This window comes from Salmo salar, chromosome 09, assembly GCF_965601325.2.
Source record: "Salmo salar chromosome 09, fSalSal1, whole genome shotgun sequence".
Lineage (NCBI taxonomy): Eukaryota > Metazoa > Chordata > Actinopteri > Salmoniformes > Salmonidae > Salmo > Salmo salar.
The window spans coordinates 18,251,214-18,311,095 of NC_138299.1; the positions used below are offsets into that span (position 1 = coordinate 18,251,214).

General features: G+C 43.2%; 4 protein-coding genes across 5 annotated transcripts; all 4 read right to left on the bottom strand.

The window, feature by feature from the left end:
• Positions 1–1,026: 1,026 nt before the first annotated feature.
• On the bottom strand, positions 1,027–17,035 carry LOC106610808 (gap junction beta-3 protein). Of its 2 annotated transcripts, none has more exons than XM_014210410.3 (2): positions 16,915–17,035; positions 1,027–2,031 (listed from the first exon to the last, which is right to left on the bottom strand). In XM_014210410.3, exon 2 carries the CDS (start codon positions 1,952–1,954, stop codon positions 1,163–1,165), a length of 792 nt encoding a protein of 263 aa, XP_014065885.1. In that variant the 5' UTR covers positions 1,955–2,031; positions 16,915–17,035; the 3' UTR covers positions 1,027–1,162. The 2 variants fall into 2 exon arrangements, with proteins under 2 accessions (XP_014065885.1, XP_014065884.1); XM_014210409.3 differs by lacking the exon at positions 16,915–17,035 and adding an exon at positions 3,220–3,357.
• Positions 17,036–20,650: 3,615 nt separating this feature from the next.
• Positions 20,651–24,477, bottom strand: LOC106610809 (gap junction beta-4 protein). The gene is made up of 2 exons (XM_014210411.3): positions 24,348–24,477; positions 20,651–22,264 (listed from the first exon to the last, which is right to left on the bottom strand). Exon 2 carries the CDS (start codon positions 22,144–22,146, stop codon positions 21,322–21,324), a length of 825 nt encoding a protein of 274 aa, XP_014065886.1. The 5' UTR covers positions 22,147–22,264; positions 24,348–24,477; the 3' UTR covers positions 20,651–21,321.
• Positions 24,478–26,982: 2,505 nt separating this feature from the next.
• ppie (peptidylprolyl isomerase E (cyclophilin E)) lies at positions 26,983–31,583 on the bottom strand. Its single transcript, NM_001141335.1, has 10 exons — positions 31,548–31,583; positions 31,117–31,215; positions 30,897–30,940; positions 30,439–30,465; positions 30,197–30,278; positions 29,999–30,102; positions 29,776–29,899; positions 27,962–28,147; positions 27,678–27,820; positions 26,983–27,553 (listed from the first exon to the last, which is right to left on the bottom strand). The coding sequence occupies exons 1-10, from the start codon at positions 31,576–31,578 to the stop codon at positions 27,485–27,487; spliced, it is 909 nt and encodes a 302-aa protein (NP_001134807.1). The 5' UTR covers positions 31,579–31,583; the 3' UTR covers positions 26,983–27,484.
• A 596-nt stretch (positions 31,584–32,179) lies between these two features.
• LOC106610810 (polyadenylate-binding protein 4) lies at positions 32,180–40,850 on the bottom strand. The gene is made up of 15 exons (XM_014210412.3): positions 40,251–40,850; positions 37,199–37,392; positions 36,990–37,105; positions 35,798–35,937; positions 35,540–35,634; positions 35,239–35,376; positions 34,972–35,067; positions 34,598–34,867; positions 34,146–34,236; positions 33,846–33,971; positions 33,594–33,727; positions 33,363–33,453; positions 33,051–33,181; positions 32,838–32,942; positions 32,180–32,584 (listed from the first exon to the last, which is right to left on the bottom strand). Exons 1-14 carry the CDS (start codon positions 40,444–40,446, stop codon positions 32,841–32,843), a joined length of 1,920 nt encoding a protein of 639 aa, XP_014065887.1. The 5' UTR covers positions 40,447–40,850; the 3' UTR covers positions 32,180–32,584; positions 32,838–32,840.
• Between the last annotated feature and the right edge of the window lie 19,032 nt (positions 40,851–59,882).

The window sequence follows — 59,882 nt, forward strand, 5'->3', positions numbered from 1 at the left end:
ATGTGCTCCAGCTATCCAAGATGCCAGGGTTTACTTGCATAAGTGGACTTGATCAATTAAATAGCAGCGTTCCTTGTCCCTCATTTGAATCAACATAAACCTTGGATGAGGAAGGTTGGTTTACAAGCATGTAAAAACACAGGCAATCTGTTGTAGCTTTGCAACATAAATCTGAGTGGAACTATGCTAACGTCGTCTTGCAATAGAGTAAGTAAAAAATAAAAAAAGATCTGTAATAATGATAGAGGAGCTTCTATTAGAATAAATGCTGTAAATAAAACAAAATAAATGATGAGAGCGTCAAGTAGTGGGAAGCCACTGTCCATTTTAGACTTATCTTGCAGTACCACTATCAAGTTCAAAGCAAAGAGATTTGTTATCATACTGTTGTCCTCATATTGAGGTCATAAAACAGGGTAAAAAAAAATGTATTTGAGGCTAATGCACTACTAGTTTTCATGCAATTTTTTTTACTTTTTCACTTGCACCAAACATCTTAGCTAGATAAAATTGCATGACAGACATCCTCGGTAAAAAATGTATTACAGATTTCTTGATTTATCTTTTTGAGGATGTGTTACTGGCTATGTTGTTGCTACGGTGGCTCACGAGGGACAAACAACAGTAATATTGCTGCTTTTTTCTTGTTTTTCAAGCAAAGGTCTTTAGGGAGTATGCGAACACAGACGTTTGCTTCGCCTAGTCGAGTTCTGCTATGAACAAACCAAATCTAGTATGCGGGCACCTTTACCCCTGGCAAGAAACCCCAAAGTAATGTGAAAACAAAGTGAGACTAACTGGAAAAGATTTGTAAGATGTTACAGTAGACAATTATAGATTTTTTAAATTCAGTCTGGCAGTGGGAGTTGAGTTGTATAAAATGGGGTGTGGCTGAAGATCAGGGTTGTCTAGCCCCAGGGTCATGGAACATCAGTACAAAGCCTTGCTCCATGGCAGTATAGGGCAGTAATCGGACAGTAGAGTCTTAGAGAAAAACCTGTCTCTCATACAGAGTCTTAAAGGAGGACAAGCATGAGCAGGCTTGATCAATAAGGTGAGACCTGGCTCCATAGGCATACATGTTGTGGTTGAATCTTGGGATAGTTCAAGCATCCTATGCTGCAGAGGACAGGTTAGGGGCAGACGCACGTATGTGAGCCGGTTAAGGGGCTTGAAGGTGGCCTGGGAACTGGGATCCGAAGGGTTGTTTCTCCAGCTGAAACATGGGCAGAGTGCAGTCGTTGCAGGAATTCTCCTTGCTGTACCGTTCATTCAGGGCCATGTTCCTCTGTTTTCTCCTCGTATTTTGTGCTATGTGAGCGATCCGCTTGGAGACAAGGTATACGATCTCACAGACGTTGAGCACAATGCAGAGGGCCGAGGCGCCCACCATGAAGTAGGTGAAAACTTTCTTCTCTGTGGGGTGGCCGATGTAGCAGTCCACCTGATTGGGGCAGGGGCTGACCTCACACTTGACCAGCCGGGGCAGGTAGAAGCTGTCGTAGATTTTGTGGAGGATGTAGAGGAAGGAGATCTCGATGCCCGTCTTGACGAAGAGACTAAGCAGGTAGGTCCACCAGAGGCCGCCGTGCCTTTTCCCTGTGTTGTCGTACAGCTTGTCCTTGTTGCCGTTCTTGGCATTCTTCCGTTCGCGTTCATCGCGATACGCCACATGCATCATCACCATGAAGGAAGGACAAGTGACAAAGATGAGCTGCAGGGCCCACAGGCGAATGTGGGAGATGGGGAAGTAGTGGTCGTAGCAGACGTTGGCACAGCCGGGTTGCTTGGTGTTGCAGTCAAAGTCCTTCTGATCATCGCTCCACACACGCTCCGCCGCCACCACGTACACCATCACCCTGAACACAAACACCACAGAGAGCCAGATACGACCAAATGCCGTGGAGTACTTATTCACCCCACTCAGGAGGGCTTGGAAGGTCTTCCAATCCATGGTTGAGGCTGGATGTTGACAGTCTCTTTTTCAGAACTTGCCCCTTTAGTTCGATTACTATGGATCACTGGAGCAACCTGAGTAGATAAAAGAGAAGATGGTTGAGAGAAGGCATCAATGTAACTTGGATCCTGGTATGAATTAATTGCACAATGCCCTTCCTTGGAAGTGTTCAAAATGGTATGATACAATCCACGCAAACAAGAGGAGCTTTTCAGCTTTTTGGGTCTTGGCCTACCTTTATGTGTAGACCTCAATCTATAGCATTTTATAGCAACCAGAAGTACATTATTTCTTATTTGAGAACTTAGGTGTTCTACATTGACCGCCATTTTGTTTCACATATTCATATAGTCAACTTTGTCAACAAATATCGCTTTAGAATAGTTTATTTCTCCTTGTAATATTGAATATTTACTCTTAATATCTAAGGTTTACACAACCTTCATATAAAGTAAATGTGGCAATTAATACATTTTAAAAACTGATGACAGTAGATGAGAATTGGGGAAAGGGAAAGAGGGATACCTAGTCAGTTGTACAACTGAATGCCTTCAACTGAAATGTGTCTTCCTGCATTTAACCCAACCCCTCTGAATCAGAGGTGCGGGGGCGCGGGGGGGGGGGGGGGGGCTGCCTTAATCTACATCCACGTCTTCGGCGCCCGGGGAACAGTGGGTTAGGGCCAGGTGGGCATACAAATGAAGGCATATGCTACTATAGTAGGCCTTGAAATGACTCACTTTACCACACACTGACTAGGCTATAACAGTTGGGTTGTCTGTGATATATTGAATAAGCATAATTTTCCAATTAAATCAGAGTTTTACTGTGTGGCTGTACAGGGAAGGAAATCAATGTCCATCATGTTTATCTGTTCTTTGTTCCCTCGTTGTTTATGTCTGCTCATACATTTTACATTTTGGTATAAAGCCAATGTGAACTGTTCAAAAAGTATCCCTAAGAAAGGAATGGATACAGTTGAAAGTAGAATACTTTTTACCTGCTCTTCTTATTGCGCATATTCAGGTGGCTGAGTAACCTATAAACTTTATGATATGTCGGAACAGAGTAAATCTCAGACTTTTGTCGTAACAGAGTAAATGAAATGGGCTATCTGGTTACGCAAAAACTTTAGGCTGCAATTCAACATCAACGGAGTAAGATAATCAAATACCTTTTTACACCATGCTCACTTCAACTCATCCTCAAAGTAAGGAACAGATACGTTCATAAAAATAGATTAGCCTAGACTTTTCACTTACTTAACAAATGTCAATCCATTGTTTGTGCTTCAGTTCATAATCAGTTTTCTTCTGTTTTCTGTAGTTAATTCGTTTTACGCATAGATTAGCCCCGCTCAACAGATAGAATGCTGTTGTCATGATTGATGTGTCTTTGGCGTTTGTCTGTGGGTGGGGTTTAAAAAATAAGCTTGTAGCCTACCAATTGAGGCCCAGATGTTTTTTTCCTGGAATGGGCCTACACCACACTGTAAAACATTTCCTGTAAAATGTACAGTAACACACTGGCAAGCAATTGTGCATTAAATATACAGAAACAAATATTCAGCAATTGCTAATAGTGAATATGTATACTAAACAAAAATATAATCACAACATATAAAGTGTTGGTCCCATGTTTCATGAGCTGAAATAAAATATCCAATACATTTTCCATACGCACAAAAAGCTGATTTCTCTCCAATTTTGTGCACATATTTGTTTACATCCATGTTAGTGAGCATTTCTACTTTGCTAACATAATCCATTCACCTGACAGGGGTGGAATATCAAGAAGCTGATTAAGCAGCATGATCATTACACAAGTGCACCTTGTGCTGGGGACAATAAAAGGCTACTCTAAAATGTGCAGTTTTGTCACACAACACAATGCCACAGATGTCTCAAGTTTTGAGGGAGCATGCAATTGGCATGCTGACTGCAGGAATGTCCACCAGAATAGTTACCAGATAATTGAATGTTCATTTGTTAATTTCTCTATCATAAGCCGCCTCCAACAACATTTTAGAGAATTTGGCAGTACGTCCAACCGGCCTCACAGACCACGACAGCACAGGACCCTACAACGCCTGGGCATGCTCCTGATGAGGTGGCGGATGGTCTCCTGAGGGATCTCCTCCCAGACCTGGATTAAAGCATCCGCCAACTCCTGGACAGTCTGTGGTGCAACGTGGCGTTGGTGGATGGAGCGAGACATGATGTCCCAGATGTGCTCAATTGGATTCAGGTCTGGGGAACGGGCGGGCCAGTCCATAGCATCAATGCCTTCCTCTTGCAGGAACTGCTGACACACTCCAGCCACATGAGGTCTAGCATTGTCTTGCATTAGGAGGAACCCAGGGCCAACCGCACCAGCATATGGTCTCACAAGGGGTCTGAGGATCTCATCTCGGTACCTAATGGCAGTCAGGCTACCTCTGGCGAGCACATGGAGAGCTGTGCGGCCCCCCAAAGAAATGCCACCCCACACCATGACTGACCCACCGCCAAACCGGTCATGCTGGAGGATGTTGCAGGCAGCAGAACGTTCTCCACAGCGTCTCCAGACTCTGTCACGTCTGTCACATGCTCAGTGTGAACCTGCTTTCATCTGTGAAGAGCACAGGGCGCCAGTGGCGAATTTGCCAATCTTGGTGTTCTCTGGCAAATGCCAAACGTCCTGCACGGTGTTGGGCTGTAAGCACAACCCCCACCTGTGGACGTCGGGCCCTCATACCACCCTCATGGAGTCTGTTTCTGACCGTTTGAGCAGACACATGCACATTTGTGGCCTGCTGGAGGTCATTTTGCAGGGCTCTGGCAGTGCTTCTCCTGCTCCTCCTTGCACAAAGGCGGAGGTAGCGGTCCTGCTGCTGGGTTGTTGCCCTCCTACGGCCTCCTCCACGTCTCCTGATGTACTGGCCTGTCTCCTGGTAGTGCCTCCATGCTCTGGACACTACGCTGACAGACACAGCAAACCTTCTTGCCACAGCTCGCATTGATGTGCCATCCTGGATGAGCTGCACTACCTGAGCCACTTGTGTGGGTTGTAGACTCCGTCTCATGCTACCACTAGAGTGAAAGCACCGCCAGCATTCAAAAGTGACCAAAACATCAGCCAGGAAGCATAGGAACAGAGAAGTGGTCTGTGGTCCCCACCACTCCTTTATTGGGGGTGTCTTGCTAATTGCCTATAATTTCCACCTGTTGTCTATTCCATTTGCACAACAGCATGTGAAATTTATTGTCAATCAGTGTTGCTTCCTAAGTGGACAGTTTGATTTCACAGAAGTGTGATTGACTTGGAGTTACATTGTGTTGTTTAAGTGTTCCCTTTATTTTTTTGAGCAGTGTATATAGATATATATATATAAATAAAATAAATAATTAAATCAATAAGTAAATAAATCAAAGCAAAATTAGGCAAATCAAATCAAAAAGGCAAATCAAATATCATCAAGATCAACATAAAAAAAATGAAAAATGAAAAAGGGGGGGGTCCGGGTCTGCGGTTGATCATTTCGTTGTAGATGTGCATGAGGGCCTCTAGCGGGTCATTGGTGTTGTTGGGTGGTTCTTGGCTGTCAATGGGTCTTGACCTGCCTCCCCACTGGCTGCCTGGTGGCCCCCTGTACTGACTGGATGATGGGATAAAGGGGGATAGAAGGGCTGAAGGTGGTTCGGAGGGTCATGGGGGACTGAGGCTGGCTGGTTGGCTGTGTGGGAACACGGTTAGTAAAGAGTGGAGGGTAGGTAGGGAGTAGTATGGGGAAAGGTTTTGGTGGGATTGGTAGGGGGTTGGTGGGATTGGTGTTGTTGGTGGGGTCGGTGTTGTTGGTGTTGCCACTTGCCCTGCCGGCGTAGGAATTGGGGAAGGTTTTCAAAGAAGTGGCCCCCTTTCCTGCACAGGTTTCAGGGTTGTGTGGAAGTCCAGTCCGAGGTGGGATGGTCTCCTTTACAGATTCTGCAGAATATGGCTGTGCAGTCTGCAGCCAGATGACATTGGCCACACTTCCTGCACAGTTTAGGCATCCCGTAGTACTGGGACTGTCTAGTACTGGGACTGTCTAGTACTGGGACTGTCTAGTAGTGGGACTGTCTAGTACTGGGACTGTCTAGTACTGGGACTGTCTAGTAGTGGGACTGTCTAGTAGTGGGACTGACGTGGTTTGGTAACTTTGGTTCAACTTGGACTAACCCACAGTGACACAATGAAATGTGATTTTCTCCTTCATATACTCATACTGTATATGTAAAACAACAAATTAGCTAATTCATTAATTCATTTACATTTACATTTACGTCATTTAGCAGACGCTCTTATCCAGAGCGACTTACAAATTCATTATCAACACGATCACGCTTTTAATTCAAATGTAAAACACAAATAAATACACCTACTGTATATATATATATATATATATATATATATATATATATATATATATATATATATATATAAAAAGAAAAAAAGAAACGTCCTCTCACTGTCAACTGTGTATATTTTCAGCAAACTTAACGTGTAAATATTTGTATGAACATAAGATTCAACAACAGACATAAACTGAACAAGTTCCACAGACATGTGACTAACAGAAATGGAATAATGTGTCCCTGAACAAAGGGGGGGTCAAAATCAAAACTAACAGTTAGTATCTGGCAGATGTGGGACCAAGTCATTGTTTTACAAGTCACAAGTAAGTTTCAAGTCTTAGCACTCAAGTCCCAAGTCAAGTCCCAAGTCAAGACAGGCAAGTCCGAGTCAAGTCTCAAGTCAAGACCGTCAAGTATCAAGTCAAGTCTCAAGTCCTAAACTTTGAGTTTCGAGTCCTAAACAAGTCATGTGCTCTTCACCAAATGTCATACCATTTCATATTATTAACAAGAGTAATAGTATATTACATTTACGAAAATCATGAATGCTTTCAAAAAATATCTATATATGTATTACTTTCCAAATAAACGTTATATTTCCATGGAAATACATGGGTAGCCATGAGAAAGACACATCCCCCCAAAAGTGATCGACTATCGAGGATCGCTATGGGGCACAATCGGGCGATGTAGGCTTGTACACAATCGCCCAACCTTAAGCACACACACACACACACACACCACACACACACACACACACACACACACACACACACACACACACACACACACACACACACACACACACACACACACACACACACACACACACACACACACACACACACACACACTCACTCTCTCTGTGTGGTTACAGTAGGCTAACTAACATACGTCAATGGTTTTAGGAACAGCAGTAACATCAGGCAGGATTTAGGCTACCAACTGCCTAGCCAGTTGTAGCTCAATCTTGGGTGCAATGATCACGTTCCCGCACTGACTGACTTTGTGGAGGCTCATTGATTTAACGTTACGTTAGCCTACATGATACACCAGTAAAGTAATAAAATACATAGCTGTTGGCTATATTAGCCACAACTTACCGTTCTTTGTGCAGCATCAAATGTCGAACAAAGTTGGAAATTGTTGCGCCTCCATCTGTCATTTTCTTCCCGCATGTTTTGCAAGTTGCAATCAGTTTTTTGTTGATACAGCGTAGTCTTTATATCCGAAAATAATAATTTTGGTATCATCTTTAGAGGTCGGCCGATTATGATTTTTCAACGCCGATACTGATACCGATTATTGGCGGACCAAAAAAGCCGATACTGATTAATCGGCCGATTTTTTTAAATGTATTTGTAATAATGACAATTACAACAATAGTGAATGAACACTTATTTTAACTTAATATAATACATCAATAAAATCAATTTAGCCTCAAATAAATAATGAAACATGTTCAATTTGGTTTAAATAATGCAAAAACAAAGTGTTGGAGAAGAAAGTAAAAGTGCAATATGTGCCATGTAAGAAAGCTAACGTTTAAGTTCCTTGCTCAGAACATGAGAACATATGAAAGCTGGTGGTTCCTTTTAACATGAGTCTTCAATATTCCCAGGTAAGAAGTTTTAGGTTGTAGTTATTATAGGAATTATAGGACTATTTCTCTCTATACGATTTGTATTTCATATACCTTTGACTATTGGATGTTCTTATAGGCACTTTAGTATTGCCAGTGTAACAGTATAGCTTCCGTCCCTCTCCTCGCTCCTACCTGGGCTTGAACCAGGAACACATCGACAACAGCCACCATCAAAGCAGCGGAACCCAAGATTAAATAGCATCAATAGTATCATCAAGTCAGGTAGAGTCATAAGGCTCAAGTCCAAGTCAAGTCACGAGTCATTGGTGTCAAAGTCGAGTTGCAAGTCATCATATTTGTGACTCGAGTCTGACTCGAGTCCAAGTCATGTGACTCGAGTCCACACCTCTGGTATCTGGTGTGGCCACCAGCTGCATTAAGTACTGCAGTGCATCTCCTCCTCATGGACTGCACCAGATTTTCCAGTTCTTGCTGTGAGATGTTACCCCACTCTTCCACCAAGGCACCTGCAAGTTCCTGGACCTTTCTGCGGGGAATGGCCCTAGCCCTCACCCTCCGATCCAACAGGTCCCAGACGTGCTCAATGGGATTGAGATCCGGGCTCTTCGCTGGCCATGGCAGAACACTGACATTCCTGTCTTGCAGGAAATCACACACAGAACGAGCAATATGGCTGGTGGCATTGTCATGCTGGAGGGTCATGTCAGGATGAGCCTGCAGGAAGGGTACCACATGAGGGAGGAGGATGTCTTCCCTGTAACGCACAGCGTTGAGATTGCCTGCAATGACAACAAGCTCAGTCCGATGATGCTGTGACACACCGCCCCAGACCATGATGGACCCTCCACCTCCAAATCAATCGCCGCTCCAGAGTACAGGCCTCGGTGTCACGCTCATTCCTTAGACGATAAACGTGAATCCGACCATCACCCCTGGTGAGACAAAACCGCGACTCGTCAGAGAAGAGCACTTTTTGCCAGTCCTGTCTAGTCCAGCGACGGTGGGTTTGTGCCCATAGGCGTCGTTGTTGCTTGTGATGTCTGGTGAGGACCTGCAAGTCCTCAGTCCAGCCTCTCTCAGCCTATTGCGTACAGTCTGAGCACTGGTGGAGGGATTGTGCGTTCCTGGTGTAACTAGGGCAGGTGTTGTTGCCATCCTGTACCTGTCCCGCAGGTGTGATGTTCGGCTGTACCAATACTGTGCAGGTGTTATTACACGTGGTCTGCCACAGCGAGGACGATCAGCTGTCCGTCCTGTCTCCCTCTAGCGCTGTCGTAGGCGTCTCACAGTACGGACATTGCAATTTATTGCCCTGGCCACATCAGCAGTCCTCATGCCTCCTTGCAGCATGCCTAAGGCATGTTCACGCAGATGAGCAGGGACCCTGGGCATCTTTCTTTTGGTGTTTTTCAGAGTCAGTAGAAAGACCTCTTTAGTGTCCTAAGTTTTCATAACGTGACCTTAATTGCCTGCCGTCTGTAAGCTGTTAGTGTCTTAACGACTGTTCCACAGGTGCATGTTCATTAATTGTTTATCGTTGGTTGAACAAGCCAGTGTTTAAACCCTTTACAATGAAGATCTGTGAAGTTATTTGGATTTTTTTCAAATTATCTTCGAAAGACAGGGTCCTGAAAAAGGGACGTTTTTTGTTGTTGCTGAGTTTATATACACTACTCACACATGTTAAGTTACATACACTCTTCTCCATTAACTAAACTCAGGACAAACGGAGATAAGGAAACAGCAGATTGTTTGAGCATGTTTTGTTTGTGTTGATGTTAATTTCTACTTCTTGTTTCTATGCACAGTTCTTTCTTCCAGTTGAAACTTGTTCCAGAATGCTTCCAACCCTCCACTAACATAAGAGACCGCCACACCCAGAGATGAATATGAGTTTTTGTTCAGCTGCTGTTTCTTACACCTGATTGGTGGAAAGCATCAAAGGCTCACCTGGTGCTAGGCAGTGGTGGAAAAAGTAACCAACTGTCATACTTGAGTAAGTAAAGATACCTTAATAGGAAATTACTCAAGTAAAAGTAAAAGTCACCCAGTAAAATACTACTTGAGTGAAAGTCTAAAAGTAATTCGCATGAAGAAGAGACGAGATATCGAGGACGTAGGTCAGGCTGCCTTGTAATGTTCCGACTGCGAGTGAGTAATTCCCCTCTACCATCAGTCCTATTAGCCAACGTGCAATCATTGGGTAACAAAATGGATGAGCTCCGATCAAGACTATCCTAACAACAGGACATTTAAAAACTGTAATATCTTATGTTTCACCGAGTCGTGGCTGAATGACGACGTGGATAACAAACAGCTGGCTGGGATTTACGTGTATCGGTAAGATAGAACAGCTGCCTCCGGTAAGACAAGGGGTGGCGGTCTGTGTCTACTTGTCAATGACAGCTGGTACACGAAATCTAATATTAAGGTTTTGCTCGCCTGAGGTAGAGTATCTCATGATAAGCTGTAGACCACACTATTTACCAAGTGAGTTTATCTATATTTTTCATAGCTATTTGGATTTTTTTATTTTTTATTAAATTAAATAACATTTTATTGTTTGTGTCAAATCGCCAATTGGCAACCCAACCCATATGGGATTAATTGACACAAACAAACATTCCAATAATTCACTATGGTAATTAAATTATAATTCTTCTTCCGGTGTTCTCTGCATTGCGCATCGCATAAAGAGTAAAAAAAAAAAAAAAAGGAAAAATCAATAAATAATAGTAAATAAGGTTATCCAAACAATAATCACATCCCTAGAGCAGTAAAATAATATGCATACACACACATACCATTTACCACATAGAAGCAAAATATTTTTACAATTGAATTATAGGTCGCCCTTTTTCTTTTATCCCAGGCTTTATCTAAATATTCCGCAAACGGAAATACACAATGGACAAAAAACACATTTCAATTTCTCCTCATCACTCAGCCACATATTTACAGGGTATATCTGGTGTGCTTTCTGGAATAAAAGAAAGCGTATATCGTGGTAGAAAAGGCAATAGAGGATAAAATGAGTTTCATTCTCTATTTCTTCGAGGTCACAATCGTTACATAGTCTTTCCTCTTCCATTTCACCACAATACTGACTTGTTTCAATACGTAGAGACAATATCCCTGATCTTACCTGTTTCAATACGTAGAGGCAATATCCCTGATCTTACCTGTTTCAATACGTAGAGGCAATATCCCTGATCTGACCTGTTTCAATACACAGAGGCAATATCCCTGATCTTACCTGTTTCAATACGCAGAGGCAAAATCCCTGATCTTACCTGTTTCAATACACAGAGGCAATATCCCTGATCTGACCTGTTTCAATACGCAGAGGCAATATCCCTGATCTTACCTGTGTACATAGTGATCTCTTGCTTTTAGCTAGGTTATACATAATATATCTCTCACACACAAATTCACCCTTAGTCTATTTATCACCACAAACCGATGCTGGCACTAAGACGGCACTCAATGAGCTGTATAAGGCCATAAGCAAACAAGAAAATGCTCATCCAGAGGTGGCACTCCTGGTGGCCGGGGACTTTAATGCAGGAAAACTGAAATCCATTTTACCTCATTTCTACCAGCATGTTAAATGTGCAACCAGAGGGGGAAAAAAACTCTGGACCACCTTTACTCCACACACAAAGACGCGTACAAAGCTCTCCCTCGCCCTCCATTTGGCAAATCTGACCATAATTCTATCCTCCTGATTCCTGCTTACAAGCAAAAACTAAAGCAGGAAGTACCAGTGACTCGCTCAATAAGGAAGTGGTCAGATGAAGCAGATGCTAAGCTACAGGACTGTTTTGCACGCACAGAGTGGAATATGTTCCGAGATTCTTCCGATGGCATTGAGGAGTACACCACATCAGTCACTGGTTTCATCAATAAGTGCATCGATGACGTCGTCCCCATAGTGACCATACGTACATACCCCAACCAGAAGCCATGGATTACAGGCAACATCCGCACTGAGCTAAATGGTAGAGCTGCCGCTTTTAAGGAGCAGGACTCTAACCAGGACGCTTATAAGAAATCCCGCTATGGCCGCCGCCGAAACATCAAACAGGAAAAGTGTCAATACAGGACTGAGATTGAAGCGTTCTACACCGGCTTCAATGCTCGGATGTGGCAGGGCTTGCAAACTATTACGGACTACAAAGGCAAGCACAGCCACGAGCTGCCCAGTGACATGAGCCTTCCAGGCGAGCTAAATAATGTTATGTTCGCGTCGAGGCAAGCAACACTGAAGCATGCATGAGAGCATCAGCTGTTCTGGACGACTGCGTGATCACGCTCTCCGTAGCCGATGTGAGTAATACCTTTAAACAGGTTAACTTTCAAGGGTAAGGCTAGGTAACAACACACCTGCCACGCTGATCCTTAACACGGGGGCCCCTCAAGGGTGCGTGCTCAGTCCCCTCTTGTACTCCCTGTTCACCCATGACTGCATGGCCAAGCACGACTCTAACACCATCATTAAGTTTTCCGACGACACAACAGTGGTCGGCCTGATCACTGACAAAGGTGAGACAGCCTATAGGGAGTCGTGAAGAGGGCACAACAACGCCTATTCCCCCTCTGGAGACTGAAAAGATTTGACATGGGTCCTCAGATCCTCAAAACGTTGGTCAGCTGCACCTTCGAGAGCATCCTGACTGGGAGTCGGGAAGCAAGTTCAGGGAGTGAACGATTTAATTGGACGATCCTGGGGATCAGGAGTGGACCGGTCACCCCTGCTGTTGCGCGGGAACCTGACAAACCGGCTGAGGCGTGAGAGCCTGATGAGTCGGCTGAGACCTCCCCGGTTACCTCGGTCGAGGCACGGGAACCTGTTCACCCAGCTGAGGCATGGCAGCCTGTCGAGCCCGCTGAGGCATGGCAGCCTATTGAGCCAGCTGAGGCTTGGCAGCCTTCCGAACCTAGCTGAGGCATGGGAGCCTGTCGAGCCTGCTGAGGCATGGCAGCCTGTCGAGCCCGGTGAGACATGGGAGCCTATCGATCCCACTGAGGTATAGAAATCCGTCGAGCCAGCTAAGGCAGGGGAACCCGTTGAACCCGCTGAGTCATGGGAATCCGAAAAACTGGCCTAGGCCTCCCCAGTAGCTCCGGTTCTGACACCCGGACCCGACATCCCCTCCAACACGAAAAAAATAAAAAATCCCTGATGCTTCTCGTTGGTGAGGCGTAATTCTGTAAGTCGGGAAGTAAGTTCAGGGAGTGAATCATTGAATAAATAAATGAAAACATAATACAAAACAAGAAACACGAACAACGCACAAACATGAAACTGAAACAGAAAAAATGATGCCTGGGGAAGGAACCAAAGGGAGTGACATATATAGGGAAGGTAATCAGGAAAGTGATGGAGTCCAGGTGAGTCTAATGATGCGCAGGTGTGCGTAACGATGGTGACAGGTGTGCACCATAACGAGCAGCCAAGTGACCTAGAGGCCGGAGAGGGAGCACACGTGACACATAGCCTGTTCTCTCTGCTACCGCACGGAAAACGGTACCGGAGCGCCAAGTCTAGGTCCAAAAGGCTTCTTAACAGCTTCTACCCCCAAGCCATAAGACTCCTGAACAGCTAATCAAATGGCTACCCGGACTATTTGCATTGTCCCCACCCCAACCCCATTTTTACGTTGCTGCTACTCTCGGTTTATTATCCATGCATAGTCACTTTATCTCTACCTACTGTATATTTTACCTCAATTACCACATTGACTCTGTACTGGTACCCGCTGCATATAGCCTCGCTACTGTAATTTTATTGTTGCTCCTTAATAATGTGTTATTTTAAACATTTTCGTATTATGTTTTTCGGCATGTATTTTTTTTGTACGTTTATTTTAGTAAATACTTTCTTAAAACTTTTTTTTCTTAAAGCTGCATTGTTGGTTAAGGGCTTGTAAGTAAGCATTTCACTGTAAGGTCTACACCTGTTGTATTCAGCACATGTGACAAATAAAATGTGATTTGATTTTCAGTGACTTTCAATGTGGCACCGTCATAGGATGTCACCTTTTCAACAAGTCAGTTTGTCAGATTTCTGCCCTGCTAGAGCTGCCCCCGTCAACTGGAAGTGCTGTTATTGTGAAGTGGAAACGTCTAGGAGCAACAACGACTCAGCCGCAACGTCGTAGGCCACACAAGCTCACAGAACGGGCCCGCCGAGTGCCGAAGCACGTAAAAATCGTCTGACCTCGGTTGCAACATTCACTACCGATTTCTAAACTACCTCTGGAAGCAATGTCAGCACAAGAACTGTTCGTTGTGAGCTTCATGAAATGGGTTTCCATGGCCGAGCAGCCGCACAAAAGATCACCGTGCGCAATGCCAAGCGTCGGCTGGAGTGGTGTAATGCTCGCCACCTTTGGACTCTGGAGCAGTAGAAACGTGTTCTCTGGAGTGATGAATCACGCTTCACCATCTGGCAGTCTGACGGACTAATCTTGGTTTGGCGGATGCCAAGAGAACGCTACCTGCCCCAATGCATAGTGTCAACTGTAAAGTTTGGTGGAGGAGGAATAATGGTCTGGGGCTGTTTTTCATGGTTCGGACTAGGCCCCTTAGTTCCAGTGAAGGTAAATCTTAACGCTACAGCATACAATGACATTCTAGACGATTCTGTGCTTCCAACTTTGTGGCAAAAGTTTGAGGAAGGCCCTTTCCTGTTTCAGCATGACAATGCCCTCATGCACAAAGCGAGGTCCATACAGAAATGGTTTGTCGAGATCGGTGTGGAAGAACGTGACTGGCCTGCACAGAGCCCTGACCTCAACCCCATCGAACACCTTTGGGATGAATTGGAACGCCGACTGCGAGCCAGGCCTAATCACCCAACATCAATGCCGACCTCACTTATGCTGGTGTGGCTGAATGGAAACAAGTCCCTGCAGAAATGTTCCAACATCTAGTGGAAAGCCTTCCCAGAAGAGTGGAGGCTGTTATAGCAACAAAGGGAGGACCAACTCCATATTAATGCCCCTGATTTTGGAATAAGATGTTGGACTAGCAGGCGTCCACATACTTTTGGTCATGTAGTGTGTGTGTGTGTGTGTGTATATATATATATATATATATATATATATATATATATATATATATATATACTACCTACACATGTTAAGTTACATACACAATAAATTGGTGTTATCATATTATTGATAGGCCATCTCTCCATTAACTAAACTCAGGACAAATGGATATAAGGAAACTGCAGATTGAGCATGTTTCGTTTGTGTGTTGATATTGATTTCCAGCTCGTGTTTCTATGCACATTCCTTTCTTCCAGTTGAAACTTGTTCCGGAATGCTTCCAGCGCTCCTCTGACATAAGAGGCCACCACACCCAGAGGTGAATACGAGTTTTTGTTTGGCTGCTGTTCCTCACACCTGATTGGTGGAAAGCATCAAAGGCTTACCTGGTGCAAGGCAACTCTCTATTATTGAATGGAGAGGTGGGCCAGTGGAAGGCGAGGCACTGGGTGAGAGGGAGGGGGGCACTTTCAAATCAGCAAGAGAATTCATCCTTTCAACTTTTTTAATAAAGGCACAGCAATTCCTTATTATATTACCTGTTTTTTTAAGTTACCTGACTTTTCATTGTGTTTCTCTACCCTCTTTTCATTGAACAAATGTTCTTTTTACTTTTGTTTGTTGCACTGACATGCAGAGACCTTCCTTTGTTGTCTCTTTATTCCCTTATTCTTATCCTTCATGGTTATTGAGAGGCCAGGGATGGACTGAACTAGAAGGTCTTTGCTTACTATGGAGATCATCCCAAATCTAAATCTCCAAGGAAATGGACTGAGGCTCATTTCTCCTTGATACGACCAGCAACCACCCACTTTTATGAGCAAACTTTGGAGATAAGCTTTCATAGAAGATGTTCACAGAGTCTTTTACTGGATGGCTGTGTTGATGTTCCCAGGACAAAGAGTATCAGTATCTTTTCAGATGGCCATAAGAACATCTTTGTTGGGAGAATATTTGTGGGCAACAACAAAAAAACTCCCAGATGTGTGGTGTATGAAAAAGAACATCAAATATCTACTTGTGATAATTCCCCAAACATGTTAGAACATATCAGCTCTATGAGGACGATTGCCTCTATTCAACGCTATCAGGTTACTGTATGTCCCCACGCATGACACAACAAAGGCAAAAAGGCTTATGTAATATGAATGTACAGTTCCACGTTATCGTGTGTGACTAGTATGTATTTGAGCGTACATGTTCTCAAACAGACACACAAACACACCTGAGCTATTGACATATTTTATATTTCATACAGGCTGATACGTACTAATGCTGCAGGATTGTAACACACTGGGATCACAAGTATGTATCCATGGGATGTGAACTTTCAATGACATCAAACACCTTCTTAATTTCATATAAAACCTCCCTCAACTAGTGTTTACTGTTCATGCACTTTGCCCACGCATCAGAGGTCTCAGCTCAGTGAACGGGCAATCTCCCCCACATACATTCCTGCCCTTGAGCTGTTTTCCATTTTTCTGTCTTATGTTCTCATCCACCAAGGAGAAGTATTCTACCTCTATTCACATTCCACAGGCTATTCCCAATGACTCATCCAATAGATCAATGCAATCCTTTAGTTGCTCAATCAAGGGCTGCGTTTTACACCAATTCTGATATTCTGCCAAAATGATTGTCAAAAGAGCTTATTACCAATTAAGGAATCAAATATCAGAATTGGGCTGTGTAAATGCAGCCAATGACAGTTAGGCTCAATGTAACTACATAGACAAAGGATGTGACTTCTGTCTAGCTTTTGAGAATGAGGCATGATGGTAATTGTTCACCACTAGGCTAAAAATCATCATCAGGTATTGTAAGAGAAGATCCTCCCAGATATCACACTTCAGGAATCTTTACAATGGTCATAGACCTCTTATAAGACACGTCAACATCTTCCCTGGCAACACTTACTGTAATTTATGTACTAGGTCTAGGAGACAGGGATGGTGTGGAAAGTTCCTTTTTGGCTCCAGTTTAATGAGAACTGATCCAGGCAGTTGGACGGGCACACCTGATGGAATGCAGCCCATGACACAACCGCTGTGCAGCGCATGTCTCCACACGCTGAGAGAATAGAACAGGAAAACTACTACAATGTTCTGTGTCTGTTCACCGCCCTATAAGACAAGTACTAACAGAGAAGAGGAGGAGCTGGGGCAGTACTAACAGAGAATCCTGTACAGTCTTGCTGCTGCAAAGGTGTGTTATTTCCTTTGTCTACGCAGTAGACCCACAAGTCCTGATTCAAGAGGCTGAATAGAGAGAAAGGATACAAGCAGATTACATTCACTGTGTCAACAGACAAGGTCCGTCCTTGATTCCTAGTTGACTATTACAGAAGACAAAAACATACACATCATTGAACAACTTAAATGCCTCTTTCTGGAATACCAAGTGAGAGTAACTTGTTTGATTTTACCTCACAGCCCTATGTTCACCTTTATAACACATATCACACCTTTTCTTTTCTCTCATTTCCATGTAAACAGAGGAGTCACCAACTCAGAACCTGTCCCAGAGATGGTCAAATTCCTCCACAGGGTGGATCTACAGTTCTGGCTGACGTGTTAAACTGGGGACCCAACCTCTGTCCATACAAATGGCAGTGGTGGAAAAAGTACACAGTTGTCATACTTGAGTAAAAGGAAAGATACCTAAATAGAAAAGGATTCACGCAAAAGTGAATCACCCAGTAAAATACTACTTGGGAGTAAAAATCTAAAGGTATTTGGTTTTAAATATACTTAAATATCAAAAGTAAATGTAATTGCTAAAATATACTTAAGTATCAAAAGTAAAAGTAGAAATAATTTCGAATTCCTTATATTAAGGAAACCAGACAGCACCCTTTTCTTTTATTTACGGATACCCAGCTGCACACTCCAACACTCAGACATAATTTACAAACGAAATGTGTGTTCAGTGAGTCCGCCAGATCAGAGGTAGTAGAGATGACCAGGGATGTTCTTTTGATAAGTGTGTGAATTGGACCATTTTTCTGCCCTGCTAAATCATTCAACATGTAACGAGTAGTTTTGGGTGTCATGGAAAATTGATGGAGTAAAAAGTACATTATTTTCTTTAGGAATGTAGTGAGGTAAAAGTACAAGTAGTCAAAACATAAATACTAATGTACAGATACCCCAAAAACTACTTAAGTAGTACTTTAAAGTATTTTTACACCACTGACAAATGGACAGGTCCTCTTATATACTTCTCCAAAAAAAAGGGAACACTTAAACAACACAATGTAACTCCAAGTCAATCACACTTCTGTGAAATCAAGCTGTCCACTTAGGAAGCAACACTGATTGACAATAAATTTCACATGCTGTTGTGCAAATGGAATAGACAACCGGTGGAAATTATAGGCCATAAGCAAGACACCCCCAATAAAGGAGTGGTTCTGCAGGTGGAGACCACAGACCACTTCTCAGTTCCTATGCTTCCTGGCTGATGTTTTGGTCACTTTTGAATGCTGGTGGTGCTTTCACTCTAGTGGTAGCATGAGACGGAGTCTACAACCCACACAAGTGGCTCAGGTAGTGCAGCTCATCCAGGATGGCACATCAATGCGAGCTGTGGCAAGAAGGTTTGCTGTGTCTGTCAGTGTAGTGTCCAGAGCATGGAGGCGCTACCGGGAGATAGGCCAGTATATCAGGAGACGTGGAGGAGGCCGTAGGAGGGCAACAACCCAGCAGCAGAACCGCTACCTCCGCCTTTGTGCAAGGAGGAGCAGGAGAAGCACTGCCAGAGCCCTGCAAAATGACCTCCAGCAGGCCACAAATGTGCATGTGTCTGCTCAAACGGTCAGAAACAGACTCCATGAGGGTGGTATGAGGGCCGACGTCCACAGGTGGGGGTTGTGCTTACAGCCCAACACCGTGCAGGACGTTTGGCATTTGCCAGAGAACACCAAGATTGGCAAATTCGCCACTCGCGCCCTGTGCTCTTCAAAGATGAAAGCAGGTTCACACTGAGCACGTGACAGAGTCTGGAGACGCCGTGGAGAACGTTCTGCTGCCTGCAACATCCTCCAGCATGACCGGTTTGGCGGTGGGTCAGTCATGGTGTGGGGTGGCATTTCTTTGGGGGGGCCGCACAGCCCTCCATGTGCTCGCCAGAGGTAGCCTGACTGCCATTAGGTACCGAGATGAGATCCTCAGACCCCTTGTGAGACCATATGCTGGTGCGGTTGGCCCTGGGTTCCTCCTAATGCAAGACAATGCTAGACCTCATGTGGCTGGAGTGTGTCAGCAGTTCCTGCAAGAGGAAGGCATTGATGCTATGGACTGGCCCGCCCGTTCCCCAGACCTGAATCCAATTGAGCACATCATGTCTCGCTCCATCCACCAATGCCACGTTGCACCACAGACTGTCCAGGAGTTGGCGGATGCTTTAGTCCAGGTCTGGGAGGAGATCCCTCAGGAGACCATCCGCCACCTCATCAGGAGCATGCCCAGGCGTTGTAGGGAGGTCATACAGGCACGTGGAGGCCACACACACTACTGAGCCTCATTTTGACTTGTTTTAAGGACATTACATCAAAGTTGGATCAGCCTGTAGTGTGGTTTTCCACTTTAATTTTGACTGTGACTCCAAATCCAGACCTCCATGGGTTGATAAATTGGATTTCCATTGATTATTTCTGTGTGATTTTGTTGTCAGCACATTCAACTATGTAAAATAAAAGTATTTAATAAGATTATTTCTTTCATTCAGATCTAGGATGTGTTGTTTAAGTGTTCCCTTTATTTTTTTTTGAGCAGTGTACAATGAGTGTGGTTCATATGTTCTGGTCGCAATATAGAATGAGCTTCATGAATAACTTGTGACTAATGCACTGGTGATGATATGGGACTAATATCAGCACCCAGAACCAAACCATCCAAGGCTGTCACAAGAGAGTAAAATGGGACTGATACTGTATAATTCAGAAATTAGGATTCATCTGAAATAAAGTATATTTCCTACCATACTCAGGGACTTTATTCATGGTCTTGATCCTTATTTAAGAATCTTTGAACAAAAAAACCCTTCATTTGAATACTGTCTGTTACATGTGCACTTCAGTCATTGTATTTATCAAAATTATTTGAAAAATACATAAATTGCATTGTATAAATATACAAGCAAAAAAGTGAAATAGATAAACTGCAACTGCACTTAGATAAAAATATGTAAATATACCTATATATGGAATACACTGTTTGCATCCATGTAATATACATTCTGGGACATATCATCAACAACTATGTTTACTGAAACACATTCAAATCAACACGCTTTACTGGCTTTGTGCAGAGTGCATGTGTTTTATCATCTATCATACACATGAACACAGAAATGAATCGTCAGTATTCAAGCCATAGTTGTGCATAACCTACTGACAAACAGAAGGATTAAAACAAATCTTTCATCATCTGACAATATTGATGTATGCGCCATCTTTTCACAACAAAGCCTGAAGCCGTCTCTGCTATTCGTAATGAAGGATGAGACAGGTAACACTTTCCAGGGCATAAGAACAGCAATGGTGTGGGCACAGTGTGGCAAGGGTTGAGTCCTTTACTAAAAATAGCAATGGTAAAGTTGTGAGGTGTGGTAGACAGCAAACAAATAACTTGAATATATCACATTGCCCAACTCTGCTAATGATGGATGTTTTATTTAAAGTGACTCAATTAATTTGATTATTTTGTAATCAAATTAAATTGGTCACATGCGCCGAATAAAACAGGGGTAGACCTTACCGTGAAATGCTTACTTACAAGCCCTTAACCAACAATGCAGTTCAAGAAATAGAGTTCAGAAAATATTTACTAAATAAACAAAAGTTTAAAAAAAGTAACACAATAAAGAGGCTATATACAGGGTGTACCGGTACCGAGTCAGTGTGCAGGAGTGGGGGAACACTGGTCATCTGCACAAAGGTAAGTAAACAATGCCTACAGAGGAACAATGAAGAACTCTGGCCAAGTTTTGCCTATCCAGAAGAGAAATGGAAGATATTTCTCATTGCCTCCAGACACGTTATTCGACTTCTTTTACATCTCTTTTTGGTGTGTCATCATAGTGGTCTTTCACTTGTGGTCAGACTCACTCAGGTGGAACAAACTTAAACTTGAAACCTTTTTTCAATGCTGAATTAAATGTCATTGAGAAAACAGAAAGGTGTTCAAGTATTTTTTTTTGCAAAAAAATATTTTCTAAATGTAAAAGTAATCTAAAGTATCTGTAATCTGATTACAATATTTTTGTTGGTAACGTAATTGATTACCTTTTTTTTTTTTTTGTAATCAGGTTACATGTGACTGATTACATGTAATCAGTTCCTCCCCAACCCTGACTATAAGATGGGGCTGAGGCATCCTTGCTGGGCAACTTTAGAGAGTTGGGCTCCATTTGATTCTTGCCACCGATCACTAGAGAGGTAGCCATGGCCACCTGGCGTGACTGGATGGCGGCGTTGCGTGATTGGTGCATCTGGGTGAAACACTCGTTACATCGTTTCCCCACCAGGTACAGGATCTCGAATAAAGATAGCAGGATACAGGCCAGGCTGGTGACCACCATGAAGATGGTGAAGATACGCTTCTCTGTGGGGCGAGAGATGAAGCAGTCCACCTTGTTGGGACAGGGCTTCTGCTCACACTTGATGAGGGAGGGGAAGTCATAGCCCTCGTAGATATGATAGATTAAATACACAAATGTGCCGTCCACGGCTATCTTGAAGATCAAGGTCAGGACGTAGGTCCACCACAGCCCCCCGCGCTTCTTGCCGGTGTTCTTGTAAAGTTTCCGACAGCCCTCGCCATATTTGAGCGTGTGTTTGCGCTCACGTTCATCTCTGTAGGCCACGTGCATCACCACCATGAAGGAGGGACAGGTGACAAAGATGAGCTGCAGGGCCCATAGGCGGATGTGGGACACAGGGAAGAAGTGGTCATAACAGACGTTATGGCAGCCAGGCTGGGCCGTGTTGCACTGGAAGTCCTTCTGCTCGTCCCCCCACACCTTCTCTGCCGCCACGACAAACACCATGACCCTGAAGAGGAAGACAACGGACAGCCAGACACGGCCGAACGCTGTGGAGTACTTGTTCACCCCACTGAGGAGGCCCTGGAGGAATGCCCAGTTCATTGGGAAGCTGACTCACAATCTACCTCTCTGACGGAAGTTAAGATGGAGGATGGTGTGAGAAACCCTTTTCGGTTGAGATCTCAAGTCAAATTCTGGAGTGTTCCTTACTTCCAGCCATCTATAGAAAAAGAGAGAGGGAGTAGGGGGAAGATATGGCCTTTGAGTATGAGTGAACAAAAACATAACTGATGTTTTTGTTTTCCCCAATGATTTACAGTACCAGTCAAAAGTTTGGACACACCTACTCATTCAAGGGTTTTTCTTTATTTTTACTATTTTCTACATTTTAGAATAATAGTGAAGACATAAACACTATGAAATAACACATGGAATCATGCAGTAACCAAAAAATGGTTAAATAAATCAAAATATATTTGAGATTCTTCAAAGTAGCCACCATTTGCATTGATCACAGCTTTGCACACTCTCAATCAGCTTCATGGGGTAGTCACCTGTAATGCATTCAATTAACAGATGTGCCTTTGTGGAAGTTAATTTGTGGAATTTCTTTCTTTCCTTAATGTGTTTGTGCCAATCAGTTGTGTTATGACACAGATATACAGAAGATAGTCCTATTTGGTAAAAGACCAAGTCCATATTATGGCAAGAACAGTTCAAATAAGCAAATGGAATTGACAGTCCATCATTACTTTAAGACATGAAGGTCAGTCAACGCGGAAAATGTCAAGGACTTTGAAAGTTTCGTCAAGTGCAGTCGCAAAAACCATCAAACACTATGATGAAACTGTCTCTCATGAGGACCACCATAGGAAAGGAAGACCCAGAGTTACCTCTGCTTCAGAGGATAAATTCATTAGAGTTAGCAGCCTCAGAAATTGCAGCCCAAATCAATGCTTTACAAATTCAAGCAACAGACACATTTCAAAATAAACTGTTTAGAGAAGACTACATGAATCAGGCCTTCATGGTCGAATTGCTGCAAAGAAACCACTATTAAAGGACACCAATAATAAGAAGAGACTTGCTTGGGCCAAGAAACACAAGCAATGGACATTAGAACGGTGGAAATCTGTCCTTGGGTCTGATTTTTGGTTGCAACTGCCGTGTATTTGTGAAACACAGAGTAGGTGAACGGATGATCTCCGCATGTGTGGTTCCCACCGTGAAGCATGGAGGAAGAGGTGTGATGGTGCTGTGCCGGGGACACGGTCAGTGATTTATTTAGAATTCAAGGCACACTTAACCAGCATGGCTACTGCAGCAATACGCCATCCCATTTGGTTTGCGTTTAGTGGGCCTATCATTTGTTTTTCAACAGGACAATGACCCAACACACCTCCAGGCTGTGTAAGGGCTATTTGACCAAGAAGGAGAGTGATGGAGTGTTGCATCAGATGACCTGGCCTCCACAATAACCCAACCTCAACCCAATTGAGATGGTTTGATTACTACATGATTCCATGTGTTATTTCATAGTGTTGACGTCTTCACTATTATTCGACAATGTAGAAAATAGTAAAAATAAAGAAAAACCCTGGAATGAGTAGGTGTGTCCAAACTTTTGACTGGCCCTGTATATATTTAACTCCTGGGCACCGAAGACATCAAGGCAGATTCAGAGTGGTTGAAACTGAAATGTGCAGAAGACATTGTTATATAATAATAATAATAATAATAATAATACATTGTTGGACAACTGACTAGGTACAGTATTCCCATTTTTTATTCACACATAATTGGTTTTCCACTGTGTAAAATTCTCAATAAATAGGCCTAACTGGGAGCTATTTTCACACTTACCGTCTTTTTCAAAATTATATTGAATGATGAATAATAATGTGTATGTATCAAGGATGGCAAAAGTACGGTACTGTAAGTCGCTCTGGATAAGAGCGTCTGCTAAATGACTAAAATGTAAAATGTAAATGTAAAAGCCCCCATGTCCTAAAAGCACATGACAAGATTCCTATTTAGTAGGAAGTTAACTATTGCAAAATAGCAAGTTAAATGTTCAGAGTAGGTCTTAACACGGACAGGCTATGCAGCAACCACAGTACTTTATTCCCCAATTGTTTATTCTAGTGAGTGCGCTGAATAATAGAGAAAGATTAGAGAAAACATTTCCCAAATGCAGTCTCTTCAACCAACGAAATAACCCAGACATTCTCTATCGTAATCTAATAACCTTACACGACTAGTATTGATACACGGATGGAAATGAAAACAAATCATGTACTTACCCTTCAAAATGTCGATTACAAAAGGACCATAAACTCAGTCGGGGAAGTTGCAGTCCGTATAGGAACGGAGAAACACGCTTTGAAAGCGACCCCACCGATGAAAATCGGTTTCTCAACGCAGGAGTGTGGGTGGAGCAGTTACACATAGCGATGTTGTCGTGCAACAATTAACTTGTTCGGGTGGGGCTCGTGAACCATGCAGATGAGCGGTTTCACGGGCCATTTTAATGTACAGAACTACAATATAAACATGCATTAATTTTAAATATTTTACTGAGTTATCAGTTCATTTAAGGAAATCAGTCAATTGAAATAAATGCCTTAGACCCATATCTATGGATTTCACATTACTGGGAATAAAGATATGCATCTGTTGGTCACAGATACTTTTGGTCAGGTAGTGTATGTGGACACCTGAACATCGAACATCTCATTCCAAAATCGTGGGTATTAATATGGAGTTTGTCCCCCTTTGCTGCTATAACAGCCTCCACTCTTCTGGGAAAGCTTTCCACTAGATGTTGAAACATTGCTGCAGGGAATTGCTTCCATTCAGCCACAACAACATTAGTGAGGTCGGGCGATTAGGCCTGGCTCAACAAACCATTTCTGTATGGACTTTACTTTGTGCAGGGGGGCATTGTCCTGCTTAAACAGGAAAGGGATTCCCCAAAGTGTTGCCACAAAGTTAAAAGCACAGAATCGTCTAGAACAGGGGTACTCGCCCCTTACCCTATGAGGTCCAGAACCTGCTGGTTTTCTGTTCTACCTGATAGTTAATTGTACACACCTGGTGTCCCTGGTGTAAGTCAGTCCCTGATTAGAGGGGAACAATGAAAAAATGCAGTGGAACTGTCTTTGAGGTCCAGAGTTGAGTTTGAGGGGTCTAAAATGTCATTGTATGCTGTAGCGTTAAGATTTCCCTTCACTGGAACTAAGGGGCCTAGTCCGAACCATGAAAAACAGCCCCAGACCATTATTCCTCCTCCACCAAACTTTACAGTTGGCACTATGCATTGAGGCAGGTAGCGTTCCCCTGGCATCCGCCAAACCCAGATTCGTCTGTCAGACTGCCAGATTGTGAAGCTTAATTCCAGAGAACGTTTCCACTGCTCCTGAGTCCAATGGGTCGAGCGTTACGCCACTCCAGCCGACACTTGGCATTGCACATGGTGATCTTGGGCTTGTGTGCAGCTGCTCGGCCATGGAAACCCATTTCATGAAGCTCGCAACGAACAGTTTTTGTGCTGACATTGCTTCCAGAAGCAGTTCCAGAGGCAGTTTGGAACTCAGTAGTGAATGTTGCATTTTTTTGCGCTACACGCTTCAGCACTCGGTGGTCCCATTTGGTGAGCTTGTGTGGCCTACCACTTTGCGGCTGAGCGTTGTTGCTCCCAGAATTTTCCACTTCACAATAACAGCACGTACAGTTTTCCCTGTGGCAGCTCTAGCAGGGCAAAAATTTGACTTACTGACTTGTTGGAAAGGTGGCATCCTATGACAGTGCCACATTGAAAGTCACTGAGACGTTCTACTGCCAATGTTTGTCTATGGAGATTGCATGGCGGTGTGCTCGATACATCTGTCAGCAACGGGTGTGGCCGAAATAGCCGAATCCACAAATTTTAACGGGTTACCACATACTTTGGTATAGTGGACATTAGGAAAAAGTAGGGGCGTGGATCAGAAAACAAGTCAGTATCTGGTGTGACAACCATTTGCCCCATGCAGCGTTTGCCTCATACTGAAAGATGAGGTGATGGTGGCGGATGAATGGCACGACAATGGGCCTCAGGATCTTGTCATGGTATCTCTGTGCATTCAAATTGCCATCGATAAAATGCAATTGTGTTCGTTGTCTGTCGTTTATGCCTGCCCGTACCATAACCCCCCAACCACCATGGGGCACTCTGTTCGCAACGTTGACATCAGCAAATCGCTCGCCCACACCACGCCATACATGTGGTCTGCCATCTGCCAGGTACAGTTGAAACCGGGATTCATCCGTGAAGAGCACACTTCTCCAGCGTGCCAGTGGCCATCGAAGGTGAGTATTTGCACACTGAAGTCAGCTACGACGCCGAACCGCAGTCAGGTAAAGACCTTGGTGAGGACTGCGAGCATGCAGATGAGCTTCCCCGAGACAGTTTGTGCAAAACATATACAGTTGTGCAAACCCAGAGATTTATCAGCTGTCTGGGTGGCTGGTCTCAGATGATCCTGCAGGTGAAGAAGCCGGATGTGGAGGTCCTGGGCTGGCAGAGTTACACATGGTCTGCAGTTGTGAGGCCGGTCTGACGGACTCCCAAATTCTCTAAAACGACGCTGGAGGCGGCTTATGGTAAAGAAATTAACATTCAATTCTCTGTCAACAGTTCTGGTGGACATTCATGCAGTCAGCATGCCAATTGCATGCTCCCTCAACTTGACATGTGGCATTGTATTGTGACTAAACTACACAATTTACAGTGGCCTTTTGTCCCCAGCACAAGGTGCACCTGTGTAATGATCATGCTGTTTAATCAGCTTGTTGATATCTCACACTTGTCAGGTGGATGGATTATCTTGGCAAAGAAATGCTCACTAACAGGGATGTAAACAAATTTGTGCACAAAAGGAGAAAAATAAGCTTTTTGTGCAAATGGTAAATTTCGGGGATCTTTTATTTCAGCTAATGAAACAATTTACATGTTGGGTTTATTTTTGTTCAGTATAATTTGGACTGGAGCTACTGATCATAGGCTTTCATTTCAGACATGTTATAAAAAAAATAGAGAAAATAATACATGACCAAAAACATTCTAATCTAAAGCAGGTCAATTTTATAGGGAGTAGATGTTGGTACAGTATTGTGAAATACAACAAAAACATTTCATTTTACATCTGGAAAACATGAAATTGACACAGAAGCTGTTCATGTTCATTATAAAAAAGTGTTTGCAATATTTACATCACAGAGAAGTTGGAACCAACAGCAACAATCCATGTACAGCAGATGAGTCATGGGCATCTGCAGTACATGATACAACATTTGCCCGTTTAACAATTCTGCAGTCTGACACTGCTAATTTCTCTTAAACATTCAGTCACACACAGAGCTACACAAACATACAACAGTCACTCTTCTGTACTTCAACTCAAACATACTCTCCACAGTCTGAAATTATCACTTTTTGCTTGGGCTTGCCTTCTTTTGTTCCTTGTGCCTGTGGGGACAGGGAAAACAACATGACATGAGTCTTAGTACACAACTTCTTCACAGTCTGTAACCACCTATAGGACCATTCTTCCCCTTCACCACCTCCATGCATGTCCCTCCCCTCCGCTTACCTCCATGGCTTTGACCACCTCCATACCCTCCATCAACTCTCCAAACACCACATGTTTGTTATCCAGCCAATCCGTTTTATCGCAGGTGATGAAGAACTGAGAGCCGTTGCTGTTTGCTCCAGAGTTAGCCATTGAGAGCTGACCTTTACACACAAGAGGGGAGCATTGTGATCAGAAACCATACTCAACCAAATCTGCGTATGGCAATGCCTCTCATGCACTTCCTCACCACTCTACACATTAAGTCACAGACAGACTGCCATTTAGACCTGGGCGTGTCTCACCTGCAGCAGTGTGTTTGAGGACAAAGTTCTCATCGTCAAACTTGCGCCCGTAGATGGACTTGCCCCCAGTACCGTTGTGGTTGGTGAAGTCTCCTCCCTGACACATGAACTGAGGGATGACGCGGTGGAAACTGCTGCCTTTGAAGCCAAAGCCCTTCTCATGTGTGCACAAGCAGCGGAAGTTTTCTATAGGAGATATCAGGGCAAAAGGGTTGGAGATTTTAGGGGATGCTGCTTCTATTTAACAAGCATACAATACTTCAGACTAGCTGCATGTTTCCTGCTTTACATATGAGCTCTGCTTTGATACATCCTGATACCTAGTCACTCCACCCTGCCTTCATGTACAGTGCCTTCAGAATGTATTCATACCCCTTGACCTTTTCCACAATGTTGTTACAGCCTGCATTCAAAATGTTTCACATTTATTTTTTTGCTCACCCATCTTCACACAATACCCCATAATGACAAAATGAAAATGTGTTTTCAGAATTTTTGAAATACAGAAATATCTAATTGACATAAGTATTCACACCCCTGAGTCAATACTTTGTAAAGGCACCTTTGACAGTCTAAGAGCTTTCCACACCTGGATTGTGCAACATATTCAAATTGGTTGTTGACAATTGCTAGACAACCATTTTCAGGTCTTAGCATAAATTTAAGTCAAAACTGTAACTCAGCCACTCTGTCTTCTTGGTAAGCAACTCCAGTGTAGATTTGGCCTTTTGTTTTAGGTTATTGTCCTGCTGAAAGGTGAATTAATCTCAGTGTCTGGTGGAAAGGAGACTAAACAAGGCTTTCCTTTAGGATTTTGCCGTGGTCGGTACCGGTACCCCGTATATAGACTTATTATTTTACTGTGGTTTTTTTGTATATCATTTTTTTAAACTTTACTTGATTTAGTAAATATTTTCTTAACTCTCATTTTTCTTAAAACAGCATTGTTGGTTAAGGGCTTGTAAGTAAGCATTTCACGGTAAGGTCTACACCAGTTGTATTCGGCGCATGCGACAAATAAAATTTGATTTAGTTCCATTCCGTATATATATTTTTATCCTGAAAAACTCCCCAGTCCTTAACGATTACAAGCATACCCATAACATGATGCAGCCACCACTATGCTTGCAAATATGAGGAGGTATATTATGTTGTAATAGATTTGCCCCAAACATACCAATTTCTATTCAGGACAAAAAGTGACTTGCTTTGCCAAATTACTTTAGTGCACGGATGCGAACAGGATGCATGTTAAAGAATATTTGTATTCCGTACAGGCGTCCTTTTCCCTCTGTCAATTAAGTTAGTATTGTGGAGTAACTACAACGTTGATCCATCCTCATTAAACTGTAACTGTTTTAAAGTTACCATTACTCATGGTGAAATCCCTGAGCGGTTTCCTTCCTCTCCGGCAACAGAGTTAGGAAGGACACCTGTATCTTTGTAGTGAGTGGGTGTATTGATACACCATCAATGTGTAATTAATAACTTTAACCTGCTCAAAGGGATATTCAATGTCTGCATTTTATTTTTACCCATCTACCAATAGGTGGCCTTCTTTGCGAGGCATTGGAAAATCTCCCTGGTCTTTGTAGTTAATCTGTGTTTGAAATTCACTGCTCTACTGAGGGACCTTACAGATAATTGTATGTGTGGGCTACAGAGATGAGTTGGTAATTCAAAAATCATGTTAACTATTATTGCATACAGAGTGACAAATACAATTTTATTTGAATATCCCTAAAATCTAATGATTAAGTGTTCTATTTTCAGAAATGTTCCTGGTACTTTATAACAAGGAGGAGCATGGATACCTGCTGTCATAGGAACAATGTCTGCTCGGAGCAGGAAGCGCAGTCTCCCTGCTGGCTTGTTGCCAATCTTGATGTCCATGTAAACCTGGGGGTTCGTTCTGCCCTTCTTGGCTGGGGGCTCGCCCTGCAATCAATGAAAATATTGTGTCAAGCTTTTAGATCATGATACTATGCAATGTACTACACTCACAGAGAGACAGGCAGGAACACACAGTCAACTTACATCTGCTGTTGTTGATTTGGCTGATTCTCCAGTGGACTCCGTAACCTCAGCGTCTTCGACAGTCGTTCCCGAGAACTTCTTCAGCCAATCATCATCCGACCAAACTGAGGAAATGGTATACAGTTAGCGGTTTTACCACATCTAAAAGCCATGGGACAGTTTAAAGTCTTTATAGAGAGACTAACACATATCATTCACCTGGACGAGAAGAGCCCTCTTTGATCCTCATAGGTTTGGCAATGTTGACCCGGATGGTTCTTCCAAACAACTCGGACTCATTCTGTCAATAAAACAGTGGAAAAACATGCATCAATGAGATGCAATACCACAGCTTTTAAACATGTGAGTCACTGTCTCAGAGTACAGACTACCAAAACAAGGGATAATGCAAATCACTGTTAGTTAAACCAATTTGACTTTAGTGGGAAGCAAACACTCACCATGTTATCAATAGCAGCTGCAGCATCCTGTGGAAGATGAAGAGGGGGATGAAAGACAATCACAGCAAACCAGTACAACACAATCACCATGATGACTAATGACCATCCACCATAACCCCTAGATAAGGATGTTAGGTGACACGACAAACAATGGGCGCAATGCTAGATTTCTACAAAACACAGCAGTGATCAAATCAATTCTCACTAAACGTCAATAATGTGGTAATCAAAATACATCATAAATCTGAAAACATAAATGTGGACGTTGTTAACCATGTCTAAAAATCACAATACTGTACGATATGATATTTACGTGAAATGACCCTAAATGTATGTAAAATCATTGTAAAAGCATACCGCGATCCATGCTGAACCTGAACCGGTGGAATGACCTCACATTGGTAACTAGCTAGCATCTCCAACATCATTACTTGCATTGAGGTTTTGATTAAACTTACCTCTGCCAATTCAAATTCAATGAAGGCGAATCCTCTGTGCTTTTCTGCAAAGTAAACAATAACATGAGACATTTAACGTCAGCTCTAAACTTCAGGGTTTCATCTACGGACAGTCGCAGTTTGCTCCGGCTAAGTAGACAGGACGGATAGATTCGTTTCTTTTTACTGATTCAGCTGATCGTTTATGCCAAATTTGAATGGTAAAGCTATTTATTCGGACCTGTTTCATAGTCTATTGGAATCTGAATGTCTGTGACATCACCGAACGGAATGAATGCCGCGTGCAGCACTTTCTCGTCCACCTCCTCTGTGAGACCACCTGTCAACACAACAGGCACACACAATCATGTTAGTTAACTAGGAGTTAATTCAACTCAGATAAACGGTCTTTCAAGCTTTTATAACTAAAAGTGTTCATATAACACGAATGGGGCTTTACAACAACCAATAGTTTGATAGACGTTAAATTGCTAACGTTACACACACTTTCTGCCTGCAACTAGCTAACTTTATCTAGCCAGCTTATTCACAGACTGGTCCACTTTACACGTAAATAATGTGTAGCTTAATTGCCAGGAGATTACTAAAATATGTTTATTTCAACTACACAGTAACTACGTAGGAAAAACTGTTGCAGGGTAGCCAACTCACCAACATACAGCACTCGTTTGGTCGCCGCCATCTTGTAACCTTTAACCCTTGAACCCAACAAGACTCGTGATTGGTGCATTACAACCAAAGCCCACCTCTCTGGTGATTCACTTTTGAGCTCCGGCGCCACCTGTCTTTTCCGTTTAAAAATGATCGCTGAATCTTAACCAGTGGGACTCTCCAAAAGCTGAACTCTTACAGCTAAACTCAAAATACAGTATAGTACTTTTTTTTAAATCACTGTTGCTGGCTAGTTGGTATAATAGTGGTCTTACTTCTCAATTCCCCAAACCTTTATTTCTTTATGGTCCTCAGTTTCTGTGAAGGTAGCTAGTGTTATTCATGTAACATTATTAATTAGCTTTTTGGTTGTGAAATTAATAATTTGATCAATAACCAATAATCTAATCTTTATTCAATGCTTCACTTGAGCAATGAAATGTGTACACACTAGGCATTTTCACACTGCATTGTTCTTAGCTCCGGGTTCAGACGTCCTGGACTAGCTTATCCGGTTCAAACAAGCATTTGTTGGGGTCTGGGGCCTGGGGTAATGTGCAGTGTGAACACACCTACTATGGGGCTATGGCAGTATGAAAACTATTGTGGAAAAGAAAAACAAACATTGTAAATTTGATATATTCATCCCTTTATTGAGAATACCATATACCACACCACCCATGATAACATGATGGGACGGAGGAATCCAATTGTCCAAATCAAATCATAAAACAAAACTTTCAAACAAAGAATAAGAGCAAAGCAAATTTTCATCAGAGAAAAGGGGTCAGTCTTGGCCACAAAATAAAGGGCCTTATTTAGTTGGAAGTTTTGCTTTTGGTAAAGTTAAAAATTATTACAGAACTAGACAAATGAAGTACTGTAATCTTTTTTTTTATATTTATGTTTTTAAAAGATTTTTTCTATTTTTTTCCAACCTTGTTTATTTATTTTTGCATAGGATTTTGTAGAGATGACCCAGGCATTTGAAGCCAATGTAGTGATCTCTCCCCATCTTTTTCTCAGTTGTTTGTGTCCTAAGGGGGGGGGGGGGGGGGGAGAAACACAAAAAGCATTGGATAAGAAATATGAACCCACTACAATTGAACTAATCAAAAGCAATGGATTAAGTTCGCAAATCTATACACCATTAATGTATGTTGCCAAAAAGTTGGAGTAGACACCATTATCAGTGCTGGGGCAAAAGCTAATGCTTCGGGGATATCATAGCTCACATTTTCTCATCTATTAACAATACTAATCTAACAAACATTTAGTAAGCGCTCTTACCCATCAGGAAGTAGAGGCAGCAGTGGTTGTAGGGATGACTCCCACTTTCTGCGTGGCATCCTTCTTTGCCTGGTGGGCCTGCAGAACAGCAACAGCCTCCTCCACCTGCACAAACACACAGAGAAATAGGAGAAACAATTAGAGCCTTAGCCAACACTATGACCCTAGATCCCTTTTTATGATCTTATCCTGATATTATCCTGTTGCTGGTACCTTGGAGCGCAGGGATTCGTGGGACTCCAGCATGTGCAGCAGCTCAGAGTTGTCGATCTCAAGCAGCATTCCAGTGATCTTCCCTGCCAAGCTGGGGTGCATGGCCTGGATCAGGGGGAACAGGCGCTCCCCTGAGAGAGAGACGAGAGACAGGGAGGGTTAAGAATGGTTCTCACGGTTTCAAATGTTACTATATAATTGCACCTTATTGCAATGATGTTCAAAATCCCTCCAAAGGGTCTAGACTCTACAATTTGGCATTGAACTTCCAAGGACCAATATGACACACCACCAATCAGTTCCAGCACTCACCCAGCATCTGCTTCTGCTCCTGAGGGGGTGCAGAAGCCAGCATGGAGGATGTGAGAGGCTCCTGACCCTGCACATGTACAGCTGGCTGAGCCTGAGAGGAGGAAGACAGGCAACAAAGGGTTTAAAACAAGGGAGTGATGGAACAGAAAAATAGTGGAAGGGAAAATAGACATTTGAGGGACGAGAAGAGACGAGGGAGGAAGGAGGCAGCTGGAGGTTGGTGAGATTTACCTGCTGTAAGGCGATGGGCTGCACCACTTGGGGGTTAGTGTTGCGTATGCTGGTGGCGTACTTGTAGGGTGGCATGGCACGAGGGGCAGGAACTCCCATGGAAGGACGAGGACCCATGGCCTGGCCAGCACCTCCTAATGGAAGTGTAAGGACGTATGATGAGCCAAGTATATCAAGTTTGATGAGGTAATATTTCCACCATGTAAATTATAATCAGTTGCTATCAGATATACTGAGGGAATCCAGTCTTACCAACTCTCTGAGCTCCAGCAGGCCCCATGCCTCGTGGGCCCTGGGCGCTGGCGTTGGGAGCCAGGTGTCTCAGGTTGGCACGTGGACCAGGCTGGCGCAGGGAGTTGGGCATCCCCTGGAACCCACCTAGAGAGGAGGAGAGAGGGGAGGGGCAGGGCTACTATTGGACAGCAGTTCAAGTCACCATAATATGTCACTAGGACATATAGTACTTTAATAAACATAACCTGGATATATAGCCTGGAAATATAGCCCATGTTAAATTTAGCTATTATGTATGATGTCATCTCTAACCCTCACCTTGGCCTCTGCCACCCTGCTGCTGCCAGCGGGGGTTGGGCCTCATTTGGGTCAGCTGATTGGGTGCATAGTAGGTGGTCCTGTTTTGTCCCTGGGAGAGACACACACACACACACACACACACACACACACACACACACACACACACACACACACACACACACACACACACACACACACACACACACACACACACACACACACACACACACAAGGACAGAAGTGTAACCATATATGCAATAATGTTGCACAACATTAAAGTTCTACATCTTGCTCCATGTAAACAACAACTGACTCACTTGTTACAGTGCCAATCATCTTACTGGCATTTGCACAGCAGTATTTATTATATCAACTGTCAGAACCTTGACATGTCTTTTGGGAAGGGCATTTCCAGTAAAGCTCACATAACTTTCTCTCAAACCCATTTTAACCCTCTCTCCCTCACTAACCTGAGGTACTGCAGGCATGAAGTATCCGCTGGCGGGCTGGAACTGGTTGATGATGGCGTTGGCAGGCATGGCCCTCATGCCAGTGATGCGCTGCATGTACTGGTTAGTGAGGTGGGCCTTGCGCTCTTCTTTGCGCTGAGCCAAGGCCACGTAGAGGGGCTTGGAGCCCACAATGCGCCCGTTCATCTCAGTCACAGCCTTGGTGGCCTCCTCAGGAGAGGAGAAGCAGACAAACCCAAAGCCCTTGGACCGCCCCTCCTCCAGCATCACCTGCAGCAAGAGAAGCCGTGTTATATCTGGATAACACACTCCAAATACACAACTGAAAAGAGTAATTGTGGTGCACTGTTTAGGCTTCTGCTGCACTCTCTCACTTTGGCACTGGTGATGGACCCGAATGGGGTGAATTCCTTGCGCAGTTTCTCGTCATCAATGGTGTCGTCCAAGTTTTTAATGTAAAGGTTAACGCCCTGAAACCAGAAAAACACTGTCATGACCACAAACATACATACTCAGCCTGGCTTGTTTCCTTAATGGATGGGTACTATGAAACAAGATGTCAGGTTGATTAATGGCATTTGGTTGTAATCAGTGTTCTATTAGACATAGTGGTGCCAGAGTAGAGTGACATGCTAGTTGACCTGGTAACGGCTGATCCTCTCCTGTTTCAGCATCTCAAACTTCCTCTTCAGCTCCCCCTGCCGTTCAATCTTCTTTTGAGCGCGTCCCACAAACACCGTCTTCCCATTGAACTCTTGGCCGTTCATCTCCTCACATGCCTGAGTAGAGATCTATTTGTTAGAGCCAGTCTATATGCCGTAAACCCATAAGTTAACACAATGTGATTATTAGTACGATTGTCTCACTTAGTCTTTTTACACCAACCACGAAAGCCTGCTGACTTGTATTGACATGACTGTTGTTATGAGGGTATAATAGTACCTTGTTAGCATCCTCGTGTTTCTCGTAACTCACAAAGCCAAAGCCTCGAGATTTGCCACTGGGGTCGGTCATAACCTTCACACTGAGAATTCTACCTGCAGGGAGGAAACAAGAACAAATGGGACTCAGCTATATGCGTTTTGAGAAATGCAAGTGCATGTCTAGTTTCCTTGAAAAGATTGCAAGACAAATATTTTATAAACAAAAACAGCTCCACTAATGAGCAAACTCAAGCGGTATGTTTCAGTCACAGCTTACCGTATTGGTCAAACATTTCCTTTAGCTTGTCATCGTTCATGTCGTCTCCAAAGTTCTTGATGTAGACGTTGGTGAACTCCTTTGCTTTGGCCCCGAGTTCTGCCTCCCTCTCCTTCCGAGACTTGAAACGTCCAACGAACCTAAACACCACGAGAGGGCAATGACACAACTTTTGTAAAACGGTCCTGAGCAGGAGGGAGAAAGGGACTGTGACCCATCTCTTATGTTTTTCATCTGAGATTCATGTTTTCACAGCACGGACATTGAGGAGTCCCAGACTATTAAATGGAAGGAAGCACTTTGTATAGGACAGCAGCACAGTGAGTCAGTCAAGGACCTCTCAGGAACAACATTGAACAAACTTCTTCTTGCACTGTTTATGGCACCACAATCAGGCAAACTGAGCATTCATGCTATACACCCAGAACACACCAGACAATGACGTTTCCTGGTCCAAGACTTGAGGCATGGAGGGACAGAGGTCCATAAAGAGGAAAGCTGAGGACCAAACGAGGTTGATAGATCCTATTCCTCTACTCAGACTGTACCTTGTTATGCAGACCTCTCCCAATCTGGCTCCAGTATTGCATTCCTGCATTCGCTCCATCACTAAAACACACAAGCTTGGTTACACACACACACACACACACACACACGACAGGCAGGTGGACGGGTGGACAAACATACAGACAGAAGGATGCTCAGCTGACACATGGAGTGAGGTGACCACAGAGTTGAAATGTGTTGTTGTATAGGTTTAAAAGGCACATTTCCCAGTAAGCACTGCAAAAAACATTCACTGTTAGTTGTGTAATTCACACAAACCACACAGAAAAAGAGGGTGTATGGGGACTGAGTGTGAGAAAGAGGCTCATTATATGCATCTACAGCAGGGATGGGCAACCTTGATGGGGGAGGGGGCCACAAAATAAGATGGATATGCGGGCCTGTGGGCCGTCAGTTGCCCATCCCTGATCTACAGGTTGCTGTTCTCATGCTAACCTCTCCTTTTGCCGTGTCAGAGTATAGGCCAACAGATTAACTAATTCAGATTCCAACCATGTACAATCCCCTTCAATATCCTAGCTGCCCTTGATTGATCTAAACTGTCAACTTTCTACACAATGATTTAACTCCAGTTCAGCCCCTTCCCCACACCTCCCCACCCTCTCTTAGTTGATCAGACACTCACACCTTGCGGTCGTTCAGAAGCATGCCGTTCATCTTTTCAATGGCGCGGTCGGCTGCGTCCTGCGTCTCAAAGTGCACAAACGCATATCCTTTGGATCCATTCTCATCACACACAACCTGTTTGAGAGACAAGTTGATGCTGTTTTAAAAAAAAAGTACACAAGTCTATGGTCATACAGATGTCTGTGGTCAGAAACACTGCCATCTTACTTTGCAAGACAGTATGTTCCCAAAGGCAGAGAAGGTGTCATAGAGTGCCTTGTTGTCGATGGTCTTGTCCAGGTTCTTGATGAACACGTTGCCCACCCCAGACTTCCTGAGGGAGGGGTCTCTCTGTGACCACATGATTCTGATTGGCTTCCCTTTCACCACATCAAAGTTCATGGTGTCCAGGGCTCTCTCGGCTAGAGGGGAGAGGTCAGAGTGTTAACTTACATCATGGAGCCAAAAACATAGCCACTGTGTACACCACCAAACACCATGTTGTTTATGCTATATAGTGCTCACTTCAAATCATGCACACCGCACCATGCTGCATGCTACACCATACGTACATCTCCCAAATCATTCACACTACCACATTGTGTCGTGATGGATAGGACCAGGAGTTACTCCTGGTCAAGTCATGTGGTCAGGAAAAACTACTGGCCCTAGTTTATTGCACACTTTTAACTAAGAAACCATGCTACTATTGGATTGTCCGAACTACTACACCACGTGGCTATGGAGTCTGACCTCCACCTGCCACCACACTGAGCAGCTGTTAGGGGGGGCAGTTGGCTAGGCAGGAGCACATGGCGCTAACACACAGACAAGTGGGACCAGAAGTGCCACAAGACACAAGTCATAATAGTTGATTCACCCTCTCATAATGAATAGATACAATGGCAGACATATAGTGCATGTACAGATATAATTCAGTGAGGCAAATGGCTCTTAAACTTTACATTCTCTTATAGGTTCTCTAATAAACACCAGCCATTGTATTATTTTTCATGGTCCATTCTACCTATGCCAGTGTGTGTAACTTTGATTTACATTTCCAGATCGGCCTATCATGATTTCTGTTGTGCCAGTTCTCATTTTCCTGCCCTCTCTCTCTCTCTCATGTCCATCTGGGGACACATGCCAACCAGAGAGCTCCCCTTTGTTCCTGTCACTCCACAGCAACACACACCCGGGCTTTAGAGCTAAAAATGTCTGTTAAACAAAACGGAGCTCCCTTGCCTCTGCTGGCATCAGCAGTTTGCTGTGCAATTGTACTTCACACAAACCAGCTCAGAGAAGGTGTGTGACGGTCACCCTGTCTGTCTAGTTCTGGAAGGTTCCCATGGCCATGCTTGATGAAAGAACATGAGCACCATGTGGAGCTGAGATTTCGCAATAGATGAATAGCAGAGATAAGCATGACGAAATCAAATAAGAGAAACACATTATGAAATCAAATAAGAGGTAAAGTGAATGTGACACACAAAACAAGTGAACTTCACAGGTCAGTGTGAAGATATTATACTGTAAATGTATTTTGTCATACAACTGAAAACTGGATAGTTTATTCTAGGCGAGGCTGGTAGCCACCCTAATTAATTGTCAAACATTACCCTTGTATGAAGACTTTAAAACATTTGAGATATAAGCAGGCAACATTTGGACTGCCTGAGAGAGCGACTATATTTAGAGAGGGGTCCTGAGAGCTATGTGCTGGTGTGGAGTGAGCGTTTATTCATTCTCTTCCATTGATGGAGACACATTCAACAAGAATGTTCAGATGAGCAACCCCAGGTCTTGCAACTATTTACAAATGCAGCTGTGACATGCTGAAACCCAAGTGGAGACGGTCAGCCAAAGCTGGTTTAGTCACATGAAGTTATAGTACTCGCCTCAAATATGTGGTTGTAGTTGTAGGCCTACATCTATGGTAGTTGTACTACACTTTTACTTCCTGACACGTTATATTGATTGTGTATTGTCATAAAAGTACAACCTTCAGGTTATATTGTGACCACAGAGTTCTCTAGTTACACTGAGTCAGATATCTGGTGGCAGGTGTGAAATGAAAACAGCCCCATAGGTCCACACTGACACACTGTCGTAGAACACACCCCCATATGCTACAGCTAAATCGCGTCAGGTCACACCCCCTAACAAATACGTGATTCTACTGCACATAACTCTACTTTGGACAATTAAAAGAAGAGTGATTGTTGAATCGAGTGGTAAATCAAAGAGTGCAAGTATATGTTAAACGTTCAGATTTCTTACAATAGGAGCAGGGGCTTGGATACAAATGTTGGAAATTCCTCCAGTGTACCCTGCAAGCGCGTACATTGTAAGCCACTACAACCTGAGCAAAACATCACAGATCAACATGCAGAGGAGAGAACAATAAGGTGTTGAGTATGACACTCCCTTCAACAATTACTCAAGAAATCCAACCAGAAAAAGGTGTTGAATCCACAAGAAAAGTTTCAGCAGAATTGTATTCGCAGAAGCAATCTATTCAGGCTTATTCTCCTCAGATCAGATGACATCACATGATCCCCAGCACGCAGGGGAATGGAAGAGTTAGGTCGTGTTCTCCTGCTTAGACATTTCTGACGCATGCCAGATCTTACAACGCCTGGATAGGTATTTTAGGTATCAGAAAACCACATATGTTTTAGCACTCTGGTGCCCGACTGCACAGTCAATAAAGTGGTACGCAACCATTGGTTGGTGCGTGCACCTCTAATCATTGGGAACGTGGCCTTACTGTTCAGCTGGGCCGTTTTTTCCTCTGTGTGTGTAAAGCAGTAGGGAAGGTATTGGGAATTAATTTCACTACAGAACAGTTCCCTTATGGCCCTTTAAATAGGAGCAGAAATGGGCCACTTTGGGTTAGGCACTTTGGAGCAGTACTCTGGAGCAAAGCTGCAGCCACCCATTCAAAGGTAGAGGCACAACATCTCCAAAGCAGGAGTCTTGTACATGGCAAAGCAGGAGTCCTGGAGCGTATCCTGGCCATTCCTCAAACAATGACACTTTGAAGTGGGCCACCATCGCTAAATGGGTCAAGAGATATTCCAAACGTTGTACTTCTCCACTCAGCAGAGTTAGTCCATGAAGGAAATCACATCACAACTGATTTAAACTCAAAATCAAGATGTGCTTTACATTGTATTCTCTTTAAAACGAATGCACTGAACTGTTGACATGCTCAAATAAATCCAACATCCAATCAACTCTTTGCGCCATTATTTTGGAGGCATGCTTTATTGCTTACCGTCGGTGGGTTGCGAGAAATTCACATAGGCATAACCCAGAGAGCGTCGGGTGATCATATCACGACATACTCGAATAGACAACACCGGTCCTGCTGGGCTGAATTTCTCATACAGCATAGCCTCTGTGATATCAGGGTGCAGATCGCCAACATAGAGAGAAGCCATTGGATAACTCCCTGTAGTCTCTGTGTTCATTTCTTGGAGTGCACAAAATGTATGAATTCTTCCTTCGCGCTATAATCACGGGAATTGTTGATAAGAATTGTTCCCCGGGGCCGAATCTGTGAGTAAAAACACTCAGAATGCGACTTGTGTTCCGATCTAAGTTTCAAGACTCGATGACAAGGAAAAGTGACAGCTAAAAACAAAAATGAATTTCGGCGTATTCTCCTGATAAATATAATTGTCTTAAACGTCGGGTTAAGCCCGAGGCCTCCTGTTTACACAATTTAGCGACGTATTTTTATTTTGTATATTACGGAAGGCCTATTTATTTTTAAGATTTTATATTTTGTATTTTTTATATTTTTTTGGTTTTTTAAAGTTGTTAAAGAACGGTGAGTTAGACACTCACGGTTGTTTTGTGGCCGGGGAAAGAGACTGCGTGGGAAAAGCATGGTCACTTTATAGACAGTGCAGTGCGCAGAGGAAATAGACAGGGTCAAACTTGGAATAGAAAAAAACCTGTGCATGAGGTGTAAAAGGGAGAGCGGCGGGTGTACGGTCACAACTACCCACCACAGATCCCTACAGCGACATCTGGGTGTGACTACGTGGTCATTATAGCAGGGGCCCGCTAGTGTGAACGGGCCAAAAACGCCTTCGTTTTAAGGACAAGAGAGAATATTTTGGCCAAAGTTAAACATTTAAATTGAAGAAGTGGAGTTACAATAACATAAACTGCAAAATTAGTTGCATTGAGTTTATTCAATTATACAAATGTATAAACATGTTCATTGACTACTCCACCTTGTTCATTGGACTAGGCTACTCTGCCTTGTCGAGCTCCCTAAAGAAAAATTACAAATAAAAACAGTTATGAATGAAAAACCATTCAGTGGAAAAAAGTATTACACTAACTAAAGGATACAAGTGGAATGAATAAATAAAATGGAACCTGTCAAAACTACATGACCTCAGATCCAGGAGGGACAACACCAGGTTCCTCTGCCCAGCCCTCAGCCTCTTCACTGGGAACCTCTCCTCCATGCCAAAACTCCTGATCCCTGGTTCCTTCACTCTAGGCCTCCTATCCTCATAAATCTGTGTCTGAAAGCCATCAGCAGCTTGGGACAACTGGAGCTTAGTGTGGACCACAAACTGGGAGTCTGTTGCTTTGGTCACCAACTTTTCAGTCTGCTGGCTCCAGACCCCATCAATGGCAGAATTCAAGAGGCAGTCTAAGAGAAGACAATACATTAAAATAAGCCTGAAACATGAATATACTGTCAAGTCCTAGAAGATTACTATACAGCCATGATAGTATAATCACATTAAGACAAGTAAAATCAAAATCATAAATAAACTTCAGTTAGTGCTAAATACGGCTGCTAGAATCCTGACTAGAACCAAAAAATTTGATCATATTACTCCAGTGTTAGCCTCCCTACACTGGCTTCCTGTTAAGGCAAGGGCTGATTTCAAGGTTTTACTGCTAACCTACAAAGCATTACATGGGCTTGCTCCTACCTATCTTTCCGATTTGGTCCTGCCGTACATACCTACACGTACGCTACGGTCACAAGACGCAGGCCTCCTAATTGTCCCTAGAATTTCTAAGCAAACGGCTGGAGGTAGGGCTTTCTCCTATAGAGCTCCATTTTTATGGAATGGTCTGCCTACCAATGTGAGAGACGCAGACTCAGTCTCAACCTTTAAGTCTTTACTGAAGACTTATCTCTTCAGTAGGTCCTATGATTAAGTATAGTCTGGCCCAGGAGTGTGAAGGTGAACGGAAAGGCTGGAGCAACGAACCGCCCTTGCTGTCTCTGCCTTGCCGGTTCCCCTCTTTCCACTGGGATTCTCTGCCTCTAACCCTTTTACAGAGGCTGAGTCACTGGCCTACTGGTGTTCTTCCATGCCGTCCATGGGAGGGGTGCGTCACTTGAGTGGGTTGAGTCACTGACGTGGTCTTCCTGTCTGGGTTGGCGCCCCCCCTTGGGTTGTGCCATGGCGGAGATCGTTGTGGGCTATACTCGGCCTTGTCTTAGGACGGTAAGTTGGTGGTTGGAGACATCCCTCTAGTGGTGTGGGGGCTGTGCTTTGGCAAAGTGGGTGGGGTTATATCCTGCCTGTTTGGCCCTGTCCGGGGGTATCATCGGATGGGGCCACAGTGTCTTCTGATCCCTCCTGTCTCAGCCGCCAGTATTTATGCTGCAGTAGTTTATGTGTCGGGGGGCTAGGGTCAGTCTGTTACATCTGGAGTATTTCTCTTGTCTTATCCGGTGTCCTGTGTGTATTTAAATATGCTCTCTCTAATTCTCTCTTTCTCTCTTTCTGTCTTTCTCTCGGAGGACCTGAGCCCTAGGACCATGCCTCAGGACTACCTGGTATGATGACTCCTTGCTGTCCCCAGTCCACCTGGCCGTGCTGCTGCTCCAGTTTCAACTGTTCTGCCTGCGGCTATGGAACCCTGACCTGTTCACCGGACGTGCTTGTTGCACCCTCGACAACTACTATGATTATTATTATTTGACCATGCTGGTCATTTATGAACATTTTAACATTTTAACATTTTGACCATGTTCTGTTTTAATATCCACCCTGCACAGCCAGAAGAGGACTGGCCACCCCTCATAGCCTGGTTCCTCTCTAGGTTTCTTCCTAGGTTTTTGGCCTTTCTAGGGAGTTTTTCCTAGGGAGTTTTTCCTAGCCACCGTGCTTCTTTCACATGCTTTGCTTGCTGTTTGGGGTTTTAGGCTGGGTTTCTGTACAGCACTTTGAGAATATCAGCTGATGTACGAAGGGCTATATAAAAATAAATTTGATTTGATTTGATTTGAGATACTGACCAAAGAGTAAGTTCTTAAGAGCCTTTACACCTGGAGCCACAGCAGCTGCACACAACATCCCCACTAAGCTTCTCATCTGTAACAGATTGGTCACCCATTAAAGCTAAATGTTATAGAATAAATCATGTTTCCCTAGCCCATGCCCAGATACCTTGATTTGATCTTGTTGCAAGACTTAGCACCTGGAGGCACCATGGTTAGAGATGATCACACTGCAGTGCACATAGGTCTAGGAAAGACAGATTCATTCAGAATGGAGTCTAATGTGGACAGAGAACTTATTGTCCTATGGGCAGGCCTGCTGGACACATACCTGGAGGTGGATGAGCTGCCCTCGTTGACAGATACTGGTTTCAGATGCATTGGTCCAGAATGCTGCAAGTTCCATGAGAACATTATATTTGTAAAGAGTATAGTAAAAAAATCAATTTAAAAAAAAGTCAATTTAACAGTGTCACCTTTATCATGACTCACAGTTTATCACATTCACAGCAAAGCCCCAGCTCTTGTAGACTCCAGTCTAGTGAGCTGGTGTTGAAACAGGTGTAGTGGGACTCACCTCAGACCTGAGATAGAACAATATTGTAATTAAGCAACATCCAACACCCACATTACTTAAACACAAATGTAGAAGCTTTGAAACTAACCTGTGGTATGAAGGATACAGGCAGTACAAAAGCAGACAGCCACCAGGTGGGAGTTCCTGGGGTTTAAGTGGAGGACATTGGAATAGTCTCAAATCCATTGTGTGTCTGGAGACGAAAGTAGTATGTTATACACATCTTGAAATCATGAAACATTTTATTGGAAAGGATAGTTGTCAGAACAGCATTTGGAATACGCTACTCACTTCCACACTGGGTGAGTTCATAAGTGAAGACAAATGCATTCCCATGAGCTCCCTTGCTCTGGTACCCAACACCAAACATGAACTCCTCACCACAACACCATTAAACCGCTGATCTACCTGCATGGTAAAATGTGTTCCACTGCACATTAACTGATTTATGGGGAGATTAACACGTGGAGGTAGTTCTGCACGCATGCGGAAGTTCAGCACCCCAGTGAACCAAGAACTGAATGTGGTGTCATAGGGGGATATCATTATTTATGGCACCAGCAGAGAAAAATCACTGCCTTGTCTTCTACAGCTAGACAAATCCCTATGGTAAACAACAGGCATACCACAACCCCCCCACTCTCCACTCTCCACTCTTCACTCTCCACTCTTCACTCTTCACTCTTCACTCTCCACTCTCCACTCTCCACTCTCCACTCTCCACTCTCCACTCTCCACTCTCCACTCTGACCTGTAGCACTGGTAAAGGCCCTGTTAATAAAGGACTCTCTGATGGCTCTATTTGTTGCGTCAGGTTGGCAAAGCACAGGTGTTGATAATCGTTAATCAATGTGCAATCAGTAAGTGCACGCATGTGCACAGCATTTTAAGTTTGGAACCTATAAAATCAATGAGAGATGATACTTGCAAATTAATTGCTTACTGGCTGGTTGGTAACACTCAATTGTAATAACTAGTCTGATTGTGTGGTCTGTTACATTACTTTACCTTAACATGTATGTATGTATGTATGTATGTATGTATGTATGTATGTATGTATGTATGTATGTATGTATGTGTAGGTAGGCCTAGGCCATACATCATTGGAAGTACAATTGAAATTCCCATCTGCTCCGTTTTGACAGACCACTATTTCACAGGTAATAGAGGTGGGGCGTAGTTACAGTTTGTTAGACAAAGATATGTGAACTGGGTCATTCCAACCATACAGTCTCTCTTGGACCTCATAACATTTGGGGAAAAAGTATATTTCTTAAATGTGTATTCTATCAGAAAAAGGACATGTTTGACTTTCAGAAAAACATATTGGTCAAGCTCAGGCACTGACTTTATTTAGGTGCATTTTCCAACCTGTTAGGTGCATAATCCTAACAGGGTGTACATTTGACCCTCGCTCTGTGAGTGAGCAATATTGAGCTAGCGTAATGGTGAACGCTTTAACAACATTTTAACTTCTCTATCAAACAGATATAGAAATGTTAATTTTCTCTATAATTTTGCCTAACGGTGAAAATGTATGATTTGTACATACAGACTAACAACATGAAACATGTAAAAATAGATAAAACTGAGTGTTTATATTTATTTAGTTTTGCACCATTGTTTTCCCACCAAAGAAATTGACACTTCCTGAATGTGGTGTCATTGTAGGAAGGGGTTATTTTCTTAAATTAAGAATTACAGCAAACTAACAAGGTGGAAAGTGATATCAGGGCCGCACAGAAAATAAATAAATAAATAAAAAAAATTAAAAAAGTGAGAGAATTTAACTAGGACTATGAAAGATTGAATATTTTATGGCTTATTTTTCGTGGAAGTTCATAACACCCAGGGACATAGCAAAACCACCTACATCCACTGGAAGAAAAAAAAAGTAAAAAATGCATAAAATTCCCATTCAAGGTCCATATTTTTTTGTTTAAGGTAAAGGACAACTTATATTTAAAGCTTTTTTGGAATCCATATTTTACACCACATAAAAATGTATATTTCCTGGGGACAGAAAAGGCACAACTGCAAACTTGGAATGACCCAACTATGAATGATCCATACTTGATGAGGTTACAGCTCATACGAAATGCCATAATGGAACGTATGGATTCCAGAAATGCAGAAAATAGATATTGTGGCAGCTGCAGAGAAGTACTTGGGGGTACGAGATTTGACTTCAGAAGAGTCACAGCGTGCGTTGAGTGGTATCTCAGGCTGTTGGCCTGAGGTAGGATCAGATAGATTTAACCCTATGGCAACGTTTTGTATAAACTAAGCTGTAACGTCGAGTATGGAAACATAGTTATCACATATCTTGTGTCACAAACTGTAGCTAGGCGGAGTGTAGCGTCCTCATGCTGATGCACAGGCAACAATTGTCTATAATATTGACAAGATGGTCTACTGATCGCTCTTAACAATGGAAATACATGTCCCCAAAGGCGAAAGGCAGGCGGGTGGAAGCGAGATCAGGTGGGAACATTGTAACCAATGACCTTCTGTAGAAAACATATCAATACGCTTGTAACAATCCAAGCATTATTAAGCTTCTATTCACTCAAATAAGACTCACATATCAAAATAGAAAATCATTTTTATCTTTACCAAATTTGATACACTCTCATTGCCCCCCATACAAAAACTCTTCACTTGCCAATGTCGCGTTCCCCTGCTCAGATGTTGCATGCATCAACCAATGGTTGAGTGCCACATCATTGAACTGTGTCATCGACTAACGGAATGTTATAACATACAGTACCAGTCAAAAGTTCAGGGTTTTTATTTTTACTGTTTTCTACACTGTAGAATAATAGAAAAAAACGATTAAATAACACATATGGAATCATGTAAATCAAATGTTATTAGTCACATAAGCCGAAACAACAGGCGTAGACCTTACAGTGAAATGCTTACTTACGAGCCCCTAACCAACAAAGCAGTTTTAAAAAACAAAAAAATACGAAAAAGAATAAGAAATAAAAGTAACAAGTAATGAATGAGCAGCAGTAAAATAACAATAGCGAGACTATATACAGGGGGGTACCAGTACAGAGTCAATGTGCGGCGGCAACGGTTAGTTGAGGTAATATGTACATGTGGGTAGAGTTATTAAAGTGACTATGCATAGATGATAACAGAGAGTAGCAGCGGTGTAAAAGAGGGGGGCTGGGGGGGGGGGGGGGGTGCAATGCAAATAGTCTGAGAAGCCATTTGATTAGGTGTACAGGAGTCTTATGGCTTGGCGCTCCGGCACCTCTTGCCGTGCAGTAGCTGAGAGAACAGTCTATGACTAGGGTGGCTGGAGTCTTTGACAATTTTTAGGGCCTTCATCTGACACCGCCTGGTATAGAGGTCCTGGATGGCAGGAAGCTTCGCCCCAGTGATGTACTGGGCCGTTCGCACTACCCTCTGTAGTGCCTTGCAGTCGGTGGCCGAGCAGTTGCCATACCAGGCAGTGATGCAACCAGTCACCATGCTCTCGGTAGTGCAGCCGTAGAACCTTTTGAGGATCTGAGGACCCATGCCAAATCTTTTCAGTCTCCTGAGGGGGAATAGGTATTGTCATGCCCTTTTCACAACTTTCTTGGTGTGCTTGGACAATGTTAGTTTGTTGGTGATGTGGACACTGCAGCCTCGTCGATGAGAATGGGGGCGTGCTCGGTCCTCTTTTTCCTATAGTCCACAGTCATCTCCTTTGTCTTGATCACGTTGAGGGAGAGGTTGTTGTCCTGGAACCACACGGCCAGGCCTCTGATCTCCTTCCTATAGGCTGTCTCGTCATTGTCGGTGATCAGGCCTACCACTGATGTGTCATCAGCAAACTTAATGATGGTGTTGGAGTCGTGCCTGGCCGTGCAGCCAAGAGTGAACAGTGAGTACAGGAGGGGGCTGAGCGTGCACCCCTGAGGGGCCCCTGTGTTGAGGATCAACGTGGTGGCTTTGTTTTTACCTACCCTTACCACCTGGGGGCGGCCCGTCAGGAAGTGAATAGCGTTCTAACATAGGTGTTCCTTTTGTCCAGGTGGGAAAGGGCAGTGTGGAGTGCAATAGAGATTGCATCATCTGTGGATCTGTTGGGACGGTATGCAAATTGGAGTGGGTCTAGTGTTTCTGGGATAATGGTGTTGATGTGAGCCATGACCAGCCTTTTAAAGCACTTCATGGCTACCGACGTGAGTTATTAGTGTTATTGGGCACAGGCACTATGATGGTCGGCTTAAAACATGTTGGTATTACAGACTCGGACAGGGAAAGGTTGAAAATGTCAGTGAAGACACTTGACAGTTGGTCAGCGCATGCTCGCAGTACACGTTCTGGTAATCCGTCTGGCCCTGCGGCCTTGTGAATGTTGACCTGTTTCAAGGTCTTAATCACATCGGCTGCGGAGAGCGTGATCACACAGTCGTCCGGAACAGCTCTCATGCATGTTTCAGTGCCATTTGCCTCGTAGCGAACATAGAAGTAGTTTAGCTCGTCTGGTATGCTCGTGTCACTGGGCAGCTCTCAGCTGTGCTTCCCTTTGTAGTCTGTAATGGTTTGCAAGCCCTGCCACATCAGACTAGCATCAGAGCAGGTGTAGTACGATTCGATCTTCGTCCTGTATTGACATCAAACGGGCATAGCGGGATTTCTTATATGCTTCCGGGTTAGAGTCCCGCTCCTTGAAAGCGGCAGCTCTACCCTTTAGCTCAGTGCGAATGTTGCCTGTAATCTATGGCTTCTGGTTGGGGTATGTACGCACGGTCACTGTGGGGACGACATCATTGATGCACTTATTGATGAAGCCAATGACTGATGTGGTGTACTCCTCAATGCCATCAGAGGAATCAAATGAAATCTTTCTTTTGGGGGGGGGGGGAACATATTCCAGTCTGTGCTAGCAAAACACTCCTGTAGCTTAGCATCTGCTTCATCTGACCACTTTTTTATTGATCTAGTCACCGGTGCTTCCTGCTTTAGTTTTTGCTTGTAAGCAGGAATCAGGAGGATAGAATTATGGTCAGATTTGCCAAATGGAGGTCAAGGGAGAGTTTTTTATGCGTCTCTGTGTGTAGAGTAAAGGTGATCCAGAGTTTTTTTTCTTCTGGTCGCACATTTAACATGCTGATAGAAATTTGGTCAAACGGATTACAGTTTCCTTGCATTAATGTCCCCGGCTACTAGGAGCTTATGGCGGAATACAGCTCATTCAATGCCGTCTTAGTGCCATTCTCTGACTGTGGTGGTATTTAAACAGCGACAAAAAATACAGATGAAAACTCTAGGGACAGTTGAAGTTGGATGTTTACATACACTTAGGTTGGAATCATTCAAACTCGTTTTTCAACCACTCCACAAATTCCTTGTTAACAAACTATAGTTTTGGCAAGTCAGTTAGGACATCTACCTTGTGCATGAGACAAGGAATTTTTCAAAAAATTGTTTACAGACAGATTATTTCACTTATAATTCACTGTATCACAATTCCAGTGGGTCAGAAGTTTACATACACTAAGTTGACTATGCCTTTAAACAGCGTGGAAAATTTCAGAAAATGATGTCATGGCTTTAGAAGCTTCTGATAGGCTAATTGACATCATTTGAGTCAATTGGAGGTGTACCTGTGGATGTATTTCAAGGCCTACCTTCAAACTCAGTGCCTCTTTGCTTAACATCATGGGTAAAATCAAAAGAAATCATCAAAGACCTCAGATTTGGTTCATCCTTGGGAGCAATTTTCAAACATCTGAAGGTACCACGTTCATCTGTACAAACAATAGTACGCAAGTATAAACACCATGGGACCACGCAGCCGTCATATCGCTCAGGAAGGAGAAGCGTTCTGTCTCCTAGAGATGAACGTACTTTGGTGCAAATCAATAACAGAACAACAGCAAAGGACCTTATGAAGATGCTGGAGGAAACAGGTACAAAAGTATCTATATCCACAGTAAAACGAATCCTATATCGACATAACCTGAAAGGCCACTCAGCAAGGAAGAAGCCACTGCTTCAAAACTGCTATAAAAAAAGCCAGACTACGGGTTGCAACTGCACATGGGGACAAAGATCGTACTTTTTGGAGAAATGTCCTCTGGTCTGATGAAACAAAAATAGAACTGTTTGGCCATAATGACCATAGTTATGTTTGGAGGAAAACGGGGGAGGAATGGGCCAAAATTCACCCAACTTATTGTGGGAAGCTTGTGGAAGGCTACCTGAAACGTTTGACCCAAGTTAAACAATTTCAAAGGCAATGCTTCCAAATACTAATTGAGTGTATGTAAACTTCTGACCCACTGGGAATGTGATGATATAAATAAAAGCTGAAATAATTCTCTGTACTATTGTTCTGACATTTCACATTCTTAAAATAAAGTGGTGATCCTAACTGACCTAAGACAGGGAATTCTTACTAGGATTAAATGTCAGGAATTGAAAAACTGGGTTTAAAAGTATTTGGCTAAGGTGAATGTAAACTTCCGACTTCAACTGTACATAGTGTGGTCTACAGCTTATCATGAGATACTCTACCTCAGGCGAGCAATAGCTCGACATTTCCTTAGATATCATGCACCAGCTGTTATTTACAAAAATACATAGCCCGCCGCTCCTTGCCTTACCAAACGCTGCGGTTCTATCCTACCGGTACAGCGTATAACCAGCCAGCTGTATGTTGATAGTGTCGTCGTTCAGCCACGACTCCGTGAAGCATTCGATATTACAGTTTTGAATGTCCCGTTGGTAGTTTAATCTTGCGTGTAGGTCATCTATTTTGTTCTCCAAAGATTGCACGTTTGCTACCAGAATGGAAGGAAGTGGGGGTTTATTCGATCGCCTACGAATTCTCAGAAGACAGCCTGACCTTTGGCCCATTTTTCTCCACCTCTTCTTCATGCAAATCACGGGGATCTGGGCCTGTTCCCGAGAAAGCAGTATATCGTTCGCGTCGGGCTCGTCAGACTCGTTAAAGGAAAAAAGTATTCTGCCAGTCCATGGTGAGTAATCACAGTCCTGATGTCCAGAAGTTATTTTTGGTCATAAGAGACGGTAGCGGCAACATTATGTACAAAATGCGTTTTTTAAAAACCAAACCAAAAAAACACATCGGTTGGCGACACGTAAAACGTCTGCCTCCTTCAAAAGTAGCCACCCTTTGCCTGACAGCTTTGCACACTATTGGCATTCTCTCAACCAGCTTCACCTGGAATGCTTTTCCAGCAGTCTTGAAGGAGTTCCCACATATGCTGAGCATTTGTTGGCTGCTTTTCCTTCCTTCTGCAGTCCAATTCATCACAAACCATCTCAATTGGGGTGAGGTCGGGTGATTGTGGAGGCTAGTTCATCTGATGCATCACTCCATCACTCTCCTTCTTGGTCAAATAACCCTTACATAGCCTGGAGGTTTGTTAGGTCATTGTCCTGTTGAAAAACAGATGATAGTCCCACTAAGCCAAAACCAGATGGGATGGCGTATCGCTGCAGAATGCTGTGGTAGCCAGGCTGGTTAAGTGTGCCTAGAATTCTAAATAAATCACAGACAGTGTCAGCAACAAAGCACCATCACACCTCCTCCTCCATGCTTCACGGTGAGAACCACGCAAGCAGATATCATCCGTTCACCTACTCTGCGTCTCACAAAGACACTGTGGTTGCAACCAAATATCTCACATTTGGACTCATCAGACCAAAGGACAGATTTCCACTGGTCTAATGTCCATTGCTCATGTTCCTTGGCCCAAGCAAGTCTCTTCTTATTATTGGTGTCCTTTAGTAGTGGTTTCTTTGCAGCAATTCGACCATGAAGGCCTGATTCACACAGTCTCCTCTGAAAAGTTGATGTTGAGATGTGTCTGTCACTTGAACTCTGTGAAGTATTTATTTAGGCTGCAATCTCTGAGGCTGGTAACTAATGAACTTATCCTCTGCAGCAGAAGTAACACTGGGTTTTCCTTTCCTATGGCGGTCCTCATGAGAGCCAGTTTCATCATAGTGCTTGATGGTTTTTGCGACTGCACTTGAAGAAACTTTTAAAGTTCTCTACATTTTCCTTGACTGACTGACCTTCATGTCTTAAAGTAATGATGGGCTGTCGTTTCTCTTTGCTTATTTGAGCTGTTAAATGACATAGTATGGACATGGACTTTTACCAAATAGGGCCATCTTCTGCATATCACCTCTACCTTGTCACAACACAACTGATTGGCTCAAATGTATTAAATTAACTTTTAACAAGGCACACCTGTTAATTGAATGCATTCCAGGCAACTACCTCATGAAGCTGGTTGAGAGAATACCAAGAGTGTGCAAAGCTGTCATCAAAGCAAAGGGTGGCTACTTTGAAGAATCTCAAATATATTTTGATTTGTTGAACACTTTTTTGGTTACTACATGATTCCATGTGTTATTTCATAGTTGTGTTGTCTTCACGATTATTCTACAATGTTGAAAATAGTAAAAATAAAGAATATATAATATATATATTTTATAAAATTTTATAAAAATTGTATAAAAATATACATATATATATACATACACACACACACAAAGTACCAGTCAAAAGTTTGGACACACCTACTCATTCAAGGGTTTTTCTTTATTTTTACTATTTTCAACATTGTAGAATAATCGTGAAGACAACACAACTATGAAATAACACATGGAATCATGTAGTAACCAAAAAAGTGTTCAACAAATCAAAATTTTATAAAAATTGTGCTAAACTGCACGTGTAGCTACCTACACTGAACAAAAAAATAAACGCATGCCTCCAACGTCATTTTAGAGAGTTCGGCAGTAAGTCCAACAGGCCCACAACCACAGACTCCATGTTTGGCGTAGTGTGGGCGAGTGGTTTGCTCTTGTCAACATTGTGAACAGAGTGCTCCATGGTGGCGTTGGGGTTATGGTATGGGCAGGCATAAGCTATGGACAATGAACATAATTGCATTTTATCATTGGCAATTTGAATGCACAGAGATACTGCGACGAAATCCTGATGCCCATTGTCGTGCTATTTATCTGCCGCCATCGCCTCATGATTTAGCATGATAATGTACAGCCCCAGTGGTGTCAAGTACTTAAGTAAAAATAAAGTACTACTTAAGTAGTTTTTTGGGGGTATCTGTACTTTACTATTTACATTGACAACTTTTACTCCACTACATTCTTAAAGAAAATGTACTTTTTACTCCTTACATTTTCCTTGACACCCAAAAGTACTCGTTTCATTTTGAATGCTTAGCAGGACAGGAAAATTGTCTAATTCATGCACTTATCAACAGAACATCCCTGGTCATCCCTACTGCCTCCGATCTGGCAGACTCACTGAATACAAGTGCTTCGTTTGTAAATTATGTCGGAGTGTTGAACGGTGACCCTGGCTATCCATAAATAAAAAAAATAAAAAATTGTGTCGTCTGGTTTGCTAAATTAAAGACATTTTAAAATGATTCATACTTTTACCTTTGATGCTTAAGTACATTTAAAACCAAATAATTTTAGACTTTTACTCAAGTAGTATTTTAGGTGTCTACTTTTACTCAAGTATGAAACTTGGGTACTTTTTTCACCACTGCACAGCCCCATGTCGCAAAGATCTGTACACAATTCCTGGAAGCTGAAAATGTCCCAGTTCTTCCATGGCCTGCATACTCACCAGACATGTCACCCATTGAGCATGTTTGGGATGCTCTGGATCGATGTGTACGACAGCGTGTTCCAGTTCCTACCAACATCCAGCAACTTTGCACAGCCATTGAAGAGTGGGACAACATTCCACAGGCCACAATCAACAGCTTGATCAACTCTATGCGAAGGAGATCTGAGCTAAATGGTGGTCACAACAGATACTGACTGATATTCTGATCCACGCCCCTACATTTTTTAAAGGTGACCAACAGATGCAGATCCGTATTCCCAGTCATGTGAAATCCATAGATTAGGGTTGAATAAATGTATTTCTATTGACTGATATCCTTATATGAACTGTAACTCAGTAAAATCTTTGAAATTGTTTCAGGTTGCATTTATATTTTTGTTCAGTACATAAAATCTTGGTAAATAGGATTTATAAACTGGGTGGTTCGAACCCTGAATGCTGATTGGCTGACAGCCGTGGTATATCAGACCATATACCACAGGGATGACAAAAACATTTTTTTTGCTGCTCTAATTACATTGGTAACCAGTTTAATAGCAATAAGGCACCTTGTGGGTTTGTGGTATATGGCCAATATACCACAGCTAAAGAGCTGTATCCAGGCACTCCGTATTGCGTCGTGACTAAGAACAGCCCTTTGCCGTGGTATATTGCCCATATACCACACCCCTTCGGGCCTTATTGCTTAAATACAGTACACCTGGTACATGCTTGCCTACCTGTCACAATAGCTTTTTTGTTAATTGACCCCTGCCCTCTTGCTGATGTGGGTACTGTTGGTGAGCAGTTTTGTGTCAGGTCTTTTGGCAACCACCTCCACTGCGGGGTTAACCATTTCCATGGTTAAGGCCATTATGAGTAGAGGTCAGGTCCTGCTGAAGCATTACAAGGTCCCTGATGCCATTGGCTACTCTAGCATTACCAACAAGTGCCCCTTTGATCCCACAAGGATATATGTAAGTACTTTAATAAAAATCTAGTAGACGAGGTACACTTGTGTGAATTCATTGAAGTTACAAACATGGAAGAGTTCAATTGATTGAACACGATAAGATCCTGTAAGTAGTGAGGTTATTTGTTTACACGCAGGAGACTAAAAAGGTGTCCGCATACATAGGTTCAGTTTGCACCTAGAAAAACTTGGCTCTGCAAAATAAGTGAACGTCTGCGCTCGCATACGCTGTGCGTGCAATTTTACATCTAACAAAGATGTTTGGTGCAGTATTTCTCAAGACATTTTTTTTGCATGAAAACGACTCATCTCTCGTTGAATGACAATTAATTGAAGAATCCCGTCCATAGTTCCCACTCCTACTAGGAGTAGTACTGTTGACCAATCACCGATGAATGGGCGTAAACCTTGGCTACCGAACTTTGACTTGCCTGAATAAAAAAATGGTGTGCATGAACAGCCAAAAGAAAACCCTGGCGAACACCAAAACGTCATAATATATGCGCAAACTGTTTTGACACTATTGGACTAAAATCCCATACTCACACCTTTGTTCCTCACTAGGGAACTACTATTATTCTGCGGGTGCCTCTCATCTTTATGTCTGTGGTGGAAGTGGCTCTCTCAGGCCAGCTGTTTCATTATCTGCACCCCCTTCCACAGGAAGATGGCCAACCCTCCTGGCATTGACTAACTACCCTCGCATGTATGAGGAGCTATCTGGCCTGAGACCTGAAGACTTGTAATAGCTCACAGAACTAGAGAGCTGAAGCCTAGGTGTGAGTCTCTGGTGTGGGCTAATGCGGCCTTGAGGCGTGTGTATGACTGGTTTGTATCCAGGTCGGTCATGGTCACAAAGTCCTGCCTTCACTTACAAACTGCAATGCTAAACGTTTCACTGACACTGCTGATCAGGGGTGTATTCATTAGTCGGATTCCATTCATTTTCATTTTATGGTTTCCATGTGTTGCCATTCCAATCCGATAGTTTGAAGTGTTTGGCACTTCAAACTATACATCTACAACTGATCGGTTCTTCCATGCTCTAAAGTAAAGTTAAGTCCACATAGTTCCTTCCAACTTCTTCTTGTCTCTTTTTTTTAAAGAGACAAACTACAACTTCCGTTTAAGAACAAAATGGAACTCAACAGCATTTGGAGTAAAACGATTTCTGTTGCAAAACGTTTTGCAACATTATCTGACTAATAAATACATTCCAGTGAAAGGGTCTGAACCAGCTATGCCTGAACTATAGGGACTAATCCACCACCTGCACTGACTGCTAGCAACCCATTGTGAACTTTGAACTCTAACGCCACAGGAAAGGTGGCTTATATATGTTGAAAGGAGGAAGTTGTGTGTATTCTACAATGCTAATCGGATATCCGATAACTTGTCAAATTTTTGCTGGAGTCAGTTGTCTTATTTAGCAGTTGTCACTTGCTTTCAATGAAATGTGGGGTTTGTACCACAGGAGGTTGGTGGCACTTTAATTGGGGAGAACGGTCTTGTGGTAATGACTGGAGCTGAATTGTATCAAATACATGGTTTGAGGTGTTTGATGCCATTCCATTTGATCCGTTCCTGCCATTATTATGAGCTGTTCTCCCCTCAGCAGCCTCCTGTGGCTTGTCGGTTACGTCATCACACAATCTCCCTTTTCTGAAAGGGATACTTTCCAGACTGACCTCATGAAATGTAGTACTACTTGTCACTGCATTTATTAATTTTCAAGTGAACAATCTGCCAATATTGATCACAAATGTTAGGTTGAAGAAACAAGTTACACTACATGACCAAAAGTATTTTGACATTAAGCCACTTCAGCCAACGCTTGGCATTGCGCATGGTGATCTTAGGCTAGCGTGCAACTGCTCGGCCATGGAAACCCATTTCATGAAGCTCCAGATGAACAGTTCTTGTGCCGACGTTGCTTCCAGGGGCAGTTTGGACCTCGGTAGTGAGTGTTGCAACCGGGACAGACGATTTTTACACGTTTCAGCACTCGGCGGTCCTGTTCTGTTAACTGATATGGCCTACCACTTCACGGCCGAGCCGTTGTTGGTCCTAGACCAGTGGTTTCCAACAAGGGGTACCAGGACCCCTAGGGGTACTTGGTCTATCCACAGGGGGTACTTGAGAAGACTCATGACACCATAGGTCTGCTGGTTAAATGTACATGACTGAGTACTTCAGGGGTACTCCAGGCAGGGCAAAATTAAGTTGGTGGTAGAGTAACCGAAAAAAGGTTGGAACCACTGTCCTAGACATTTCCACTTCACATTAACAGCACTAAGTTGACCAGGACAGCTCTAGCAGGGCAGAAATTTGACAAACTGACTTGCTGGAAAGGTGGCATCCTATGACGGTGCCACTTTGAAAGTCAGAGCTCTTCAGTAAGGCCATTCTACTGCCAATGTTTGTCTATGGAGATTGCATGGCTGTGTTCTTGATTTTAGACACCTGTCAGCAACGGGTGTGGCTGAAATAAACGAATCCACTCATTTGAAGGGGTGTCCACAGTGCATTTGGAAAGTGTTCAGACCCCTTCACTTTTTCCACATTGTTACATTAGCCTTATAATTTATTTTTTTATCCCCCCCCCCCTCAGTCTACACACAATATCCCATAATGACAAAGCAAAAACAGGTTAAAAAGTTTTACACATTTAAAAATAAAACTGACATATCACATTTTCAGACCCTTTACGCAGTTCTGTTGAAGCACCTTTGGCAGTGATTACAGCTTCGAGTCTTCTTGGGTAGGGCGCTACAAGTTTGGCTCACCTGTATTTGGGGAGTTTCTCCCATTCTTCTCTGCAGTTTGATGGGAAACGTAGCTCCACAGCTATTTTCAGGTCTCTCCAGAGATGTTCGATCGGGTTCAAGTCCGGGCTCTGGCTGGGCCACTCAAGGACATTGAGACTTGTCCCGAAGTCACTCCTGTGTTGTCTTTACTGTGTGCTTAGGGTCGTTGTCCTGTTGGAAAGTGAACCTTTGCCCCCAGTCGGAGGTCCTGAGCAGGTTTTCATCAAGGCTCTTTTACTTTGCTTCGTTCATCTTCCCCCTCAATCCTTTCTAGTCACCCAGTCCCTGAAAAACATCCCCACAGCATGATGCTGCCACCACCATGCTTCACCGTAAAGATGGTATTGGCCAGGTGATGAGCGGTGCCTGGTTTCCTCCAGATGTGACTCTTGGCATTCAGGCCAAAGAGTTCACCCTTGGTTTCATCAGGCCAGAGAACCTTTTCTCTCATGGTCCGAGAGTCCTTTAGCCAAACTCCAAGCTGGCTGTCATGTGCCTTTTACTGAGGAGTGCCTTCCTTTAGTGCTGCAGAGGTGGTTGTCCTTCTGGAAGGTTCTCCCATCTCCACAGAGGAACTCTAGAGCTCTGTCAGAAAGACCATCGGGTTATTGTTCCTCTCCCTGACCAAGGCCCTTCTGCCCCGATTGCTCAGTTTGGCCAGCTCTAGGTGTCTTGGTGGTTCCAACTTTCCATTTAAGAATGATGGAGGCCACTGTTCTTGGGGAACCTGTTAGGGCTAGGGGGCAGTATTGACACGGCTGGATAAAAAAAATGTACCCGATTTAATCTGGTTACTACTCCTGCCCAGTAACTAGAATATGCATATAATTATTGGCTTTGGATAGAAAACACCCTAAAGTTTCTAAAACTGTTTGAATGGTGTCTGTGAGTATAACAGAACTCATATGGCAGGCCAAAACATGAGAAGATTCCATGCAGGAAGTGGCCTGTCTGACAATTTCTTGCCCTTCTTGATTATCTCTATCCATTACAGAGGATCTCTGCTGTTACGTGACACTTCCTACGGCTCCCATGGGCTCTCAGAAGGCGGCAAAAAGCTGAATCGTGGCTTTGCAGGCTCTGGTTGAAAAAAAGTAGCGCGTTTGGGTAGTGGCTGGTTACAGTACTGTGAGACTCAGGCGTGTGCCGCGTCGACAGAATGCTTTGTTTTCTTTTGTCTCTTTACCTAAACGCAGATTCCCGGTCGGAATATTATCGCTTTTTTACGAGAAAAATTGCATAAAAATGGATTTTAAACAGCGGTTGACATGCTTCGAAGTACGGTAATGGAATATTTAGAATTCTTTTGTCACGAATTGCGCCATGCTCGTGACCCTTATTTACACTTCGGATAGTGTCTTGAACGCACTAACAAAACGCCGCTATTTGGATATAACGACGGATTATCTTGGACCAAACCAACATTTGTTATTGAAGTAGCAGTCCTGGGAGTGCATTCTGACGAAGAACACCAAAGGTAATCAAACTTTTGTAATAGTAAATCTGAGTTTGGTCAGGGCTAAACTTGGTGGGTGTCTAAATAGCTAGCCGTGATGGCTGGGCTATGTACTCAGAATATTGCAAAATGTGCTTTCACCGAAAAGCTATTTTAAAATCGGACACCTCGATTGCACAAAGGAGTTCTGTATCTATAATTATTAAAATAATTTATGTTTTTTGAATGTTTATCTTGAGTAATTTAGTAAATTCAGAGGTTTGCGGGGGGTATGCTAGTTCTGAACGTCACATGCTAATGTAAAAAGATGGTTTTTGATATAAACATGAACTTGATTGAACAAAACATGCATGTATTGTATAACATAATGTCCTAGGTGTGTCATCTGATGAAGATCAAAGGTTAGTGCTGCATTTAGCTGTCTTCTGGGTTTTTGTGACATATGCTAGCTTGAAAAATGGGCGTCTGATTATTTCTGGCTGGGTACTCTGCTGACAATCTAATGTTTTGCTTTCGTTGTAAAGCCTTTTTGAAATCGGACAGTGTGGTTAGATTAACGAGAGTCTTGTCTTTAAAATGGTGTAAAATAGTCATATGTTTGAGAAATTGAAGTAATAGCATTTCTAAGGTATTTGAAAATCGCGCCACGGGATTACACTGGCTGTTGCGTAGGTGGGACGATTTCGCCCCGCCTAGCCCAGAGAGGTTAAATGCTGCAGACATTTTTTGGTACCCTTCCCCCAGATCTGTGCCTCGACACAATCCACAATAGACAGGTGTGTGCCTTTCCAAATCATGTCCAATCAATTGAATTTACCACAGGTGGACTCCAATCAAGTTGTAGAAACATCTCAAGGATGATCAATGGAAACAAGGACGCACCTGAGCTCAATTTCAAGTCTCATAGCAAAGGGTCTGAATACTTATGTAAATGAAATTCTGAAAATCAGTTATGTCATTATGCGGTATTGTGTTTGAGGAAAACCATTTAATTTATTTTAGAATAAGGCTTTAATGTATCAAAAAGTGAACAGGCCTGAATTACTTTCCAATAGCACTGTCCATATAGAGTATGTTAACTCTGCCATGTAAAATGAGCAACAGCCATGCTGATAACTAGCAAACTGCACCTGAAGATTTTGAATGAACAATATGACATTAAAGTACATGTCTGTAGATGAATAAGACTAGTAC

Excerpts from the sequence above, each read along its gene's own strand:
- LOC106610808 (XM_014210410.3), bottom strand. The coding sequence starts at position 1,954 with ATGGATTGGAAGACCTTCCAAGCCCTCCTGAGTGGGGTGAATAAGTAC.
- LOC106610809 (XM_014210411.3), bottom strand. The coding sequence starts at position 22,146 with ATGAACTGGGCATTCCTCCAGGGCCTCCTCAGTGGGGTGAACAAGTAC.
- ppie (NM_001141335.1), bottom strand. The coding sequence starts at position 31,578 with ATGGCGGCGACCAAACGAGTGCTGTATGTTG. Across the intron at positions 30,103-30,196 it reads AGAGGGCTCTTCTCGTCCAG|TTTGGTCGGATGATGATTGG; the intron begins GTGAATGATATG and ends CCATTTCCTCAG. Across the intron at positions 27,821-27,961 it reads CCTCAAACACACTGCTGCAG|GTCAGCTCTCAATGGCTAAC; the intron begins GTGAGACACGCC and ends TTGTGTGTAAAG.
- LOC106610810 (XM_014210412.3), bottom strand. The coding sequence starts at position 40,446 with ATGAACACAGAGACTACAGGGAGTTATCCAATGGCTTCTCTCTATGTT. Across the intron at positions 37,106-37,198 it reads GGAACATACTGTCTTGCAAA|GTTGTGTGTGATGAGAATGG; the intron begins GTAAGATGGCAG and ends TCTCTCAAACAG. Across the intron at positions 35,938-36,989 it reads CTTCTGAACGACCGCAAGGT|GTTCGTTGGACGTTTCAAGT; the intron begins GTGAGTGTCTGA and ends CGTGGTGTTTAG.